This window comes from Trachypithecus francoisi, unplaced genomic scaffold (genome assembly GCF_009764315.1).
Source record: "Trachypithecus francoisi isolate TF-2019V2 unplaced genomic scaffold, Tfra_2.0 Lachesis_group2, whole genome shotgun sequence".
NCBI lineage: Eukaryota > Metazoa > Chordata > Mammalia > Primates > Cercopithecidae > Trachypithecus > Trachypithecus francoisi.
The window spans coordinates 82420338-82492426 of record NW_022681465.1 but is presented as its reverse complement, the minus strand read 5'-3'; the positions used below and the strand labels follow the sequence as shown (position 1 = coordinate 82492426).

General features: G+C 35.8%; 1 long non-coding RNA gene and 1 pseudogene across 1 annotated transcript in view; both read left to right on the top strand.

Annotated features, from left to right (window-relative positions):
- Positions 1–844, top strand: part of LOC117064484 — a 5210-nt gene extending 4366 nt beyond the window's left edge. The window contains exon 4 of the long non-coding RNA XR_004429488.1: positions 770–844. This is a non-coding gene — a long non-coding RNA (uncharacterized LOC117064484). The remainder of the gene's footprint in view (positions 1–769) is intronic.
- A 40268-nt stretch (positions 845–41112) lies between these two features.
- LOC117066054 lies at positions 41113–63892 on the top strand (annotated as a pseudogene).
- Positions 63893–72089: the final 8197 nt, after the last annotated feature.

Here is a 72089-nt window from a genome sequence, read left to right as displayed (position 1 = left end):
TGACAGGACACTGGTCCAATTCAACAGTTGTCTCTGTAGCTTCTCCACAGTTATCGAAACAAATCTGCAGGGACTTTTCCACTTGGGTATTCAATTTTGACCCCACACACAGTATATCTAAAATTAAAAAGCCCCTACGTTTCTCTATGTCTGTAATAGTACTGAGATGATGCTATCAACCATTCTTAAGCTTTGAGTCATTTATTCTTTTCCCCGCCTCCAAGTACTGACTGTACCACTCCCATTGTCAGGAAGTGTTCTCAGCCTTCTTCAAGTCCAGAGCAGTATTTCCAAATGCAATCTGCAGCCCTCTGTCTGAATGCCTATCAATACATCAAACTTAAAAATATAAAAGCAAACCAAGAGTTTATGTTTCCTTCTTCCCTCACTTGGTATTAATGACATTGCCTTTCTCCCAGTTACCAAGGCTCAAGCCTGCAAATCACCACACAGCGTATTCTGAATAAGTTGTAAATAATTCTTAATCTGTTTTCTCACTTTCATGAGTTCATTTATAAACATTTTCATGCCTTCAATTGGTTAGGCTAAGTTCAATCACAAATTGAAGAAGCAATGTGTCTGTCTTTAACTCATTACCTAATTGGGGCTCTAAATATGTAAATAACATGGTGGTAATTCAGATAATGTGAGATCACTAACTTGGGGACTAAATAGATGAGACTATCAACAAAGAAAGACAACTTTCTTTGTCTTTTTTTCTATAGATTTTAGAGAAGGACAAATGAACTTCCTTTTTTTTTTAACATAGTGAAGAGACAGCACCAATTTATGTTGAACTTGGCAGATGGAACTAGGCTACTGATACTCTTCCGGACATTAAAAGGTAAGGTAAAATATGGGTGTGTGGAAGATAATTTGAAAGATAAAATATAATAGTGTTAGAAAAGAAGAATGTAGAGTGCTGATATTTAAGGAGCAGGAAGAGGAGAGAAATTAGTGAATGAATATGAAACAAGGGACGTTGAAAACTTTTCTAAGCTGAGAAAATATCCTTTTATTCTCTTTCTACCATATCCTCTGCAGGTTGTTTGTTTTTTGTTGTTGGTGGTGGTGGTGGTGTTTTCTTTTCTTTCTTTCTTTCTTTTTTTTTTTTTTTTGATGGAGTCTGGTTCTATCACTTAGGCTGGAGTGCAGTGGCATGATCTCAGCTCACTGCAGCCTCCGCCTCCTGGGTTCAAGCAATTCTCCTGCCTCAGCTTCCCGAATACCTGGGATTATAGGCATGCACCACCATGCCTGGATAATTTTTGTATTTTCAGTAGAGACAGGGTTTCACATGTTGGCCAAGCTGGTTTAAAACTTCTGATCTCAAGTGATCCGTCCACCTCGGCTTCCCAAAGTGCTGGGATTATAGGCCCGAGCCACCATGCCCAGCCCTCTTCAGGTTGTTTAATGCTCTATTAAACCATTTACATACTTTATTTTAAATGTTGATTTTCTTGTCTCTCTCCCTTCATAGACCATCAGTTTTTTGAGGACAAAAATTGTGTTTGGTTAATCTCTCTCTCTTTAGTGCCTAGTGTATTGCCTGTAATATAAAACATGCTCAAAAATTTTACTGGCTTAATTAATAAATGACAGTGTTATCCAAGAATTCAGAAAACAAAAAATATTGGAGAAAGATGCCTTAACAACATGGAATAAAGGAGGGAAAATGAAATCAGAACATTTGATTTGAAAACTTAACTTGAAGGTTATTGATGATGATAGTAAGAATAGTTAGTAGAGTGTTGAGAATAAAGCCAGATTGCAAGAGGTTGAAACATCAAACACAGTTTTATAGTAGGTGATACAGGCAGACCACTCTGGAGACAGATTTCAGAGTTAACGTAAAAAAGGAGTCAGAGTGGCAGATAGTAAAATAAAAATTACTTGCATTCCAATCAGATGGCTAGAGAATCCTCCAGCAGAAAGTCTACACTAAATTGAGTTAAGTTAGTATTTAGCAAAAAGCAGCAGATTTAAGTAGAGACAATGCTGAGCTCATGAGATAAAGAGCAAGATAAGGCTATAAATGGCAAATAGAGCATGTGATGAGAACTGGGAAAGATGTGGAGAAGTTTAGGAAGCATTTTGTGAGGGGAAGTAAGACAGACAAATGGTTGAGGAATAGGCTGCCACTTTCCAGCATTGTGTTGGAGATGGCAACTTTAAGTAGCTATAGAAGTCTTCATGGAATCCACATCAAGGAAAGATCTGTTTTCTTCTTAGGAAGGAGTGGCTGAAGCTTTGGGTAGTTTTGTTTGTTTGTTTCCCATTTGATTTTATAATGTTTTTTATTTTACTTTAAGTTCTGGGATAGATGTGCTGAACATACATATTTGTTACATAGGTATACATGTGCCATGGTGGTTTGCTGCACCCCATCAACCCATCATGTAGGTTTTAAGCCCTTCATGTATTAGGTATTTGTCCTAATGCTGTCCCTCTCCCCCCGCATGCCCTTTCAGGCCCTGGTGTGTGATGTTGCTCTCCCTGTGTCCATGTGTTCTCATTGTTCAACTCCCACTTTGCAGGGGCATGAATGAAGCTGGAAACTATCATCCTCATTAAAGTAACACAGGAACACAAAACCGAACACCACTTTGAGTATATTTTTTAAGCAGCAACAAGAGATTCAATCACAACTGAGTGGGAGATGATGACTCCAAAGATAAAAGATAACCTAATGTTCAAACTTCTAGAAAGGGGTGAAATTCTGGGAGATTTAACTTTGTGAAGGAGGGGACAAAGGGGGGCAATATTTTCTTCTGAATAGGATGAGATACTATGAGGTTGGGAAAAGAAGTGAACAAGCATGGTTGTAAGACAGGGAATGCAAGATTTTGTGTTAAATTAGGAATGGAGAATGAAAAAGATAGAAAAAGAATTGGTGGTTTGAGAAAAGAAGAAACAGTTTAAAATAACTTCTGCAGGTATTTGGAAACTTGAATAAAAAATAAATAACTGCGATAAATTAGTTTTTTAAATTAAGATTACTGTACACTATCAAGGGTCCAGCTTAGATTACACATTTACATTGAACTTAATCCCCTTCTGTCATTTTCTCCAGCTCTATCCAAATTGCTTGTGAGTGGAATTAGAGAAAATTGATCATTTGGTTGAGCTAGGTTTGGAGAATTAACTGACAAACTGAAATAATGTGTCAGTTTGCTAGGGTTAGGAAAATGATAAGGAAGATAGAGATGAGATAACTGAGCATGGAATCCATTATAGTTTTCATATTAAGTGAAACAAGAAAGGGACTTGTAAAATCAAATTGGATTAAGAAACTGATGTTAAGTGTAAGGTCAAAAGCAATGTTTAGTAAACATGAGAGAGAGAGAATGGCGGCAAGCTGTAGTGTCAAGAAAATTTCAAAACATTATAGATATAGAATACTTTGGAACACAGATAAAGTCCATAAATTAAAAAGGAAAGTGGAATAATGAAAAGGAATTTGTAGAACAATCTCTTGAAAACACTGAAAGGCAGCCAGAAGAATCCTCATCCTGCCTGCTCTCTCAAACAACAGAATGAAGGGTGAATGTTACCATTCTGGAATCAGACACAGCTAGGTTCAAATCATGACTGTTTCTCCTTATGTAGGTAACCACAGGCAAGATAGTTTTCTGTGCCTCACTTTCCTTATCTGTAAAACAGGAATGTGCCTGCTTCCTAAGGTTGCTGGGAAGATTACATGAGATAAAAGAGTTAAGTACAGTGTAAGCTGAGAGCAGGTGGTTTGGGGCATGGACTCTGGAGAAGCACTGCTTGTGCTTGAATCCCAGCTGTGCCACTTACTGGTTTTACAACCTTAGGCAAATATTAACCTCTCTGTGCTTCAATTTTCTTGCATGAAAATGCGCATAATAATAGTAACTAACTCATATGGTAGTTGTGAAGATTAAGTGAACCACATGAAATTGCTGCTCTTCAATCATTTTTGACCTGTAAGAATAGCAATTTTATATAGTTCAACCTAATAATACATGCACATTGTTTAAGATAGAGCATGGCACATAATAAGTGATCAACAAAAATTACTATGAAAGGATAGCTACTACTACTATTACTACCAGTACTGGTACAACTAGTAAAATATAAATTCTTAATGTGGCAGAGTCTAAAGAGTTTCAGAAGTAACAATGAGAAAACAGGTCTCAATTAAGGCAAGACAGTAAAGACAATATAATAAAAACAACCAGGAAACACATTCCATTAAATTCTTTGTCAATACAATAAGGTTCTGAAATGCACACAGCCTGTCACTTCATCTTGTTCAAATCAACATCCCCACCTGCCTGGGTAATGATAACTTTCCCCCAATTTAATTATCTCCCTTCAGTTTGTTTTCTCTAATCCCTGTCGCATAATACTCTCAAATTCTTCTTTCTAAAGAGCCAATTTTCATGTCCCATTTTATCCTTAAAAAATGAATAAAATTCATGCTCCCCATGTTTGTCTTCAAGAACTGATGTGATTTGGCCCCAAATTAGCCCCAAAGCCTATATTCCCCATATACTCCAACCAAACCTACTGCTTCAGTTAAACCAGGCTACTCCTTTGCAAATATTATGTACATTCCCACCTTGTCCCCATCTGACTGAAATACATTTCCAGGCTCTTGGTCAGTGCCTATTCATAACCTCAAGTTCCATTTCAATTTCCCATTGACTAGTAGACTATTGAAATTTCAGTTCCCCATTTCACTCATATCTCTCTCACATCTGAGCTACCCAAGTGCTGTGCAAAGATCTGTAACACTACTTTTGTTTGTTTTGTGTGTGTAGGTGTGTATTCTATTCTCTCATGAGTCTGCAGGAACCCTTAAAACAGAAAGCATATTTGAAATCTCTTTGTATTCCTCATTGAACAATCACAGTTGCCTTGTATTACATTATTATAACATTTATAGATGTTTACAACAATTTTAGAGTGATAAATATTGGGAGAACTGAAAACTAAGAAGATAAATTTTTGATACTCCATAAGTGAAATACACAGTCTCAATTCAGATGTGAAAATTGCTCACATAGCAAAATTTAGAAGAAAACAAAGAAAAGTTTACTTCCTACCATTCTTAGATCTATACTAGTGTAAATCTTGTTAGATTGTCCTTACAGATAGATGAGAATATAAAGAACAGATCCAAAGGACCTTAATAAATTATATCAGAGAGACTATAAATAAATTTTATTATTTTGAATATAAATAGAACCTTATATTCTATTACTTAGAATATAAATTAATTATTTAAAAGATAGATTGAACCTTATATTCTATTATAAGAAAATAAGGCTAAGTGTCTATAATTGACTGTGGAGGAAGCATCTTAGAAAGTGTGTAGATTTTTTTCTAATGAGCCCTGTGGTTAAGTTTGGAAATATTTTAGTTGTATCCAAAATCAATGGGAAATTACTTCACTGGAATTTTTTAAAATTTATATGATTACAACATTAAGAATGATTCCTGGGGAAGTGCCCAAGATGGCCAAATAGGAAGAGCTCCAGCCTCCAGTTCCCAGCATGAGTGACACAGAAGACTGCATTTTCAGTTGAAAATGCAGAAACTGGGTTCATCTCACTGGGGCATGTCGGACACTCGGTGCAGGTCAGCAGATGCAGCCCAACCAGCAAGAGCTGAAGCAGGGCGAGGCATCTCCTCACCTGGGAAGCACAAAGGGGAAGGGAATTCCTTATCCTAGCCAAGGGAAACTGAGACACACAACACCTGGAAAATTGGGTAACTCCCACCCTAATACTGTGCTTTACCAAGGGTCTTAGCAAACGGCACACCAGGAGATCATATCCCACACCTGGCCTGGAGGGTCCCATGCCCACGGAGCCTCCCTCATTGCTAGCACAGCAGTCTGAGATCTAACTGCAAGGCGGCAGCGAGGTTGGGGGAGGGGGCCCATTGCTGAGGCTTAAGTAGGTAAACAAACCTGCTGGGAAGCTCAAATTGGGTGGAGCCCACCGCAACTCAATGAGGCCTGCCTGCCTCTGTAGACTCCACCTCTGAGGACAGGGCATAGGTAAACAAAAAGCAGCAGAAACCTCTGCAGATGTAAATGTCCTGTCTGACAGCTTTGAAGAGAGCAGTGGTTCTCCCAGCACAGAGGTTGAGATCTGAGAATGGACAGATTGCCTGCTCAAGTGGGTCCCTGACCCCTGAGTAGCCAAACTGGGAGACATCACCCACTAAGTGCAGACCAACACCTCACACCTCACATGGCTAGGTACACCTCTGACATGAAGCGTCAAGAGCACGAATCAGACAGCAACACCTGCTGTTCAGCAATATTCTGTCTTCTGCAGCCTCCGCTGCAGATACCCAGGCAAACAGGGTCTGGAGTGGACTTCAAGCAAACTCCAACAGACCTGCAGTTGAGGGTTCTGACAGTTAGAAGGAAAACTAACAAACAGAAAGGACACCCACACCAAAACCCCAGCAGTATGGCACCATCATCAAAGACCAAAGGCAGATAAAACCACAAAGATGGGGAAAAAGCAGAGCAGAAAAGTTGGAAACTCAAAAAATCAGAGCACATCTCCTCCTCCAAAGGAACACAGCTCATTGCAAGCAACAGAACAAAGCTGGACAGAGAATAACTTTGACAAGTAGAGAGAAGAAGGCTTCAGTTGATCAAACTTCTCAGAGCTAAAGGAGAAACTATGTACCCAGGGCAAAGAAACTAAAAACCTTGAAAAAAGAATGGAAGAATGGATGACTAGAATAATCAATGCAGAGAAAACCATAAATGAACTGATAGAGATGAAAACCATGATACAAGAACTATGTGACAAATGCACAAGCTTCAGTAACTGACTCGATCAACTGGAAGAGAGAGTATCAGTGATTGAAGATCAAATGAACGAAATGAAGTGAGAAGAGAAGTGTAGAGAAAAAAGAGTTAAAAGAAATGAACAAGCCTCCAATAAATATGGGATTATGTGAAAAGACCAAATTTATGCCTGATTGGTGTGCCTGAAAGTGACGGGGAAAATGGAACCAAGTTGGAAAACACTCTGCAGGATATCATCCAGGAGAACTTCCCCAACCTAGTAAGGCAGGCCAACATTCAAATTCAGGAAATACAGAGAACGCCACAGTGATACTCCTCGAGAAGAGCAACTCCAAGACACATAATTGTCAGATTCACCAAAGTTGAAATGAAGGAAAAAATGTTAAGGGCAGCCAGAGAGAAAGGTCGGGTTACCCACAAAGGGAAGCCCATCAGACTAACAGCAGACCTCTCGGCAGAAACTCTACAAGCCAGAAGAGAGTGGGGGCCAATATTCAACGTTCTTAAAGAAAAGAATTTTCAACCCAGAATTTCATATCCAGCCAAACTAAGTTTCATAGTGAAGGAGAAATAAAATCCTTTACAGACAAGCAAATGCTTAGAGATTTTATCACCACCAGGCCTCCCCTACAAGAGATCCTGAAGGAAGCACGGAAAGGAACAACCGGTACCAGCCATTGCAAAAACATGCCAAAATATAAAGGCCAATGATGCTAGGAAGAAACTACATCAACTAATGAGCAAAATAAACAGCTAATATCATAATGACAGAATCAAGTTCACATAAACCAATATTAACCTGAAATGTAAATGGACTCAATGGTCCAATTAAAAGACACAGACTGGCAAATTGGATAAAGAGTCAAGACCCATCAGTTTGCTGTATCAGGAGACCCATTTCACATGCAGAGACACATATAGGCTCAAAATAAAGGGATGGAGGAAGATCTACCAAGCAAATGGAAAACAAAAAAAGCAGGGGTTGCAATCCTAGTCTCTGATAAAACAGACTTTAAACCATCATAGATCAAAGGAGACAAAGAAGGCCATTACATAATGGAAAAAGGATCAATTCATCAGGAAGAGCTAACCTTAAATATCTATGCACTCAATACAGGAGCACCCAGATTCATAAAGCAAGTCCTTAGAGACTTACAAAGAGATTTAGACTCCCCTACAATAATTATGGGAGATTTTAACACCCCAGTGTCAACATTAGACAGATCAACAAGACAGAAGTTAACAAGGATAACCAGGAATTGAACTCAACTCTGCACCAAGTGGACCTAATAGACATCTACAGAACTCTCTACCCCAAATCAACAGAATATACATTCTTCTCAGCACCAAATCACACTTATTCCAAAATCGACTACATAGTTGGAAGTAAAGCACTCCTCAGCAAATTTAAAAGAACAGAAATGATAACAAACTGTCTCTCAGATCACAGTGCAATCAAACTAGAACTCAGGACTAAGAAATTCAATCAAAACAGCTCAACTACATCGAAACTGAACAACCTGCTCCTGAATGACTACTGGGTACATAACGAAATGAAGGCAGAAATAAAGATGTTCTTTGAAACTGATGAGAATAAAGATACAACATACCAGAATCTCTGGGACACATTTAAAGCAGTGTATAGAGAGAAACTTATAGCACTAAATGCCCACAAGAGAAAGCAGAAAAGATCTAAAATTGACACCTTAACATCATAATTAAAAAAACTAGAGAAGCAAAAGCAAACACATTCAAAAGCTAGCCGAAGGCAAGAAATAACTAAGATCAGAGCAGAACTGAATGAGATAGAGACACAAAAAACCCTCCAAAATATCGATGAATCCAGGATCTGATTTTTTGAAAAAATCAAAAAAATTGATTGACTACTAGCAAGACTAATAAAGAAGAAAAGAGAGAAGAATCAAATAGACACAATAAAAAATGATAAAGGGGATATCGCCACCGACCCCACAGAAATACAAACTACCATCAGAGAATACTATAAACACCTCTATGCAAATAAACTAGACAACCTAGAAGAAATGGATAATTTCCTGGACACTTACACTCTCCCAAGACTAAACCAGGAAGAAACTGAATCCCTGAATAGACCAATACCAGGCTCTGAAATTGAGGCAATAATTAATAGCCTACCAACCAAAAAATGTCCAGGACCAGATGGATTCACAGCTGAATTCTACCAGAGGTACAAGGAGGAGCTGGTACCATTCATTCTGAAACTATTCCAATCAATAGAAAAAGAGAAAATCCTCCATAACTCATTTTATGAGGCCAACATCATCCTGATACCAAAGCCTGACAGAGATACAACAAAAAAAGAGAATTTTTGACCAATATCCCTGATGAGCATCTATGCAAAAATCCTCAATAAAATACTGGCAAACCGAATCCAGCAGCACATCAAAATGCTTATCCACCATGAACAAGTGGGCTTCGTCCCTGGGATGCAAAGCTGGTTCAACATACGCAAATCAATAAATGCAATCCAGCATATAAGCAGAACCAAAGTTAAAAACCACATGATTATCCCAATAGATGCAGTAAAGGCCTTTGATAAAATTCAGCAGTGCTTCATGTTAAAACTCTCAATAAACTAGGTATTGATGGGACGTATCTCAAAATAATAAGAGCTCTTTATGACAAACCCACAGCTAATATCATACTGAATGGGCAAAAACTGGAAGCATTCCCTTTGAAAACTGGCACAAGACAGGGATGACCTCTCTCACAACTCCTATTCAACATAGTGTTGGAAGTTCTGGCTAGGACAATCAGGCAAGAGAAAGAAATAAAGCATATTCAGTTAGGAAAAGAAAAAGTCAAATTGTCCCTGTTTGCAGATGATATGATTGTATATTTAGAAAACCCCATCGTCTCGGCCCAAAATCTTCTTAAGCTGATAAGAAACTTCAGCAAAGTCTCAGAATACAAAATCAATGTGCAAATATCACAAGTATTCTTGTACACCAGTAACAGACAAACAGAGAGCCAAATCATGAATGAACTCCCATTCACAACAGCTTCAAAGAGAATAAAATACCTAGGAATCCAACTTAAAAGGGATGTAAAACACCTCTTCAAGGAGAACTACAAAACCACTGCTCATTGAAATAAAAGAGGACACAAACAAATGGAAGAACATACCATGCTCATGGATAGGAAGAATCAATATTGTGAAAATGGCCATAATGCCCAAGGTAATTTATAGATTCAATGCCATCCCCATTAAGACACCAATGACTTTCTTCACAGAAATTGGAAAAAACTGCTTTAAAATTCATATGGAACCAAAAAAGACCACACATTGCCAAGACAATCCTAAGCCAAAAGAACAAAGCTGGAGGCATCACACTACCTGACGTCAAACTATACTACAAGGCTACAATAACCAAAACAGCGTGGTACTGGTACCAAAACAGAGATATAGACCAATGGAACAGAACAGAGTCCTCAGAAATAACACCACACATCTACAGCCATCTGATCTTTGACAAACCTGACAAAAACAAGAAATGTGGAAAGGATTCCCTATTTAATAAATGGTGCTGGGAAAACTGGCCAGCCATAAGCAAAAATCTGAAACTGGATCCTTTCCTTACTCCTTATACGAAAATTAATTCAAAATGGATTAGAGACTTAAATGTTAGACCTAAAACCTTAAAAACCCTAGAAGAAAACCTAGGTAATGCCATTCAGGACATAGGTATGGGCAAGGACTTCAAGTCTAAAACACCAAAAGCAACGGCAACAAAAGCCAAAATTGACAAATGGGATCTAATTAAACTAAAGAGCTTCTGCACAGCAAAAGAAACTACCATCAGAGTGAACAGGCAACCTACAGAATGGGAGAAAATTTTTGCAATCTACTCATCAGACAAAGGGCTAATATCCAGAATCTACAAAGAACTCAATCAAATTTACAGGAAAAAAACAAACAACCCCATCAAAACGTGGGCAAAGGATATGAACAGACATCTCTCAAAAAAAGACATTCATACAGCCAACAGACACATGAAATAATGCTCATCATCACTCGCCATCAGAGAAATGCAAATCAAAACCACAATGAGATACCATCTCACACCAGTTAGAATGGCAATCAGTAAAAAGTCAGGAAACAACAGGTACTGGAGAGGGTGTGGAGAAATAGGAACACTTTTACACTGTTGGTGAGACTGTAAACTAGTTCAACCATTTTGGAAGACAGTGTGGCAATTCCTCAAGGATCTAGAACTAGAAACACCATTTGACCCAGCCATCCCATTACTGGGGATATACCCAAAGGATTATAAATCATGCTGCTATAAAGACACATGCACACATATGTTTATTGCAGCCCTATTCACAATAGCAAAGACTTGGAATCAACCCAAATGTCCATCAGTGACAGACTGGATTAAGAAAATGTGGCACATATACACCATGGAATACTATGTAGCCATAGAAAAGGATGAGTTTGTGTCCTTTGTAGGGACATGGATGCAGCTGGAAACCACCATTCTCAGCAAACTATTGCAAGGACAGTAAACCAAACACCACGTGTTTTCACTCATAGGTGGGAACTGAACAATAAGATCACTTGGACACAGGAAGGGGAACATCACACACCAGGGCCTGTTGTGGGGTGGGGGTAGGGGGAAATGATAGCATTAGGAGATATATCTATTGTAAATGACAAGTTAATGGGTGCAGCACACCAACATGGTACATGTATACATATTTAACAAACCTGCACATTGTGCACATGTACCCTAGAACTTAAAGTATAATAAAAAAAGAATGATTCCTAAAATTTCTAGATAAATAAAATTTTATTGCTTAAATTTTCAATTTTGAAAATGGGACCCATAAGACTAAGTCCCAAGTTCAAAATTAAGGCATTAACTTCTAACTTTTATTCTATAATAGTCATTTTGTATGTTGAAAAACTGGTGAATTACTGCATAAGCATTGTGTGTTCACATATAAAGTAAATAATGGCAAAATAGTTTTTAAAAAATTTTAATGAGATCACTCTCTTCCTCTCCCTTGTAACTCAACTCATACATTTGTGATTGCATAGTATACCATAAACTTGTCTGCATATATTGGCAGAAGTTATGTTAAGCTGCTATAACAAAGTTTCTCAAATAGAATAGTTTAAATTAAATAGATACTTACTTTTCCTTTTTGTTCCAGTTTGAGTAATTCAGGTTGGAGCGGTGATTGTGTTACACGTCATCACTAAGAGGTCCAAATACCCCCCATATTCATGCTCTGTTATCTCATAGGGTGTTGTCTCCCTCTGCATATTTGGACCTGACTCACAATCTAGTTAGCAGTCCACTTCATGATGAGGGAAAAGAGTGGAAACCCAGGGCTGGTAGATTGTCTTCAGTTGGAAATCACAAAATTTGCAGACATCTTTTCTGATGATATCAGAATGGTTCAAACTTAGTGATATGATCAAAATTAGCTGCAAGAAAAATTGAAAGCGGAAACTATCTGAGCAATCATATGCTCCACTTGTACTTGGATGATTCTAGTAATAAAAGAAAGGAAGGAAAAAAGAAAACCAGGGAGCAATTGATAGGTTTTACCACAGGTGTTTACATACATATATTCTATTTGTTTGTTAATTTATTCATTCAACAATTCCACAAATAATCAATGAGCATTATATACATGCTTGATACTGCCTGTGATGCAAACTTGTCCCAGTCATGAAACTGCTTATAGTGTAATAGAAAAAAATATGAAAATGTAATGAGTCTTTGATGATGGTAGTCATAATTGGTAAGATAATATTAGGTCCAAACTTTAGTCCACAGAGGATTCCTGATGTCTGCAACACTGTATGTATTCATGTATCGCCTGTCTGCAAATATTCACATAAAAATTAAGTAAAGTGATTTTACTTACCCAAATAAGAGCTTATTACAAAGTATTTGTATTTGTAACCAAATCCGGTTGGAAACATTCTAGGAAGAAGTCTTAATTTATAAATATTTTGAGAAACGCTTTAGTTTTTATCTTAAATATGTGTCTTAAATATTTGTACTATTGATGCAGGGTCTCATATATACCACTTCAAAATGATGTTTCTAGTCCCTTCCCCTATACTGTCTTTAGGTAAGCTTTAAATACAGTAGAATGGAGTGTCTCTTCTCTGTTCCCATATTCTTCAGGGTTGTGTTCTGAACTGTGGGATACTCAACTCAGGGCCAACCTAAACTATTGCTTTGAGCTGCAAAGTAAGACAAGTCCTCAGTTGTACATTTCACCCTAAAATAATTCATTTTCTCCAAACATTGTGATCACTATCTGTCATCATCCCTCAACCAAAAAGATTTGCCTATTTCTTTCACTCTCTCTTTCTTTGGGCGGGGGGCGGGGGGGTCTCTTTAGACTCCAAAATGACTTAAATGTTTTCTGAAAGCAATCAAACTGGCAAAGAGTTCTTCAGAAATCAAGGTATGATTTTCCTTCGGCATGCTCCCCAAATCATTGAAAATACCTGTGACTCTATGGCACAGAACAGAGCATTGGAACTATGTTTAAAGGGCAAAGCTTCTCACTCTCACTCATTTCCACCACCACCTTCTTGAAGAAACAGAGGCTGAAAGTTTCATACATTGTTATTTTTCTCAACCACCTCCCAAAATAAGCACATCGTTATGCATCAGGTTATAGAAAGCTTCATATCCTCAAAATGAAATAGACAGGACATCTCTTGATTCTCCCATGAGGACACATCAGAATCAAGCACAATATAAAGAGCTTGGGTTGCTACTTGTGATGTTGACCATCAGTTTAGTGCACTAAAATCCAACATGGGAAACTTATGATATAATGAGTAAACTAGGACAGTGTTAAAGGATATTTAGCAAAGCAGTTCTAATTAACTTTCAGCTATTTCCATTTGCTTTATATGTATTTTATATATTGCATATTATATATAGTATATATTTAAGTCAGTAATGCATTATGAAGACAGACACAGTAGCTCATGCCTGTAATCTCAGCGCTGTGGGAGGCCAAGGCAGGAGGATCACTTGAACCCAATAGTTTGAGACCAGCCTGAGTGACACAGTGAGGCCTCAATCTCTCTTAAAAAAAACAACAACAAAAAAAGGAATGCATAATAACATTTTACACGCTAGTGATTACAATTTTAGGCATCAACTATTCCATTAGTATTTATTGAGTACCTACTATTTGCCATAAATCAAACAAATCCCTGGGAATACAATGGCTAAAAAGGAAGGCACACTTTTTAAATTAATATAATCATTATAAAATAAGTCAGTTATGGAATGGTTTTATTGTTTATTATAAACAATTAATAGGGAGGAGAGATGGAGCATGATGACAGGTTGATCAACAGGTACAAAGTTATTATCAGATAGGAGGAATAAATTCTCATGTATTGCACAGTAGGCTGACTATGGTTAACAGTAAAATATTGTATATTACAAAATACCTAGAAAAGAGGTTTATGAATGTTCTCAACACAAAAAAAATGATAAACACATGAGGTGATGGAGACACTAAATACCATAATTGGATCATTGTATAACACAAATATGTATGGAGACATCAAATTGTACCCCATGGATAAGTACAATTACAATATGTCCATTAGAAAATAAATATATTTTCAAAAAAATCTTCAAATGATTAATATATTCTCTACTCAATAATAACTAAAATTAGTATGCTCCTGATGACAGCAGCTTTCTTGTTTTATCTAACAATTCTTCATGCTTCAAGATTCCTAAACTTGCTTCTTATCAGCTCTATTGAGTTATAATTTACAATAAAATTCACCTATTTCAAGTGTTAGTTGAGTTTTGACAAATGTACATACCCCTGTAACCACCAACATAATCACTTTCAGTTTATCTTAAAAGAACTCATATCTGGACTGCTTAATTGAAGGGTACACAGTCATGACTATGGAGCACTTAGACATCAGCACTCCCTCCTAAGGTGCTAAGTAGAGTCATTATGCAAAGTGAATACCTCTAAGGGTGAGGATATCCTCAACAACCTCACTCCTACTTGTGGGTTGAAAATTAGGCATAAGAAGGCCAATTGCCAGATAATGCTGTTGCTCTGAGGTTTGTGTACAAACTGAAAGGTTGAAGTGTAGCCTTTCAGCACCAGGATTTGTTTCCAGCAGATCCATTCTCCTCTCTGTGGCTTACCCCAGCCAAAGCAACATTGCTACAAGCTCTTAGCATTCTTCTTCATGCTCACCCCATAGACAAGCATATTGTCCTGTCTGGAGTGTCCTCTTCACCAACACATTCCAAGCTGCTTTGGCTTGGGAGAATCTAAACTTGGGCCTGATGACAGATAACTGAAATCTTTTACGAGAACTCCAAAAAGAAAAAAAAAAAAAAAAAAAAAAAAGAGGAAAGGAACTAGAGCTGCACGTCAAGTCACACTGTGTTGTCAGCTACTTTAGCTGACTGAGAATTACAATTCTTTGGAATGGAAGAAGTTTCAGTGATAACCTTGTTGGGAAATGATATCAAAGGACAAAGGTGTCACTTTTAAATGTGTAACTTAGCACTATCAGCACTGTTAATTTCTCTGGCCACTTTAACTCTTAAAACTGCTGCAGTGTGAGTATCACTTATGCACAAGACCATTTTATCAGTAAGGTACAGGATGACATATTCACAGAATAAGCACATTGCCTATATAGAAAATATGTAATATATTGTTTAGGCTTCAACAATGTTGAGGTAAAAGCATTTATTAAAAGGACATACTAGCTTACTTGCCTTAAATTAGATTTTAATCTTTGGTCCTATTGGGCCTACCATTTTCATTTGAGATGCCCAGTTTGTATTTGGAGGTTATAATCACTTACAAGATATTTAGTGATAGTTCTAAAACAAGCAGGTGATTTTAATTTAGTAACTGTTTAATTTACTACTTTAGTAACTGTGACACAACTAGCAGCCTTAGTGGAAGTTTGAAATAATGTACAAAGCTAATGCTCATGAACAGGTAAAAAATGAATGATTAATGCCTAATATATCTAGACAATTGATCAAAGTGGTGTGTGTATGCGTAGATTTTTGCCCATCCAGTTGTTAATATGTTTCTCTATTTTTCTTTATATACTGAAAATGTTTTTACTGCTTGGTGTTATTTCTTTAATATCTGAAAATTTAAGTGAAAAAATGAACTATATCATATATCAAAATATTTTAATGCTTGATTTACATTTCAAGGTTTTCATCCTCAAATCTTCCATCATGAATTATAGACTTTTACCCAATCTGTTCATCTCTTATGATTTTAAAACATAAATTGCTTGAATTTTTAATAAAAACTAACTTCATACTTTCAATATATGAGGACTAAGTTTATTTTATAAGAATATATTTTTTCAAAAACACTAAAGTGTGCTGTAGTCATTTTATTGAAAAAATATTATATGAATAAGTAGAGAGATAAAACACGTCAGTATTTCACCTTGTCTACTTTCATTAATGAATTAAAATATTGTAAAACTCAATTAGAATTACTAAGAAAGCACATAAGCATTATTCACTTTTTCTGTATCAGTCACTTTTCTAAAATAGGCATATTCATTATTAAAATGATATTCCTTTTTTAAAAAACAGTAGTTTGACTCTATTCTTAATGGCTTCCACTTGAACCATAGTTTAACACGGATACACTCTTTGCTATTTGAAGTTAGCTTTAGCAGGAAGTGTTAACATTTCCTGGTCAATTTATGAGTACATCAGCAATTCACTGTAGAAAGGATGGGTCAGGATTCTGAAAATTAACCCTTTATCAGAGGAGAAATAATGTAGAGTCCTGACATTCTTCTAAATTATCTACTCTTATTCAATATTCATGCAAGAGATATTTTGAAGTGTCCACACATGAAAAGTTCTGTTTTTCAGAGATTCTGCCCAAAATATTAACATGACCAAGCAAAACATTGGAGGAAAAGTTAAGCAGCCTTTTTAGATTGCCAGGCATCTTTTCATTACTTTTTCTAATAGTATATCCTTCTAAGTTGGAAGTAAACCTTCTCTTGGCTTGCCCAGAGGTGAAGAAAACAATTCACCAACACCATGCCCCTCTGCCACTGGCAGAGTAGATCTGGCACCATATTATTACCAACTGAAAAAAACTTTTTTCATTTTTAACCCTAACTCTGTTATTACAACTCTTAAATAAGTGTTGTAACTTTTCTGTCTCTAAAGAATACCCTAATGAGCTTACATTTGATATTACCACTATCTCTTGAATCATTTTGATATGTAGTCATATTGAACAGATGTATAAAATGATTTCTCAAGGTATTTATTTTCCATATTCTTTTTCAAAACTTCACCCACAATAAACAAAATTACTGTATGATTATACACTCAAATTTGCTTCCATAGCTGAATTACTGTTTCCAAAAGAAATTTTTAACTGTATTGAATGTTTGTTTTATATCTTGTTTAAAACTAGCATAGACCTTCTATTAGCTTCTTGAAAGATTAAATAAATTACAAATAGTCAAGAGCAATTATGATACCCCACGTGTCTTATTCTAATGTCCACAAAGATGCACGACTTTCATTCCATTTTTTAAAATTTAACTACAGTAACTAATATGACTCTTTGTTTATGATTGGAAGGATAGAAATAGAACCAGAAAAGGTCCAAAGTAATACAAATATTTCAGAATTCTGTCATCATTATGACAATGGTACCTACCATACCAAATTATTATTATTATAAGGAAACTTTTATATTTTTTCCTCAGAAACCTAATAATAAGGAAACATATCAAGCTCTTACAATTTTTACAATGTTTAAGTTACTAAGTGATGAGTAAAACCAACTACTTATAAAATAGTGACAGCTAATAATTTAAGATCAGCTTATAATTTTATTCATTTGTATAAAAGGTAAATACATAACGATTCTTACTCTTAAAAACTTAGAGACTAAAAATACATCCTGTGTCGAAATCAGCATGGAATAGAAGAACTTGTTTTGTTTATCTCTAGGTAAATATTGCCATTATTGCATATACTCTATGTCTAGATAAATATCTGATTTTAAAAAACTCTTTGCAACATAGCTAACATTTACATATGTCAATTCTAAAATCATTATTTCTTAAGGAATTACAAACTAAATACTGCTAACTTCAGGCATTTTGGAGAACATGGATTTGTTCAGACTACCATGCTGATCACATATTTTAAAACAATGAAAAAAAGTTTATCAGTAACTAGTTAATGTCTAATTAATGATTAATATGTGCTATTGTCATGGATTAATCAACTTTCTTAAAGTGCCTATTCTGTAAGTAGTCAGTACATTTTATGGCCAACACTGAAGCTTATATAATCTACATAAAAACGCAGTTATAGAGACATCACTATCTCTGTTTTGCAGATAGGGAAATCGGGGCTCAATTAAGATAAATAGCTTGCCAAGATCACTTCACTATTAAGTTGCAAAGATAGGATTTCAGCTATATTCTCCCTGATATAAAAAGCTATGTATTTTATACTATACCACATTATGTCTTAGGATCTCCACAGGGCCAAAGTATATTTTTACTTTTAAATAAATTTTAAGGTATCAGGGATAGTATCAATAACATTGTGTATTATACTTTGGTTAATACAAAGAGCTAAAATGAATATTGTATGCTACATCACTTGTATGTGAATGTTTCACCTTTTTCAGATTCCATTTACAAATAATATTGCATATGTTTTCCAAATCGTATAACTTAGGGAAGGGCTTTTATTTGCATTGTTGGACACATGAGGAAAACTAAGACAAAAAGAAACTAGGTGACCTGGGTAAAGTCACATATAGACTAAATTAATGAGAAGGTCAAACTGAGACTCCCTGTTGACTTCCACTTAACATGGTACCTAACAGTTTTTAAAGACAAAATAATAGGTCTAAATAATGTGAAATATCATGAGATCTTAACATTATTCACAAAAGCAATGTTCATTGAGAACATTAAAATTCAACAAAACTTGGGACCAAGAGCCATGACTCGTGCTTTTAATCCCAGCACTTTGGGAGGCCCAGGCAGGAGGATGGCTTGAGTACAGAAGTTGAAGATTACAGTGAGCACACCAGACCTGGGCAACAGATTAAGACCCTATTTCTAAAAAAATAGGTGAATACATAAAACAAAAAATTATAAAACAAAAAACATTCAGCCAATGACATCATCCAAAATATTTGATTTCTGTGCTTATAATTCAGGATGCTGGTGTGATTTAAGCAAATACTGTTTCAAATGTTAGATTACTACCCTGGGCCTTATCAGCTAGCATCTAGGCAAAACATCTGAAGAATGATTCAAGGAATAGAAATTTTAGAGAATATTAATTATAAAACTGTTGGCTACAAAAATAAATGAAAGAAAAAAAATCACACTCAACTGTCTACATTTAAACATGCTTCCTTGTTTAACACCTTCATAAGTATTTTGTTTTCAGTCAAAACTGAAAGATGGGAGTCTAATGGAAAAAATTGTTTCAGCAAAACCTGCTTCTATTATTTCTCCATGAACAGCAAGCTGAGATGCCTTGACCTGCATAACTCATTACTGTACAAGTAAATAGTAGCTGTCCTGGGGCTTAGGAGATGTAGGTAACTTTTTTTCCCCTTTTCAAATCTTTTTCTCTTTAAAAACTTCACTACCTGATTAGTATATATCTCAGAACCTCTTGGTGTAGATCAGTGTGACACCTGTGAGAATATATGCTGTAGATCTGCTGTAAAATAAAACCCCTACTTTAAAAAGTATCACCTTGCATTACATGGAGGTGAGGTATTGCATTCTCCTTTCCTTCAAGGCTTTTCTAGAAGGGAATATGCATCCCGGTACAATTTACTTCAAGCACCCAGAGAGAAGAGCGAAGAAGTGGTGGAAGGACCAATTTTTCTATCCTGGCCCAAAAAATTCAGACTAAAGAATGTTCTGCTTTAAAATCTGATGTGTTTAAATAATCTTTCATACTTATTTGTAAATATTTATATGGATTTTTTCATATGGAAAATATCATCTACTTGGTTAAAAAAATGTAATGGCATTCTAATTCCTGTCATTTTCATTTCACTAGTAATGAAATTTGAAGTTTTAAATGGGAATGCCTCTCCACTGCTCAGCGACATCCACTTTTCGTGGTTTCTCTGCTATTATTTTATGATAAACTTCTAGTGACTCAAAGGTAGTCACCCAACACCTCTCCTACACATGCAGAAAACAGTATCTCCAGTATTAATAGCATTAACCTCACTGAGCTATAGTATTACTCCATATGACTTCAGAATTTATGACTGTAACTTGCACTATATTATTTTACACTGCTTAATATGATGATCTATATCTTTTACATATGTGGTTTCATTTATGCCCATTCAAATATAAAACCTTTGTGGACAGAGGTCATGACATCCATAACATGAGCATCTCCCACAAACACCTAGAAATACTGTGTTTTGCCCAAAGTGGGAGAAAAATAAGTGGTTATTGTTTGTATGTTCGCTTTCTGCTTACTGGCCAAATTCTTATCATGTCTTAGTCAAATTTGGCAAATTGCTTAATAGCTATAGCTCAGTTTTGTCATCTCTAAAATGAAGATATAATACCAGGCTCACAGAATTGCTACAAAGATTAAATGTGTGATTGCTCTTTATGAAACATGAAATGATATACATGTCAGTTACTTTTGTGATTAAGCTATCTACAGGAGTAAATACAGCTTTGGAAAAGAGATGGCTTTTGTTCTTTTTCTAATTACTGTCCATTTTCTCTTACTTTACAAAAAATTCATCTATTTTATGATTTTAAAAATAACAAACTCGAATGAGAACTAGAAACACCTTGGATACATTTATTTTGTGCAAACGAATGCCCAGGCATCCTGAGACAACTTTGTGCTTATCTGGACACTGCTTCCTGCTGTGTCCAGCACATCCCTCTCGTCCTGTCTCCCATTCAGGCTGAGCACAGTGGATTAAGGCTCTGATCTGTCAACAGTAGGGGAAAGTAGCACTTTGTAGCTCATTAATTTTGAAAGACTGCATCTTTGGCCAAATCTACTAGTTCTTATACTATATTGACAGTAGAAACTTTCTTTTATTCACCTTTTGTTCTCCCCAGAATTAAGCATTGGATCTTGAATACATTAAGAAATTAATAATATTTATTAAATAATTTAATCCAAAGTAATTTATCAATGTTCATTTTATGTTTCACGGTCAGATCAAAGAAAAGAGATTTAGAATTACAATTTCAAATAAATTGCATTGTGTATATACAAAATGTGCACTTCCCCACTTGCCTGTGACAATTTAGTGTTCCAAAGCAAGTAACTGGCCTAGGGACTTGGAAAAATTAATATAGCTTCCAAAGGGTTAACTTACCTAACAACACCTATAAAGGAATATTTGTAACCTGTTAGCTTATTTATGTTTTAGCATAGCTTAATTCTCCACATTTTTAAGAGCATATTATAAAAGTTAAATGAAACATGTGTTGCTATATTTCAAAATAGCCTGCATGGAGAGTTAAGAGAATAATGAAATGTAAATCTATTTGCATGGATTATAGCTCAATGAACATTTAGCTCCATGAGGGCAAAACCTATGTCTGGTTTTTGCTAACCATTTTTGTCCCATTACCTAGAATAATGTGAGACATATTTTAGGCCTCAGCAATATCTGTGAGTGTAATAAATAAGTGGATCTGTTGGGTCTATATAACACATCATACTAAGTTGCCACAGGACATGCAAGGGTAATAAAAAGATGTCATTTCTGTGTGTATCTGCGTATCACACTGACAGCCATACCCTAAATCCTACCACTCTGCCTGGAGGAAGTGTGATTTTTGCTTTGGACCCCTCCAGGAGTCCTAAGTAGGCCAAATGGAGTCACGGAGGAGGGGGTTTCTCCAAGAGGATCCCTCTGCTCAGGCTTTTGCCCTTGCTCAGTTCTTCTGCACCTTGGACCTCAGCACTCTACCACCAGCATTTTTCTGCCCAAGCTGATCTCCATGCTGCTGGTGACCAGAGTAAATTGCACAGGGATCTCAACAGAATGTAGGCTGCATTCCAGATGTGCACTTCTGTCTTGAGCCTGAGTTACTCTTTCAGGGTGGCTTCCACAGCAAACTGTAGGTCCCTTGTGGTGCAAGTCTTTCTGTTTATACGATGGTAGTCTCCTTCCCAGAATGTAGCAGGGATGGCCAGGCATGGCCAAGTCAGGCAGTCTTTTGATACAACAGTAGCCACTGATTTCTCTATCATTTCACCCATATTAGTCAGGTTCTCAACTCACTAGTGATGTTCTTTTGGGGAGCTGTGATCTCCTGCAATTGAATCTCTTTGGAGGAACTCACAGTATTGCAACAGGTTTGTTTTATCCAGGACCTCATTTATTATCAGGATTCATATCTTCTCACACAGGGTTCCCCGAGCTGATACAAATTACACAACTTAGCCAGGCAGCTGCTCCAGGGTCCTCTGCTTTTCATGGCAAGTGAGAAGTTTCTAAAACATTCTATGCCATCTAGAGGCTGCTCTGCCCAGAGCATGCAAGATAGACCCCTAGGACACTTGCAGAATCTGATTATGCTCCAGTTGATGTCATTTCATACACAGAGTATGATAAATTCCATAAAGAAAGCACCCAAAGCCATGAGAGGAATGCAGAGGATGAAGCTGAATTTGAGGTTCTGTTGAGAAAGGGGCCTATCAGTTGGGTCTTGTAGAGTGAACACAATTTCCAGACAGGCAGATAAAGGGGGAAAGGGCATTCCATTTAGACAGGGTTGGACCAAAAAAGACCTGGAGGACAGAGAGTAAAGAGCCAAAAATAGAAGACATTAGTCTAATAGAAAATGGAGAAAGAGGAAGACAAGAAACAAAAGGGATGATCTTAATACATTCTGCATTCATAAAATGCAGTATTTAAAAAGTAGAAACTATTTACAAATGTTAAGTATCATCCTTCTAGTGCATTATAAACACTTGCAATATATATTAGTATGTTAAAATGGCTAAAAATGGCTATGTACACTATTATCTCCCTTGTATAAAAATATGAAAATATTTGGATAGAAAAAAGTTGAAAGAAGATGTTAAGAATTTCTCTTTCTGAATGCTAGGCATATAATAAAATTTTATTCTTTTTTCTAATTTTTATTCCTTTTGTTTTTGTAGATCTTGTAATATTAGCACGACAAATAATTAAAACAATTAAAATAATGCTAGCAGGAATATACTGAAAAGAGCTGATATAGTTTCCAGGCACAGATTTTCTGAATCTGATGGATATCATCTTTGATTTCCATAACATACATGGATATGTTAGCAACACAGAAAAGAATTATTTCAATATATAAGTTTCATTGTTTAATGATAAGTATTTATTGGCATATAAGTAGTTATTTGACCTAGTTTTCTTTCATACAAAGTATATATTGAAAATGATAAATGTAAAAATCAAATAGTAAATTTAGAAAATTGTAGTGAATTTCTCTGAGTTTGAATCCAGAGAGCTTTATATAAATTCTGGACCAGGAAGATAGGGCCAATAATCTTAAGTATAACACATTTTTATCATGATTGAGAGATTCTGAGAAAGTTTCTCTAATATAAAATATCTCTCCTCTTCATCTGTGTTCTTTACTGACAAAATCCCTTACTACTTATTCCACTTTTGAAGGCCAAGAGTTAAAATTTAAATCCAGAGATGAGCCATATTTAAAAGCTATCAGTTATTTTAGCTTGCATTCATTTCTCAGATTCCTGGTAGATAGAAGAAATGGAAAAATGGGAAGCTTCACCTGGATTGGGGGCACAAAGTGTTAAGAGAAAGGTCGGAAGTAGAGATTGCTTCTTTTCATGATTCCCTTGACACAAGGCTATGAGTTCCTTGAGAGGAGGAACTACATTGCAGTCATCTCTTCTGTAATCCCCAATCCATAAGACAGTGTCTGGTGCATTGTAGGAAGAAGGAAGAAAAGAAGGAAGGAAGGGAGGAAGGAAGGAAGGAAGGAAGGAAGGAAGGGAGGGAGGGAGGGAGGGAGGGAGGGAGGGAGGGAGGAGGGAGGGAGGGAGGAAGGAAGGAAGGGAGGGAGGGAGGGAGGAAGGAAGGAAAGAAGGGAGGGAGGCAGGGAGGGAGTCAGGGAGGGACGAAGGGGAGAGACAACTGCTCAGGAAAATCGCTAGGGATCTATAAGCTTCCAGAGGCTGCTGAGAACCTGGGAACAGGTGGTCAGGAGGACCTATCCACATCTTTCCAGGAACAGATAGAAGAAACAAGAGATAGAACAGATAGAAGAAAAAAGAGAGAAAGAAGAGCACTGAAGATATTTGGTAACACTAATGGCAGGTTGAAGGACAAACAAAAACAAGCAGAAAGGACGGAAGAAGGAAAGAAAAAAAACTTTCTTTTTTTTTTTTTTTTTTTTTTTTTTTGAGGTGGAGTCTCGCTCTGTCGCCCGGGCTGGAGTGCAGTGGCCGGATCTCAGCTCACTGCAAGCTCCGCCTTCCGGGTTCTCGCCATTCTCCTGCCTCAGCCTCCCGAGTAGCTGGGACTGTAGGCGCCCGCCACGTCGCCCGGCTAGTTTTTTGTATTTTTTTTTTAGTAGAGACGGGGTTTCACAGTGTTAGCCAGGATGGTCTCGATCTGCTGACCTCGTGATCCGCCCGTCTCGGCCTCCCAAAGTGCTGGGATTACAGGCTTGAGCCACCGCGCCCGGCCAAAAAAAAACTTTCTTTCCCACCAAAACAATTTAAAAATCAATATAGTTCACTACTTTCAAGGATAATACATTTTAGTAATGCTTAGTGGCATCCAGTTAACTGAAATCTTGTGAAATTTCTTATTGTGTAGGCCTCTCTCATTTCTCAGAGGAAAAAACAATATAAATGTAGGGTGAGTTGGAATAGGGATTAATATCCTAAAGGTATTTTCTCAGCTTTCTGAAGTTTTATGACAAGAAATAAGGGTAATAACACGTATGCAGTGTATTTGTCAGGTTAATGGGTAAGCTCTGAATGCTGCTAATTTCCATAACTAGGCAAGTGTAGAGATTTGTCCTCTTGTATTAACTCAAAAACACCTACTACTATGGGATCAGAAGTTCAGAGATTAGTAAGCCTCTCAAATGTGGTCGGTTAAGACTCTTTATCCAGTTTCAACATCTGACTTTTCTTCAGCATGCTGTCATGCCCCCTATAAAGAACATTTGATACCAAAAAAGCATCTTAGGACTGATAGATTAAGGAGATCTTATCCACCTAATAAAAGAGTTACCTTAGATTAAAAACAGTTTATACAGCACAGTTTAGATGATTTGTTTCACACAAATTCAAACAATATAATGCTATGAAAGCCTTTGTGTGTGCAAAGTGAGTTATATCTGTATAGTTAAACAAATATATTTTCCTTATTAATATAATTTCTTCTCTTAAAATCTAAATATCAGTGTTTTGTTTTTACGATAGATAGGTAGATAGAGAAAGAGAGAGAGAGTGGAATATGACCAAGATTAAATTGTTATTTCAGTATTGAGGTATGAAGGAGTCAATAAAGTTTTGTGATGAGAACAAATAAATACATAAATGTGAAGACATCTTCTTATCCAAAAAATAGAAGAAAACGGAAAGCACACAGACATTTCATTGATACTCTCACAAAATTACAAAATAAATTTTCACCAGTTAAAAAAAAAAAAAGAACGTTGGGCACCTAACTTCTTAGATTAATAAAGAATCCACAAACATTTATGCCTACTCCAAAAGATGAAAACAATCCATAGCAAAATTTAACTTAGATATAGTGACAACATTTCTTCTCAAAAACAAAACTAAATTGATTTTATAGGTTTTCAACATAATTTCTTTTTTTCTTTGATTATTTCAAATTTAAAGTCTTTCTTGAAACTATAAAACTGGGAATGTATAAAGTTGGCTTGTGTCTGGTTTCAAAGATGGCCTTTTTTTTTTTTTTCTTTTCTTTTCTTCTCTTTTTTATGCACAAAGTGTCTGCCAGGCCTGAAAATGATGCAGATCATGTTTCTATGTCTGTTAGGTGGCGCTTACCAAGCAGTCTGGCTCTGGCCCGGGATTTTTCAACTGCTCTCTGTGGTGGAATTACAGTAGGGGGTTAAGAGTGGGGCGAATGGGAGGGAGTCTTTGTCCCCACTGCATTTAAAATTACATCTAATCTTATCAAGGCGCTCGTCATTGTTTCTGGCGGCCAGGAGCAGGTACAGTACTGCTTTTGTTCAAGTCAGTAGCTTTGCTGAATAAAGTTGAGGGAAAAGCCAAGACTAAGTATTCTTTCAGAACCTCATATGTTGATTGAAAAAATGCTTTGAAAGAGAAAGGTGGGGGTGGAAGAGACAGGTAAAGTCGCAATAGAAAAGCATCAATGTAGTTTAAAAAAAAAAAAAAGTACCGACTTAAAGATTAGAGGAAAAAATCAATTCCAGGAAAAAAAATGTGCTCAAGAATATTTTAATGCTTATCCACTAAGATGCATTGGCTCATTTTCTTTGGCATAATATAAATATAAAGTCCAGGGAACATATTCTGTCTATTTCTTCCATTTGAGAAAATTGAAACCTAAAGCAAGACTACTTTTTTTTTTAAGTGGCACAAAGCCACAAAGCATGTTTTCTCTTGCACAAATAAATATTCCTAAATCTTCTTTGTACCGAGAGTTCCTGTTGATGTTCCTGTCTTTGCAATTTGCTAAGGTATAAGTTGAAGAGTCTCTGTCACAAGTTTTGAGGCTGTGGTAGACCTAAGACAAGTACGTGGTAATAAACCCAAGTTCAAAAACTTGCCCTGCCAGCTTTGAACAAAGCAGTTACACTATAATTCTAACAACCAGAACAATATAATTCTCAGCAAGGAAAGAAACACCCCTCCCTTTCCATGTGTCAATAAAGATCTCAATTTAGTTCAGACAGAAATAACTGGCATTAAGATTTATTAGACATTCCATGATTATAATTTGAAAATTAAGATGAAAAGTAGCTTGTTTAAACATATTCAGTTTAAAAGTATGGTGAATTAACAAAAGTTACTTATATACACTGGAAAATAAAGTTTCTACCAAAAATAACCGGTACAGATTTTTATCATTTATAATTAGATTATTATATGTTAAGCTAGATTTAACAAATTTTTTGAAGCTGAAAATATGTTTTTCAGTGTATACTTTCAGCAGATTAAAAGCCAGAATGATTTAATATTTTGATCAATAACAATCTTATGAGAGCTTTATTGTTTATGATTCTCATATTTTTTAGCTTTTGTATATACTGAGCATAATACTTAATTTTAATACTATGATCAAGAAAATACCTCAAGGTATGGTATGTGTTATGGAGGGGTGCATATATAAATTCTGATTAAATATCTTTTGGCAATATGCTTTTTCTCCACATTATACTTACTACTAAACAGACAACTAATTTGGCAATTTTCGAAATAGTGTAAGGAGAGAATGCAGGCACAAAAACTACAATTCAAGTGATTTTTAAAATTTGCAGAGGCACATTTTGTGATCTGATAGACCACTCTAAGTAATACATAACTGAAATTAACATTCCAATAATATTTGATAGATTAAAATCAACTGTATATACTAGTTAATGTATTTTAAAATTGTATTTCAAGGTCTTTAGCTATCACAGTGTATTTTTATATCTAATTGTGTAGTTCATCATAGAATCATTTGACATATAGCTGCTGTGTAATCATTGTACTTAGTTGCTAAAGTGAATTCTAACCATAGTTTTTATGATAGTTTTCTTTAAATCAAATATATTTGGATAGTATATTATATACGTATATAATATCAAATGACAATCAAATGTATATATACATATATATATATACATTTGTCATTTGCTTGCAATTGAAGTTATCTATTACAAATAATAAGATGTCTTTTGGTCAGATGGATTGTTCTTTAGTCTAAAATCGTGCATAAATTTCCTTTGTATATTTGAATCCACTTCAATTTTTCAGTTAGAAAACTTCATTTGATGATCATGTCCAAAATTATCTGCTGCTATTTATATTATATTATCGTTTATCATTTGATTATAGAATTCAAGAAACAAGAATACACATCATATTTATAAAAGCCAAAACCATTAAATGATCAGTTTATAAATTTCAAATGAGGTTTCAAAAATTACTTAGTGGTGCCTTAAAATGTTATTTTCCTGTCTGACCTTGCTTCTAGATGTCTTTTTTTTTTTTTTTTCTGCTTTTAAAAACTCTTACATATTCCTGTAGGGCTGGAAAATTACTTCAATATTCAACAATATTGTTGTAATTGTTGCAATTCACAGGAGATATGAAATCATGATTCTTACTCCTAGTCGCTGGAAAAGGAGTTGGATATTAGTTTTTATTTGCTGGCCAAAATCCAAATTATGAAATTACTTTTACCTTCCTTAAATCATCTCTATAATTTTTGCTGAATAAATTATATTTCACTTCCCCTGGTCTCTAAACTGATCTTACATTTAGTGTTGATGATAAGCTAGGGCTTAGGAAGGCAGAAGTCAGGGAGGTGGAGTAGAAAGTGTTCCTAAAAATAAGAGTCAGGGTAGAAAATTCCTTCCGGATGTTGTTATTTCTGCTCACTCACCAATTTGATGTACCCCTTTCTTTTTTGTACTTTTGTTCCTAAGATGTCTGTCTACTCTTCAATTATATATCATAAACCTAGATTCAGTGGAGGGTTCAAATGTTCTGGGAATTTGTTACAACCCAGAAAAAGCCAGGGAAATAATTTCATTTTATTTTTTTTCTACCTCTAGCTCTACCTATAGTTGTTCATGTATCATCAAATGTGTTACTATTATGCTATGAATCATTTAGAGCTGGGCATGGTAGCTCACATCTGTAATCCCAGCACTTTGGGAGGCCAAGGCAGGTGGATCACTTGAAGTCAGGAGTTCGAGACCAGCCTGGCCAACATGGTGAAACCCCGTCTCTACAAAAAAATACAAAAATTAGCTAGGAGTGGTGACAGGCGCCTGCAATCCCAGCTACTGGGGAGGCTGAGGCAAGAGAATCGTTTGAACCTGGAAGGCAGAGGTTGCAGTGAGCCAAGATCACACCATTGCATTCTAGCCTGGGTGACAGAGGGAGCAGAGGGAGCAGAGGGAGACTCTGTCTCAGAAAAAAAAAAAAAAAAAATCACTTAAAGATAGCTTTATCATTATAATTAATTTTTAAAATGAGAAAACTGACACACGAGAAGATGAACTGCATTTATTAATAGCTAGAGACTATCAGTGACATCACTGAGTGCTAAATTAAAATTTAGGGTTTAAGAGATATGCTAACTATTTAACTGTCTTGTAGTTTGGAAAATAAACTTTCCATTAAAAAAAATCTTATTTTCTCTTCAAAGTCATTTAAATTATTTCTTTGAAAGAGTAACTTTGTTGTCTTCCTAGTTAAGATTCTCACTAAACTTTCATCTCCTTGAATAGGCCATAATTTCACTGACTAATGGGGTCTCTGTACCATATACAGTGCCTCAAATATTGATACAGAAGTAAATCTGTCCTGTGCCTAGACACAACTGCACACATTAACCACGCAGAAAATGTGCTGAAAGGATGTTCAAAATTATAAGTAACCTCTTAAGACATTTGCACTTGGTTAGGGAAGACCTAGGGATTTTATTAAGATTTAATTCATAAATAGCCAATGACAAATTTTTCCTGTCACGTGCTACAAGTGTACTACAGAGCTGCTGATTTCCTTATGCAAATTCTCCTCCACCGGGGCCCTCTCCCAGCTCCTGAGCTGGTAGAGACTTTTCTCTGTGGTGGCATTGAAGTTTCCCATGCCCAGCTACAAGCAACTTTTACCCTTTCTTCACCATCCTCTCTCACACTTGGCCTTCCTCAAATTCAAGGAGCTCAACAAGAAGAAAGCAAAATTTTGAGGATAGGACCTGCAGGCCCAGAATAAGCCAGCAGCTCTACTGGTTTGACCTTTGTGTCTTGATTAATATTAGTGCAGATACAATTGATGAAGTGTTTGAATAGTCTTTGGGAGATAGACTGGTATAGGAATTCAGCCTCTTTGTCCCCTCCTGTCATGAAAAAAAAAAAAAAAAAGAAAAAGAAAAGTCTGAGTTTCTACCAATTTATATTTCTTTTTTGTGACCAACACCATCTGTAAACCAAAAATATGCATTCCAAGGAAAATAACAAAATTGCAAGTTAAAACAATGCAGTACTAATGTGAAGGCACACTATTAACAGCGTAAATTAAAATTCAAACAGCCCACAACAAATCCAAAAAAGCAAGTAATAACTATGCCACTATAAAGGCTATTGTCAAAAACAATCATTCTGATATCAGAGCATGAAAGAGAAAAGGCAAGAACTCAATACCTGACAGTCTGTGGTGTTAGATGGAAAGGGAAACAATTTTACATTCTTCATTAGCATGATCTTTAATTAATTGGGAAATTTCTTAATTCAAAAAATTTTCTCTTGGCCAACAAAAAGGCCAGATAAATAGAGTATCACCAAACTCATCCAATATTTAGTAACACAGCCACTGCGTATAGTAAGGAGTTTCTTTTACAAGATGCCTACTTGTAGATATAATATTTAACTTAGTGTAAGATTTTTCTTGCTGTAGTAGACTTTCTTGTTACATATTTCTAATTTGGGCTTATTTTATACTCTTCACCTATTTTCAAAAACAAGCCTTTATTTTCCAAGAAAATCAGCTTCCAAAATAATGCATCATATTTAATAATAAATGTAAATTCTGGTGAGCTTAAAATATAAACTGTGCATTTCTTGTCTTTTCTACACACAGCATATGTCTTCTTACACAAATTTTGTTCATTTTTATCATACTAGCATGATCAAAGCCAATATATGCTATCTGCTTTTAAATGCACTAAACGTTAAATTGTTTCTGAATTATTACAACATTGTATTTCCACATGGGAATGCTTGGGAGAGTGATATGACACAGAGAGTTAGTCGGACCCTGTAAAACACAACAAACACACTGTGGAAGGCAGGCAGTTCTGACAGTACAGAAAGAGAAGACAGTGTGAAGGGATTCCATGCACAAATGGAATACCCAACACTGCAAACATGCTACTGCTTCATAGCCTAGAAATCTGGGCATTATCAACCCTAAATTCTATTTTCAGCCATAGAACAACTAAGAGATAAAGAAGTACTGGTTAGTTGGGTAAATGTGAAATGAGGACATTGGGAAGGCTGGATGTATTTTGGTATATGTTCATCAATCCCTAGACAGCCTGATTCAAGGGAGGGTAGATTATGGTAGATATATGATATATTTTTCAAGGGGATTTATTTGCCTTTTCACTTCTTACATAAAAACCAATTTTGAGATGGCTCACTTTTATTCTTATTTTCCTCTGTTTTGCTTCCCATACTATTTTGCAAAATCTTTCACCTTACTGATCTTATGTTGCTGATATATGGAAAGAAATTTTCTTTCTGATCATCTTGCCACGTGGGTTTTGCTCTGAAGCCAGATTTTAGGTTCCTACCCACACTCCAGATGAATTCAGGACAGCCTGAGATGAGTTAAAGTAGCCTGTTTAATGCTTTGGTTTCACACTTCAGTAAGCAGCCCAGCCTCTTTGCTTCCTCTCACAAAACCATCTTTGCAGAAACTGAAGTAGAGAACTATCTGGTGAAGCTTCCCATGATTCAAAAGTTGTTCCATTGACTACTTTTTGAATCTCCTAATTTTCTGTAATTAGGCTCTTTTTGAAGGAAATAAATTCCCCTTTTATTAAATCTTAACTCCCAATATTATATCAAAATGTTTACTTCTAAGCTCCCCATGAAATATGTGTAAATGTTCAAGGTCATATAAACATTATCAAAATTATTTTCTGCAAAACAACTAGTTGATTGGACAAAAATTTAAAATGCTGTTCTTTCTCTGTCTCCCACACTAACATTCTTCACAGTGTTTAATACTCTATCAGTTGGAAGTTGAAGCATTCTGGAATTCAGTGTAAGTGCTTGAAGAGTCTTCAGAAAAAATAATAGAAATACATTTCAATTGTTATGATTTCCTAGAATACATCTTTCCTCCCCTGAGGGCTTAATGACTGCTGAAACTTTTTCCCTGACTTTAAAACATCCATTGACAGCATTCCTAATGTTCCCTAATCAGCTTTAATTTCTTAGAGATTTTAGTTGATAAGAGTTACTGTATTTGGCAAAGATAAAAAAGAGTCAATTAAGAGGTATTTTTTCTTCCTTTCTTTCACTGGATCTTAGAAATATAAGGCATCGAGAGTGATAATGTACTAAATTCCAATAGCTTTTGATATTCACCCATCAAATTGTTCATCAGAGAGAAATACTAAAAAGAAAAGAATAAAAAGTCTAGGCTAGCGGAGGTCCTGAACACCCTTTGCCGTAGCATTTGCTCTAGGAATCCTAGGACGTTCCTGTCTTTCTGTGTAAGTGGCTGAAACAGATGAAACTGTGTCTATTTCACCTGAGAAAATAACCTTCAAATGAGACTGTTTGCCCCAGAAAGAGTGAACAACTGGGGATCTGAAACACAATGTCTTACCCATAGGCAGCCATTCCTTGCACTACTCAGCTGCTCTGGCCATTTCTGAACAATGTGTCATGGAAATACATGTAACTGATCTTAATGGCCAATGAGAAATGTGCCATTCTCCTGCTTGAAGAAGTTAAGGGGACCCAATAAATTCATTTATGATGTGTTTCTGTCCAGATGAAAACCAAGATGTCATAACACAGTGGATCAATATTATTTGGAAAAATTTTCTCAAATAACTAAAGTTGGCTAAGCTATATCTGATTTCAGATGATCTTAGGCAGATTTCCAAGAGAAAAAAAAAATCAAGTAGTATCTGCTTCAGAGCCAAAGAGCTACTGCTGCTGGACTGTATCAAAGATGCCATGTTTGAATTCTGTATCTGCCATTAATTTACTCAACAAATACTTACTGAAAGCCTACTACCTTCCAGGCATTGTAGTTAACACAGGCTAAATGACAGTGAATAAAACAGTGATTGTCCTGTCCTGTGGGCTTCAGAGTCTACTAAAAGGGCCAGATAAACCGATAGGCAATTAAAATACAGGATGATTAAAAACTGTAGACTATGGAAACTCCTGAAAAAAATACAGTACAGTTTCTGCTGCTGTAACAAATTGCCACATAGAACAACACAAATTTTTGCATCTCAATCTGAGACAAGAAAAAAAAAAAAGAAAAAACACAAATTTGTTAGATTAGAGTTCTTAAGGTCAAAATTCATAAGTCCCACTGGGCTAAAATCAAGTTTCAGTAGGACTGTGTTCCTGCTGGAGTCTCTAGGGGAGAATCTGTCCATTTCCTTGTCTTTTCCAGCTTCTTTCTAGAGGCCACTTGCATTCCTTAACTTGCGGTCCCTTCCTGTCTTCAAAGCCATCAACGGCCAGTGGAATTTTCTCTGACACTGACCCTCCTGTCTCCCTATTTCACCCATAAGAACCCTTGTGATTACACTGGGCCCACCTAGATAGTCCAGAATTGTCCTCCATCTCAGGGTCACCTGATTCACAACGTCAATTCCATATACAACCTTAATTCTTCCTGGCCATGTAACCTAACATATTCACAGGTTCCAGGAATTAGGATGCAGACATCTTTGAGGGCTATTATTCTACCTAGACTGGGGGTTGGAAAGACAAAAAGTGAGGACAAACTTCTCAGAGGAATTGAAATGTAAAATAAAGCTTGAAGGATAAGCAGAGTTTAGGTAGATAAAGGGAGAATGTAGCAGTGTAAGAGTGGGTTGCTCCTTTCTGACTGTAGAAACAGCATGTGTGAGGCCCTAGGAGTAAAAGAGACCATGGCCCATAGGAAGACATAAGAAAAATAATCAAGAATGGCTGGAGCAGAGATTTTGAGGATAAGAAGATGGTGACAAAAGAAAAACCCAAATGATTAAGCACTCATGCAAGACCTTAGAAAAAAATAGTAACAGTTTAGGAGTATGTTATCAGAATCTCAACAGGTAGAGAATAGCATGAAGGTGTAGAGAGGAGATGAAGAGTGCTTGACAGTTTTGAGCAACATGGATAGGTCAACAGAAGGGAGGCACTGCTACCCTAAATTTGGAGGGGCAGTGGAGGGAGGGGGGCAGTAAATAAAACAGAAAAGGGAAACTTCGTCATAGAAGCCTTAAGTAGAGGTACACAGACAATGCTTGGCAACCCTGCCTGGAGTTTCCACAGCAACCTGATACCCTGCTTTCAAAATGAATGAATTACAATTCTGATGAATGTTCAAAGGAGAGTGCAGAATGCCAATAGAGACACAGAGAAGCCCCAAACTTAAGAAACTTTTAAGCTGAGATCTGGAACATAACTAAGACATCACTACATGAGCAGGGAGAATCTTTGAGGCAGAGAAATAACAGTCACAGAGAACCAGTGGTAGCAAGGAGCATGCTCTGTTCCAGAAGTCAAAAGTCTCTGCACCTTGAGAGAAAGGAGAGAAAAGAGAGTCCTGCAAGTTAAGCCTAGTGCAAGGCAGGTGGTGGGGCGGGGACCAGGTGTTCATAGAGCTCTGTCAGATCTGTTAGGGATTTGAAACTTTGTCCTGAGACCAGTGAGATGTTACTCATAGGTTAACCAAAAGAACATCAAGATCAAATTATCCCTTTAGAAAGATCATGTGGCAGCAGTGTGGAGAACGTACTGAAGAGGGTAAAAAATAATGTGCCTACAAGACAGCACAGAGGCTTCCTTGGAGAGAAATGCCCCTATACATCACAAAAAGAGCAATGGCAACTGGAAGGAAAAACTACAGTTGGTTTGTCTTCCAGAGAAGGGAAATAATTCACCCCTAAAAAGATGACTCTTTTTTTTTTTTAGACAAAAATACCTTAATGGTGTATGCTGTTTCCTTTGGTTGAGAAAAGTCAGGTCCCTGGGCAGGGCTGCATGGGTAGTATGAGATTAAAAAAAAAAAAAAAAAAAAAAAAAACAGTGCTGAACTGTTACTCTATTTTATTATTAAAAGGAGAAGAATTTGACTTTGCTACAGGCAACCTAAGAGAGGGACCCAGTATTGAGAAGAAAGGGGAGTTGCAAGGAAGAGCTAGGAAAAAATGCAGGAGGACTTCTGGCATGCATGTAGTTGGAGGCTGGAGCCAACAAGTACACCCAGAGAGGAAAAACTCCTTGTTGGGGGGTGGGGGGGGGGGCGTTGACAAATTACTTGGAACATATCTGTACCTGACGTTAACGCTGAAGTGTTTTCTGATCCCTAACTACTTTCTGCAACTCACAAATCCATAATAAAATGTTGCCACTCATATGAACCCCAGTTTGTGGTTCTTTGCTTGAGTGAAATGAGAGGGGTAGCACTGTGCACTGGGCCAGTCCAGGCAGGGAGCACCCACAGAACAAATGGTGGTAGCTTGGAGTGAGTGTCAGTACATAGGTGCACTTGCACAGAAGCTTGTGCATGCCAGAAAATCCACAGATAATGGGGAGGATTCAGGGCTTCCCACAGTAGAGTTCAAGGCATTTAATTTAGTTATTAAAGTTATGGATGACCATAGGAAATTTGCAGATATGAAAGGAGGAAGCATCTTTATTGTATTGTTTATATTTGAGGTTAAAGTCTATGTTGTACTGCTTGATGGTTATTACTATTTAATCTTCACTCTGATCCACGCAAAGTCTTGACAATCATTTTCATAAGTTTCTATCAGGGCTTTTTTTGCAGACACAACAAATAGCTTACTGAATAAAGAAATATTCTAAAGTTCCAGTTCCAGATGTTGTATAAGATACAAAAATGAAATCTAAATATTCTTTATTTTTTTTTATTTTTTATTTTTTTTGTTGAGACAGAGTCTTGCTCTGTCGCCCAGGCTGGAGTGCAGTGGCCGGATCTCAGCTCACTGCAAGCTCCGCCTCCCGGGTTCACGCCATTCTCCTGCCTCAGCCTCCGAAGTAGCTGGGACTACAGGCGCCCGCCACCTCGCCCGGCTAGTTTTTTTGCATTTTTTTTTAGTAGAGACGGGGTTTCACTGTGTTAGCCAGGATGACCTCCCAAAGTGCTGGTATTACAGGCTTGAGCCACCGCGCCCGGCCGAAATCTAAATATTCTTTTCATCAGAAATATTCAGCTGTCAAAAATGCGTTAATGTGCTACAAAAGGCATGCTGTGATATCATTCCTGTTGTATTTCTTGTGATTCCTGGCTAAATGATGAAAAAAAATCTGAAAAAAATGTCTGAACTTTGTTTACTAAGTTTGTCACAAAAATGGCAATTGGAATGAATACAACTGAGAAATAAACCTCATAACATGTGGTTTTTATTAAAATACCAAAACACAGAAAACTTTTAACAAAACTCTTCTACTACTGAGGACTTGTACGAGCTTTTTTTTTTTTTTTTTTTTTTTTTTTTTTAACTTCTAGCTCACTTGAATTTACAGAAAAATGCTTTTGCAGACTCACCGATCATGATGAGGATATTACAAGGTCAGCTGTTATCCAAGACATTTTGTGATCATCTGCAAGAAATAAACAAATATAAAAGCAAAATGAAATTCAGAATGCTTTGTATGAAGCATTTTAATAAGCCTATGTTGTCAAAATTATCCAGATAAATCACAGCAAAAGCTTTCAATTTGTGTTTATCTAGATAATTGCAAGAAAAGTAGAATTTCTCTTTCTTCCCTCCACTGGGGTAGGTATGACTTGCTATGAAGTTCATACTCATAAAAAATGTCAGCTCTTACATTCATTATGTTTTCTGTTCACTTGTGACTATTTGAGAATGTTTACACTCAGTATTAAGCTCAAAGTCAAAGAAATGTAAATCAATATGCCTAAATCGGTAATGATGAATGTTTCCATAAGAAAGCAGGCTTCCACGACATCAGTTCTACAAAAGCACAAATAAATTATTTTACAAGGTAATACCGTGTCAGCCATTGTCATTCACATCAGTCCTATCTGAAGCAGGCTCAGGATGGGTCATCAGCTGCTGACTGTTAAGCTGACTGAGCATGTCCCAGTATATTCCATGTGCCCACACATTCATGGAGAAAGGAAAGACAGGAAACACTGAGTAGCAGGTGCCTTTGTTCTATACATTTAAATTCCTATTTTGCTCTTTTAGCAAGAACATATTCTGTTATAATATTTATGACATCAAAACCTCTATTTCTATTATTTTCTAATTATTAACAGGCCAAAGGAAATGTTAGCATTAAAGAGATTGTTTTCCAGGAAACTCATTTCCTGTCACATTGTTGAGACTTGATTTTTCTTAATTCTCATATTTTATCAATCTAGTTAAAAGAAGATTAAAATGATCTACTTTTCATTCTTTTGCAAACTTCTTTTGGAATTCTTGCAAAAAAACTATTTTACACAGTTACCGCTTTAAGAAGAAGGGAAAATTTGATCAAAATTTAACCAATTTACTGTAGCTATTATAAACAGCTAAAAGGTGTTTAGCACAGCTGAGGTGGTTAAACATCAGGCTAGGCACCAGCAACTCATTATCTCATTAATTCTTAAAAGAACTCAAAGCAGCTATGTAGCATTATCTACAGAGCTATGGTTCTTAAACTTTAACATACATCAGAATCAACTAGAGAGAGCTTGTTAAAACCCTTGTTGCACCCCACTCTACAGTTTCTGATTTTTCAGTAAGTCTAGGGTAAGGCCTAATAATTTGCATCTTGAAGACTTTCACAGGCAATGCTGGTGTTATTGGCATCTCTATGAAAGCCACTATCTTAAATCAGGTTTCAGAAAACCATGGCCCAAAGGCCAAATCCATTCCACTGAGTTTTTCTTGTTGGCAAGCTGAGATTGGGTTTTACTTTTAAACAATGGAAAGCATTTCACACAATAAGTTGTAACACATAAATATTATGTGAAAGTCAAAATTTGGTATCCATAAATAAGATTTTATTGAAATACAGCATGCTTATTCATTTATTGCCTATTGCTGCTTTCACACACAAAGGCAGAGTTGAGAGTTACTAAAGAGACAGCACAGCCCAAAAAGACTAACATATTTACTATATTTACTATACAGCATTTCACAGAAAAAAAAAAAAAAAGTCAACTCCTGTCATAGATGGAAGCAAGATCTAAGATACTATAATTATAAGTGGTAGTGTTGAGGTTCATATTCACATCAAATTTTAAAACCCATATTCTTTACCCTTTCCCTAAGATGACACAATTCACTATTTCTTTTTTAAAGCAGCTTTGTTGAAGTATATTTTACCAACGATAAACTGCATAGATTTAAAATATACAACCTGGTTAGTTTTTCTTTTGCCATCTTAACCATTTTTTAGAATTTTATTTTATAACATTTACTATTTCTCAAATAGTTTGCTTGAGTTGGTGATGTTAACAATCTCTTTCATTCTTTCATTAGTTTAAAAATTGTTTTCTTTCAAAAAAAACTTTTTTCATTCTTACCAAACTCCATCTTCCTTCTCCACTGTGCTACCACTCTTGTTCTGTTAACATTATGTCTCTTTTTTATCCAAATGAATATCTGCATTGAAAGAAGCTATTTGATTCACCTGAGATTAATTTGGATTTGGTGAATCTGTTGCCCAGAAAATTAGTTCATAGATTCAACTGCATACTTAGGATAAACAGAAGAGGATACATTTCATAAAAGATCTCTCAGGTTATTTCTGTATTTCAGAGTAATAACTTCTGATGGGAAAAGCAGAAAGTCTTCTAAAGTTCAGCTTGGATTATGTAGGAATAAAAAAATGAAGTAATAACGATGACCTCATAGGTTCAGGCAAGAGAGGCTGACTGATGCGGTTAAGTTCTCTGCAGGCAGACCGGGGCAATGTATTTCACAGGGATATCATCATCCATTAGAACAAGGGTAGTGTAAGCAATCAAAGCTCCTCAACTCTCACCCAGCCTGTCAGCACCAAGCTATTCAAACTGGCATCATTCAGCTCGAGAGAGAAAGTTCTTCTGTCTTTTTCTACTGTACTATTACAGGTTTCTTTGTTTTGAGCATGGGTGGGGAGGGAAGAAATTCAAAGCATTGTTTAATGTACATAAAAAATGATTTGGGAAAAACTTAATGTATACCTGTAGAAAATATTTCAAAATTTTAGTTAAAAAATCTGTATGCCTAAAGTATACTACTGTTTGGCATGATCAAATTTCTTCACTTTCTGTCAAAATGTGACCAGCTCTGCTATAAATTCCGTTATTGTACATAAAACATTTTATCTACAGATAATTAAAATGAGATGAAATTAGGCAAGACAATCTATAAGTAAACAGACATTTGAACTTGTTTATATTTCTATTAACTAGTGAAGACTTAATAATAGAAATGGAGAATTTCTCTTTGCCAACTAAGTCATTCAAGGTCTTAATGAATTTCAAATAAAAACCTCACAGTTTAAGTCTAATTATATCACTTTCAGTTTCAAGCATAGTAATTATTAGCTCTTTTCTTAATTAATATTTTCAAGATTGCTACACTAATTATCTACAGATTTTTAAGGTGTTATTTAAGAATATAAGTCCAGAAGAAACGATGTATCCCCACTGGTATTTAGGCCAGTTGCCAACTTGTCTCCCTTCTGATAATGTTGGCTTTGAACCAGGATTGGAGAAAAGAACAACTGACATTTGGAAAACAAAACTTCCAATTCCACCAATATTTTCAGTGATATTTACAAAAATACAGAAATAGTAACTAATTTTTAAAATATAGCATATCTAGTTAGCATACTGTAATTCATAAATTCTACTTGTTAAAATAAAATTTACCAAAAATCATGGTTTTTTACCAACTAAGGATTATTACTAGCACTTTTAAAAATAGCACATGATCGTTCCTCTTAATATCCAGTAATCATTATTGTTAAAACATAAACATAAATGGCGAAATGTTGATGGTTGTTTAAGCCAGGGAATGCATACGTGGAGGTTTATTGTACTTCCTACTTTGGGTTATGTTTGGAAAGTTTCATAATAAAAAGTTTTTTCTAAAGAAAAATACATAAACATAAGAGCTCATGTTTCTATACTGATGGAGCTATTAAAGAGATTCCAATAATTTTAAGTTCAATAAATCTTTAGAAGACCTAACTAGTGACATAGCTCAAGCATTTACTTCTGAAGTTCTCATTCTGAAAATGTTAATAAAAGAATTATTGAGGTTCAAGCCCAGAGTACAGTTAGGCAAGTTAAAATAGAGTTTAGACAAACATGTCATAATTTTTGAAAAACTGAAAGCTCTGATTCAATGCTAGTCTGTTTTGGATAAGTCATAATACTAAAGAAGATTGAAACCTAATGAGAGAGAGAAAAAGAAATTACCTGGCCAAATTTTACTGCTGCACTAACAGCTTCCTTTTAAAAGTCTTCTAACCCTTGCCGCTGTTTTCCATTGTGAATGTTCTCTCTTAAAGAGGTGCGCTGTAAAAGTAAATATGAAGGCTCCATCTGAGCTATACAGTGAGACTATGTCTACCCCGTTAAAATAAGCCCTGGGAATTTTCAGAAGGGTTAGAGCTTTAATGTATTTTACCTGTGCTAAATTTGCTGCAAGTTCCCAGTTATCAAAATTATAAATAGGCCACCAAACCTATGTCAGCAAATGTTTTATACTTCCTTACCACACCAAACTTAACCAGCCAACTATCAAAATTGATTAATTTGAGGAATAGATAATAGAGCTGTCAGTGAGCAATAAAATGACCAGGATGTAACAATGCTAACTGGGGAGAGGAAAACCAAAGAGTCTAAATATTGCTCAACTTGGTACATTAGCAATTGGTGGTGATAAATGCGTCGAGCCAAGAGAATGTTTCTTAAATGACAATAACACTAAGGCTATAATGCTTTAAAAGACTGAAAATCGCATCACTTACAGGTAAATCAACTGTTCATCAGAGCCATATTTTGGTTTCCAACATACAAAATGTTTCTCTAATATGGTACTAAATTTTTCAAAGGACTCTACAGATTAGGAGATAAAATTAGTCAAAGCAAACAAAGGGGATATATGAAAGAGACAGAGGAGAGACAGGGTCGATGAACATTAATGAGAAGAATCCTGGAGAAAGGGCAAAATCCTAATCCATGATGTATTTTGTAAAGAAGCTGACTTGTAACTGACTTTTTGCCTTCCCTCTGATCCCTCACCAAAGCATCTTCATCATGTACCCCAAAAGTCTTCTCTGGATTCATGGACCTACCAGCAGTGAAGGGACGAAGAATCGGCGATTACACAAGCCTACAAGTAGGCACATAAAAAGGTAGCTGTATATTATTTTCCATTTAATCAAACGTGTGAAGGTTCACATTTTTATTGTCGGTTCCTTATTTGGGAAAAAACGGTGAGCATAAAGAAAAATTTAAAAAATATACTTCTAAATGTATATGAACATACATTTGAGGGTTTAAGATACGTGGATCATGATGTACATCAAAACATACAGCCTTAAATACAATAAAAAATTAATAAAAATGGAGAAACATGTTTAAAAGTACCTCAGAATGGTGTTTCCCTGAGAGAACTCCTACCCTTGAAGGGAAGAGAAGCGGGGGTAGATGGGTTGATGTGATGTAACCTGATCATCACCCTTCTCTGGAAGACCCTTCCCTCTGCAAACTTCTAATCACTTTTTCCTATGAGAAAGAAGGAAATTTCCATAGTAATAGAAACTCTTGCCTGTTTCTCTTCAGTAATGTATTCTTAAAACCTAACATAGCAGGTGCTTGAAGAGAATTTGTTGAATGAAAGAATGAATTACTAACATCACTGAGATGATAAAGTGAGAATCATATGAGAGATTCCACACCATTTTATGAGTCCATAGTTTGAGATTTCAATCTCTATTCCATCCTTGAAAGGCTGGGCTTCTCATTTCAATTTCTGCTTCTAGAAATCTATGACTTAAAGAATAATTTAAGAAAATAAAATACTTATGAAGAATAAGGAAACCACTTACCCTTTGTGACTATAAAATGTAGCTGGAAAATAACTAAGGCAATGATCCTAGATTACAGTTTATTTGGGATAGTCCATTAGCACCTAATGATAGATGTTATTTTCTTTCTACATATCCCAACTGGTTTTCTCAAACCAGCCTCCTCCGTGCTAGCTAGCATTCTTTTTTGTCAAGGTGAGGATGGAAAGAAGTGAAGGGGTTAAATTTTTGGAAATACTTTTTTCCAAGAACAACTACTTAGTAGCACAACTACTTCAAATAGTTACATTCTTCCAGGATAACTTCCCCAGTGGCTGATTTTCTTCTTTATGGATTATAAACTTGTCCTCAACATAACTCTGGAATTCCTTTGATGATCCATGTTTAGCTGAATCTACTACCTAACAGATGCCTGAATATTTAGAATCCCAAAGGACTACAATATCCTGTGGTTTCAAATTCCTGAGCAGTTGATCCAGCAATTCTTATTTTATTCTCCCTTTCCTACCATCTTAGGAGCTAGTAGCAGATGTTCATTACAGTTTATTCTTCATTCTCATACAGTTAATCCAAGTGGGAATCAATAACAACTTTATTTTTTTCTCTCACTGGTTTGACATCCCTTGTACTTTTTTTCTATAGCTGATTTTTTCCTCTGCCATTGTGAATATTCCAATTTCTAAAAAGAGAATTCTTTTAAAAGACAAATTCAATAGATGTTTAAAATGGAAATACATACATATATATTATGAATTTTTAGTTTCATTAGCTGCATTTATATTAGTATATGGGTCCACTTACTAATTTAGTTTGATACAAATGTAAAAATAAGATAGATTAAGAGCAGTATGGCACGAATAGCCAGATTCTCAATTGACTGTAGTATTTGCAGGGGCCCCAGAGATGCAGAGTATCTAGTGCAGACAATTAAATACCTGGAAAGAACTATTGCATATCAAATTACAAAAGAAAAACCCAGGTTCATAATCTACCTGAATTCAATTTGGCAAACAAGGTGGCTTAAACTTTATGAAAGTAAATTCTGAACTGTAATTCTGTTAACTTTTAATCAAGATATTTAACGCGTTAAAAGTTCATTTTAATGCATTTTGATATTATAGAGAAATATCAGATCCACAGTTGGACTACAATACTCCTAGTAAAAGTAAATTCTGAGCCTTTATAAAATATTATATAATCAATGGAATATATCTACACAATTTTTCAATAACACTGTCAAGAACCAAAACCTCAAATGACTAAAATTAATGAAATATTTTATAAAAATGAACAGATGAACCTTGGAAGAAGGGGGCAAGGAAGAGGTATTAACTAAAAATGAAACCTGATTTATGCCTACAGCAGGGAAAAACAATTAGTCATATAATTAATTCTATTTTCAATTATTTAATAAAGCTATTTATTTAGGGTTAAGGTTCTACTTAGATTATATCCTTTAATGTAAAGTGGTTGAACTAGCTGATCTCCAAGATCTTTGCATTTCTGTGGCTCTACAATAATATATACTGATGGTAACTGAAGGTGTGTAAATAACACACAATCCTATAGTTAGAAGTCTTTTCCTTTCCTAATGAAGTCAAGGTTAAGCAATATTTCCAGGTAGTACCAACTTTAATCTAGATGTAACACTCATTTTTGAAAATAAACAGAAGTATAAAGGTAAAAAATATTAATAGACAACATCGACTAATTAATGCATTAGTGAGAGTTTGAGCTTAAACTGAAATAGCAATACAACTTCAGTAGCCATTTATTCAGCCCTTACAATGTGCCCTTACAATGTGCCAAGGTAGTGCTGGCAATATTGCTTACAGCAATATTCAGGAAAACTAAATATTAAATGTAAAACGTTCACAACATAGTGGTAGGGGTAGGAGACACAGGCAATAAAGAAAGACATTACCAAACAGTTTCAGGTATTGATAAGTGCTCTATACAAATAAAATAAAATAACATGGTAGAGAGTGAGTTGGAGAATTGCTTTGATTTGAGTACTTAAGACTTTCTTTGAAAGTCAACCTTACAATTAACACCTGAAGGAATGAGAAAGTAGCCATATCAGATCTGGGAACCAACTTTGAAGCATGTGGTAAAAGCTCCTGAAAAGGAACAAACTCAGCATGTTTGGAAGACAGAACAAATACCAGAATGCTAAAGCAGAAGGACAGAAAGCAGGGAGAGGAGGTCTGTCAGGTAGGTAGGGGCTGGATCATGAGAAGCCTTGTGATGAGTTTGCGTATAAGTCTACTTGTAATGGTAAATCACTCCAAGGCTTTATGCAAGGTATAATGTGATATCTGCTGCTTTAAGGTCACCTTAGGCGTTAGGTAGAAAATGAACTGCAACTGAGCAAATGTGAAGATGAAAGAACAAGTTAGAAGACTGTTGCAGTTTTACAGGAATGTGACAAGGATGCCTTGTACTAGGATTGTAGCAGGAAAATTGGTGAGAAAGGGACAGATCAAAGATATATTTTGGAGGTCGAGCTAACTGAACTTACAGAAGTATGGGGTGAGAGGAAAAGAAAAGAAAACAATGACTCCTAAGTTATTGGTCTGAGCAACTGGATGAACAATTTACTGGAATGAAAAAGGCTTAGAGGGTTTATCAATAGTTCTGACTTGGTCATGTTAAGGCTGTGATGTCTATTAGATATCCAGACGTGAGGCAGGGAGTTTGATATATGATTCTGGAATTTAAGAGAAATATCTGGGCTGGTGATAGAAATCAAAGTCTTATCCACATACAGCCAACCTTGAGTTAGCGTGTGAAGTTCTACAAGAGCTGATGAGGCTGCTGATATTCTCCCAAAACAGGAGTTGGCTAGAGTAAGCAGCCAGTGAGACAGCAGGAAAACCAAAATAAGGCACAAGCTATCCCAGGACCTAAAGGGGAAGAAGCAAGGAATGCTGAATTCCACCAAACACTGGCGAGGTATTGAGAAAAGTGAGGACCATAGACGTATAAGTTTTAAGTCGTTAATGACTTTGATAAAAAGTCTTATTCCTCATTTTAAAAACTGTTGAAATATGAATTATTTCTAATTTTACAAATGGCAAAACTTAACTTATGGGGACATTAAAATGCCTAACTTCCTATCATCTTGCTGACTTTAAAGACCATGTTTTTATCTGCTATATTACCTGCCACAACTCATTTTTTGAAAGAGATAAAATTAAGTCATTTTTAGAAGTAAATAGAATTAATATTTTAAATAGTATTTAAATACTGTTTTAAATCTAGCCTATATATACTATGGACTTGAGTTTTTATTGTTAATTGGAATATATATTAACTGGAAACATATTCACTGGGAAAGTATTTTTTAATAAGTATTGAATTATTTAGTCAGTAACTGCAGACATTAGAAAAGAATAATGTAACTATCATGCGTCCCTATCCTCTGAAGGAAGATAAAGTTCTAAGTACCTGGAAAACGTCAGTTGAGGGTCTCAAATGTCTAAAGAAAATCTTCAGACATTTAAAATTTAAAAAAAAAAACTTTAGGAGGTCTCCAAAAATACAAAATCCATTGCGTTTTTTTTTTTTTTTTAAGTAAAGGATACTTTCTTTACCCCTTGATTGCTTTGTACATAGAGTAATACTGCTGAACTGTAAAGAATTCATCTGGAAGACCATCTTTAAAGTAATCATTTCTATCCTACTGTTCACAGATATGTACTGAGCAGTGGGAGGCTTGTCCATGCCTAGTGCTCTCTTAGAGTAAAAATGGGAATTTGTTCCACTTTTACATTTTCATGCTCACCTCTTTCCTAAAATCTCAGAAGCTAGTACACCACTAATAGAATGAAGTTATGGAAGCTGGATTTTTGCTTGAAAAGCCTTTACTTAATGCAAATGGATGACATATGATTACTGATCTGAATCTATGAGCACTATTTTGAGTATTTGGATATATTTAAGAATTAGAAAACTGAGAACATTTCATTATATATTCAAGTTATTTTCATCACACCATGAAAAATAAAAAATCTAAAAATAAGATTCATTACTTTGTAGAATTGTGAAAGGCTTATCTGATTCAAGCCCTCACCCATGTTAATTCAAAACTGAAGAAAAAATGTATACATGTATCAAAATGATGACATACATTTTCAATCATTTATCATTTATCCACTCTCGTAAGAGGTGATTAAATCATCAATATCCTTATTTACTAGGTTCAGAAACTGACATCACTGTTTAAGAATTTTTCATGGAGTTTTGTTGGTTTTTGACAGTGGCTAACCAGAAACAAGGAATGCCCAGCTCCTTCCCCTTCCTCTCTTCAGGAGTTCCCTGAATAATATAGTATATGGAACACGCAGTCATTTCATTCCTAATAAAATCATGCCTGTTATGCTCAGTGAAGAGCCCTCTGGCTCCCTAAGCCTAACCTCCTCTCTCCTTTTATTGAACCAAAAACTTCCCCATCAGCTTGCTGCTGGGAGCTAAAGAGATAAGTGTGCCTTAGCTCACTGGGGGAAGCAGAGAGAGGGTGGATGCCGGAGTGGACAGGGCAGCTCAGGGAGCAGACAGGGCAGTAGATTTCTGCATCAGCTTCACGAAAGGAGTGTGGCATGTGAGTGGCCATTTCCCAGTAGTGATCTGGTTCCCTGCTAAATAGGACTCAATTCGACGCCCCACATCAGAAAGAGATAGATGGGTAGTTCTTCCTTTTTGTATCCACGGAAGAAGAGGATAGGAGAAGGATTTTCCCTGGGCACCTCACCCATGATTACCCAGCAGTCACGCTCTTGCCTCTTCACTCACTCTGTATCCTTCGCCTAGAATTCTCAACCCCAGCTCAATCTTTGGAAATTCCATCTGTGTTTCAACAACCAGGTCAATGCCTAGAACCTCGATCTAACGTCAGCACTGGAAGAATTCTGTTCCTGTGAATGGTACCCTCTTGGGATTGTCTCACTGCCCTCACCACTATCACCAGACACCTGACACTAGGGTTGTATCAATCTCCCCTTAGAGTTCTTTTCCAAGTGTTGACAAAACTCCTCTTTTGACTACTACTAACAGACTGGCTGACATTTTCACAAGCATCTTACTGAATATTAGGAGAAAATAAAATAGAAATAAAAATTGTAAAAGTAATAAACCTGTCTTGCTGACAAGAATTTAATATATCTTCACTTGAGCACTGAAAAGCTGGAACAAATTTGCAGTTACCCTAGACTGGACTTCATATTTCCACCCCTTTGTCTGCCGCTGTATGGCTTGTGCCATCTTAACCCTAATAATCAGGAAACAGCCCTCTAAGATATGTTACCTTATATTAGGACTGAAACATTCAAATTCCTTTGTGTTTAGCAGTCACCTAGGGATTCTCATTCGTGATATCTAGACTTATGTATGCTGCTAGTCACTGATGCCTGCAATGACTGTCGATCCTTGAGACCTTAATTACATGCAGTACTTGTTCCCAGCACAGGTCTAGTAGTATAATATGATAGCATATTAGTCAGGGAAGGCTAAGCTAAGCTGTGATAACAAACACCATAATCTCTGTGGCTTAGCACATAAGAATTCAGTTTAATTTAATTCTCAGTTACTTCAAAGTCCTCTGTGGATCTGGAAGTTCTCCACAGGAGCTTTCGTCCAGGAGCTAATCCTCAAGGATTCAGCATACTTCCATCCTATGTCCCCGCATTCTCAACAGATGGCTTCCAGGCAGGAAGACTATGAAGATTGTGCTGGGACTCAGGGTGAGGGGGATGGTCCTTGTGTCATCACGGAAGTGTCACGTGTACGAATGTCCACTATCTGATCGCCAAAACTAGTTAGACAGCCCAGCTGTAAGGATTGCAAATAGGTGGTGGTGAGCATCAAACAACTCTGCTACAGCTAGACAAAGGGTTCCAAACACAATATTTTTCAGAGGCCAGGAAAGTAACATAAATATGTGAGATATCCTCACATAGCGAAAAGCATATAGTTTTACTCTCTAATAGGAATTCAGTCATTTCAATGAACATTTTATTGTCTTCATAAAATTCTAAGTTTGATGAACTTCCCCAAAAGACAGACAGGGAATTCTGGGCCGAGATAAACTTGTTAACATAGCCACTCTCTTCTCTAACTCCACCCTCATCAGCCAAACTAAGCAGTTGCTAGAATGAAGAGAAAGGCAAGGCAAGGGAGGAGGAGTTGGAGACCACCGAGGCAAAGTGGTGCTTCCTGACCTCTGAGCCCCTTGTGAAGATCAGCAAAATAAAGTCCACAGGAGAGATTCAAAAAGAGCAATTCCTGGGAAAAGTTTGTCAGTCTATTAGATACAATGTTATACCTTATTGTTATTTAATTTTCTTTCCTAGTGTTTTTGGAAAAGGAAAATATTTGCAATATACTTCAAAATATTAATTTCCTGTGCCCAGTTTTCTGCTGTCTTGCTTTACTTTGTTTTGACATATTGCCAAAACCAAATATGAACAATAGGGGAATTTTTCAGAAAAGTATTTTCTTATATGTTTTTGGTGAAATGCACATTTTCACAGACTTTGTAGAAAGTAACCAAAGACTCCTAAAATTAAAAATACAGACCCCCTTCCACTCAGCATCCCTACTTTTAAGAATGTATCACAAAGGAGCTAAAGTACCAGTATGTAAATATATGCAGAAAGGGTCATTTAAAATAAATTGTTCAGTTTCAAAGTACTACCATTGGAAGAGTATGCAGTCCTAAAAAGGCACATTGACACTGCCTCAGTTGACCTGGAAATATTTCCACAAGATATTGATTAATCTAGACAATAAGAAAAGTATTTATTTTATTATCTCATTTTTGGAAAGCCATGACCAGAAACCCTTACATACATATATTGGTAGTGCAATTTGAACACTGAATCTTTATGTTTAAAAGTTTATTCCCATCTATGTGTACTTTATATAACCAATGATGCATCTTCCCAGTAGTTTTGAACTAAAGCACAGCATAGGTGGGTAAAGACTACCATATGCATATGTCAGGCATTGTGATGGATCCTTCACAACTTAAACTTTCACAATAATCTTTCAAGGTAGAAATTATGATCTATATTTAATATGAAAATCCAGGGGTCAGAGAGGTTAAGTAACTTGCCCAAAACCATGAGATGGAACTTAGAGTCAAAGAAATTTTACATTCTCTGCTCCACAAGAAGCCCCCCCATATAAATAGATATGTACCTTGGTATTAAGCAATTAACTAGTCCTATGATATAACTCTAAGACATATATAGGTCAACATGAAACATAGATTATAAAACAGTGATTGCAAACTTAGGAGTCTAGAGTCAGATAGATATAAATTCAAATTCTGGCACCATTCCTCGATAACTGTTACTTTGGCAAAGTTATTCGGTTTCTGAAGTTTCAGTTTTTTCATTTGTAAAATGGTAATATTGGAATGAGCTTGTCTACTTCATAGGGCTATGGAGAGAAATAAATGAGAAATATGTATATAGGGAGAGAGAGAGAGAACTCAGTACAGGACTCTGAATCTGCACACTCAATAAACATTAGGTATTATGTTTATCATTATTTTACCAAAACACAGATATATTAGTAGTCACAACTGATCCAAATGTTTTTATTATCAATATAACTTATGTTAAATTTTTCATTTCTTTTTCTTTTTTTTTCCTTTTTTTATTTTTTTGAGATGGAGTCTCACTCTGTCACCCAGGCTGCAGTGCAGTGGTGTGATCTCGGATCACTGCAACTTCCGCCTCCTGGGTTCAAGCAATTCTCCTGCCTCAGCCTCCCAAGTAGCTGGGACTACAGGGGAGCGCCACCACGCCCAGCTAATTTTTGTACTTTTAGTAGATAGGGGGTTTCACCATGTTGGCCAGAACGGTCTCGATATCTTGACCTTGTGATCCGCCTGCCTTGGTCTCCCAAAGTGCTGGGATTACAGGTGTGAGCCACCGCACCCGGCCAAATTTTTCATTTCTAACAAACATAGTTATGAGATAGTCAGATAAAGGTTAACATTATCCTTAGTTTCTTCCCCACCTGGATGTTATTACATTCTCTTCTGTCCCTTTCTCTTTCTTTTAGTATCAGACTTTGAGAAACATTAATCTCTAATCCTTCCCTTTTCTAGAGCTCCTAGAAAATATTTTGACTGCCTTCTCAAGGTGGCCTTTTCTCAGATTAACAATTTACCTATTGCTCAAGAGGTAAGGTTGTCTCAATAATTCATGTTTACCAAAAAAAAAAAAAAAAAAAAAAAGCTGCAGTGAATTTTTACTCTTTCATTATTTTCCTTGGGAATATACCTTAAAACAGGTCATGCACTACAAACTATTTTAAAACTCAAGTGTGTTGCCAAAATGCTTTCCAGAGGTAAGAACGACACTCCTAAAGCAGTGTACAAGAGTGGCCCACTTATTTCATCACAGCCAACATTACCTTAGAAGTAAAAATTGTTTTTAACCTGATAGGTGAAAAATGGCATCTTGTTGTTTCAACTTATATTTTCTCAATATTAGTAAAGTTGATTGTTTTATTTGAATTTTTGGTCATTTGAATTTATTTGTGAATTATCTAATCAAGCTCTTTTGCCCTTTTCTACTTGGACTTTAGTGATTTCGTATTGAGAATTCTAAGAGTGCTTGATTTTTCTTTAACAGATTGGTATTTTAAAAGCAGGCAAATATGTAGCATTGTGGTAGCTGTACAAAAAGCTTGAATAAATAAAAATTAGAAGTGTCTATACTAATGCACATAAATCTGGCAAACGGTTATTGAGTGTTTAGTACAAGAAAGGCACTATTCGTGGATATGGGGTATAAAACATTCTCTACTCCCAAGAAGCATGTGACCTTAGTTGAAGATCAAAATACAGAAGATCACAGTATGAAAAATGCTAAATGAATGGTCACGTAATTAAGGACTGCATCAGGGGAGGGAGTGGTCATTGTGAGTTTGCATGGTCAGGTAAGTCCTACTGTACAGGTAAGGTAAAACTTGGGTGGTTTTGAGTGAAAGGAAGAAATGTGGGTAAAGCAAATAAAAGGGTGTGTCATTTTGAAGAAGTCATGAGAAGGAAGCAGAGGTCAGAATCCATCTCACTTTTTCCTTTTTTTGGAAACTATGAATCAACCACCCCTGTATTGGAGGAGAGTCTGTCTCAAGAGTTGGAATTTTAATAAGCTTTCATCACAGCTGCAAATATGAAGCTTGGTTTTAGTGCTAACCCAGTATCAGCTATCATACAATTTGTCTGAAGGAAGTTACAAATAAAACCTATGTTTATTCAGATACTCTTTAGATCTTATACTTAGATGAAAGATCTCCTGTCAATTCAGTGGGACACTTGGGGTGCAAATGCAAAGCTGACTTCTATCACTGTATGCAATGGTAATTGTATCAGTTTATTTTCAGCTTGTGAGAAAAGAGAACCTGTCACAGAATGGTTTGAATAACTAGGGGTCTATTTTTCTCATAGGACAAAAGTCTGAAGTTAGAAGGCTGTTGGCAGTGGTTCAGAGGACCAGCTCTGTTAAGGCCATTAAGTTTCTGATTCTCAAGCCTGTCATCTCATTGCCACAAGTTTGCTGTTGCAGCTCACAACATCATATCCACTTTCAAGATGGGAAGACGGGAGACAGAGTGATTCCAGCCATGTATCTCCTTTGTATAAAGAAAGCAAAAACGTTTTAGAAACCTCTATTACAGAATTTCACTGATTTCTAATTAGCCAAAACTATATCACACAACCTTCTTTTGATATGAGAAGCCAGGAAAGCAAGTAGTTTAGTGGAACACATATAAAAGTTTCCAGGAGAGTTGGAAATTGATGCTGAAACAGTCAGTCTCAGGGTCTGCCACAGTAACACTATACAAAGATAAGGGGAAGAAATTATTTGGAAACATAGAAGTTTTAGAGTTAACACTGCAAGATCATAGGAAAGAATAATATGGATAAAAATGCTCACTAACTCATACTAACAGCTTTCCAATTTGGGTTAAATAAAAAGCAAATTTAGGATTCAGATCATTCCTGTAATATAGTTAACTAGAATGAAAGTTCTAAAGTACCAAAGCATCAAATATTAAAAGTCTAAGGTACCAAAGACCAAAGAGATAGCTTGAAAGGATTTTATTCTTTGCATTTTTGAGTGAGTTCAGAGTTGGCAGAACCCCATCACTGCCTACATTATTGATGGGGATATCTGAAAAGAAGCAGATGTTTTGCCAAGAAAGGGAATATGAATCACTGTGCCTAATAAGTTGAGAATCTTAGGAAACAATCTACACAACTCATGAGTGAAACTAGCAATTAATCTTGACATGTTTTATAAAAGGTTGGGTTGCTTAACATTTCTCCCAAGTAATTTTTTTTAAGTTTGCTGTAGGCAGGAAGGTAAAAAGACTGACAGTGCAGAAAACTGAACTTTTCTTTCCTCCAAATGCCAACTGTGCCAGTTGCATATTGAAATATGAGGTGCATCATGATAGGAGATTAGTCAAATGCATTCACCAGTGTGCCCTCAGTCCCAACTTGCTAGAGGAAGCAATGAAGTGGTGCCATTAGAGACAAGGAGTCAAGACCAATTTATTGCTCCATTCTGGATGTTGCATATGTATGCAAAGTTTTATTTATAAAGATAATTTATGTGGCAGTTGGGTTATGTGCTAATCAGCAAAACACAGTGTCTAAAACTACACCATGTCATGCTAGCATGTAGACGGAAATTTTTGTATTGATTTACATATGAAAGCTTCCCAAGAGGTATGCTGCAACGAAAATACATCCATTGATTCTCCCTCCATTTGCTTCTTTGAGGAGGAGAAAATGAAAACCTGATATTTTAAAAATTCATTGATGTTGCCATCCCCATTTGAGCCTACATTTGACTACAAATAAATTGTTGAAATCTTACATCAATAACTCAATATGGCTCTCTTATTTTCCTTTAATTTTAAGCTTTTAGATTACCTTAAAATGTTGATATTATTATTTAATATGTATTTAATTCATAATTAACAGAAATTCAAACAGAATAAGCTCAGTGTGATCAGTAATCTGGATCAAATGAAGTCAGAGTCACTCTATCTAAATCTGATCTCAGAGCCACTATATCTATTAGCAACTTTTCTATGAAAATTTATATTTTAAAGAGAAGTAGGGAAAAAATTGACCCAGAAGTCCCTCCCTTCCTTCCTTCCTTCCTTCCTTCCTTCCTTCCTTTCTTTCTTTCTTTCTTTCTCTTTCTCTTCTTTCTTTCTTTCTTTCTCTTTATTTCTTTCTTTCTCTTTCTCTTCTTTCTTTCTTATAATTATATTCTTATAATAAATAACATGCACTGTTTAGCTGCTTGCATTATATTGAAATATACATATTATACATTATATATATACATATAGAGAGAGAGAGACACACACACACACACCATTCACCACTTTCTTATCTTTATACATTTATTCATAAATACTCAAACACTAACATCTAAAACAATTACTGGATTTCCTAATACAAGAACAGGAAAACAAAAGACACAAATTCCACCAATGGCTTTTTTTTCTCTTTATTTTTTTTCACCATTGGGTCACCTCTTGCTCTCTCCTGGACTTCCCTCTCAGTCAGCCTCCCATTATCTCCATCTGTTGCCCCTCAGGAAAGCATTTCACAAACATAGGTACTACATATGACATCAAATTCAAAGAGATGAAAAGAACATTTGGCATCTTCAGTCATCAAGCACATGTAAATTCAGAACCATAAGAAGATACCATCACACACCTGCTAAAGTAAAGAAAATGCACTGACAGTACCCAGTGCTGGTGAAGCTGTGGAACAATTTGAACTCTCATACATGTCTGGTAAGAATGTAAGATGATAAAACAACTTTAGAAATGAGTTTGGCATTTTATAATGGATTTAAACATACACTTTCAATATGACCCATGTGTTACTAGTTTGAGTTGTCTAAGAAGAAGATGCTATGACTGGTATTAAAGATACAAAAGATTTGGGGGCCTGGAGGTGGAAATACCTTTGAAATACAGGAGTGGGACCCAGAAAAAGTGAGGAGAAACTTCAAACCATGATGCAGCTCTGACACTTGTGAAAGAGAGAGGAAAGGAAGAAAGAATTAGTAGGAAGCGTCATACAGTGCCAAGAAAGATTCAGTCAGAGTCCTTAATCAAAACTCATCCAACTGGATAAACAAAATGTGGTATGTACACACAAATGGAATCCTATTCCACTGTAAAAAAATTAAAATATTGTCATTTGCAGCAACATGGATGGAGCTGGAGATCATTAGCTTGACTAATATAAACCAGGCACAAAAAGATAAATATCACATATTTTCAAATCTAGGTGGTAGCTAAATTGTTTGATCACATGGAGGCAGAGAGTGGAAAAATTAGATAACAAAGACTGAAAATGGCAAATGGTGGGTGGAGGGGAGAATGAAGAGAAGTGGATTAAAGGGTACAAACACACAGTAAGACAGAATGAATAAATCCAGTGTTTGATCCAGGGTAGGGTGACTAAACTTAACAAAAACATATTTCACTCGGATGATGGACACCCTAAATAGCCTGACTTATTCAGTACACATTATACACATGTAAGAAAATTTCTCATGTACCCCACAAATTTGTACACATAAAAATCACCCATTAGAGGAATTCAGTTCTACATCTCGCAGGCATGGGCCCACTCTAGTTCCTCGGCTGTGCTAAATCATTGGCTGGGAAGCATGGAAAGATGGTGGCTAGTGTGGCCTCTGTGCAGATTTGGTGGTGGATACATAGGGGCAACAGCTACAGCTGTCTGTCACTATGCTCACCACAGCAAGAAGTATGAGCAGCACTTTTTCAAGCAGCCACAACACAGTAATTTCAATCATAGGTATACACCCAAAAGAGATGAAAACACATGTCTACACAAAGTCTTTGCTTGAATATCTTCCTACTCTGTTCTCAAACACTTTACTGATACCTGTTATAGAATTTATCAGTTTGTCTTATTGTCAGTTTTTATTAATCTAGTTCCATTTCTTGAGTGTGAGGCTCTTACAAACATAATTTTAATTTTGATCCTTTACTCTCTAGATGCAAACGTATGCATACCATTCATAGAAAATTTAATTCATATTAGTTAAGAACTAATATGTGAGTCCAACAATAGGTGAGTGAATACATAAAATGTGTTATATTTATAAAATGCAATACTACTCAAAAATAAAATAAAATTAACCATAGGTACACACAACACCATGAATGAACACAAAAACATAGATTGAGTAACAGAAACCAGAACTCAAAAGGCTGTTTAAAATATGATTCTATTTATTTGGAATTTTAGAAAATGCAAACCAACCTATAGTGACAGAAAACCAATCAGCAGTTGCTGCAAAGGGGCTGGAGAAACATTTTGGGATGATGATATTCTACACCTGGATGTGGTAGTTGTTGTGAGGGTTAATGCATTTTTCAAAACTCACTGAACTGTATTTTAAAAACTGGTAACATTTTATTGTGTGTAGATTATATCTCAAGAGAATGATTTTTTTAAGTGAACCAGAATTTTATGAAATAATATTTTCCAAAGTTTTATTTTTCATAAATATGGAAAATTCAAGAGATTTGTTGTTCAAAAATGTGGAAGATAAATAATATAAAAATAGATTACTCATTTATATTTATTCATACATTAAACTGGGCAGTACATGATCATGCAGAATATTTTATCATATGTGATATGATTCACAATCAATGTTATATTCAAAGCAACAGTTGAAACCATCAATACTTACCTCTTAAAATTTAGAGAAAGTGAGGAAGGGAATTTCACAGAAATTCCATATGTAAAAAAGGTGAAAAAAGTTCACAATTATATCTATTTAAAATCTTAACATATGAAAGGCACACTTAAGTCATTCTGTCTTTTCCATGAATGCAGGAACTCATACTTCCATTCCAGGTGTTTAAAAAGGAACACTAGCAAAGGCCTTGTGCCAGGATGAGACACAGGATAAGGGGGATCTTGTGTGGTTGCCTGGCTTTAGAGAAGTTCATGAGAGGATATTAGCAACAAAGTCAGTGCTATGGTTGAAAACACATTTATTTTCACAGAGAGAAAATTGCAGCAGCAACAGCCTTTGGTGGGAAGTTATCCCCAATGAACACCTTCCCTATACATGTCGAGGGGCAGATGGAAATCATAAAATAATATTAATTCCTAACCCCTGCCTGAATAAAACTTGAAATTCATATCCCACTGATTTTGGGTTAGTAGGACATTTTTAATTGAAGTAGAACATGAAAATGCCTGACTGAAAAGTACTCTAGGTTAACTGAGTAAAATTTCCTTTACCCTCTGCTTAGCAGAGTGTGAAAAAGTCAACACAAAAGAGAAACTAAAGTCAATAAAGAAAGTTATCTATGAATGTTGTCACTGGACTATTGAAGTAATTCCTTAATTCAAGCAAAAATTATTATTCTTATATAATTGATTTATAGAATTGAAGAAAACTAGATTATAAAATATTTATGGTTATAAATTGCAGTTGAAGTGTTTATATTCTCAAAGTGCCTAAAATCATTGTATTGTTCATTACCTTCATAGCAAAAGATAAATAGAATAAAAATGGAATTTTTTTCTGAATCAGCCAAGTATTTATTCTACTTTGCATTTCGCTTAATTCTGTCAGAATCAGTGTACTTTTTTATTCCTAAAAGACAAAAAAAGTTGGAATAATTGTATATAAAATAAAATACAGTATTTGTTTATTCAATATTTATTGAGCACCTACTATGTGCTGGGTATTGCTACTCATTGAAGACAAACCAATACACTATATATACATCTTCTCTGTCTTCATAAAGCTTACATGATTGGAGGAAACATGAAAAAAATAAATTGTAATAAGTGATAGGAAGGAAAATAAGCAAGGGTCTGAGGAAAAGGATGATGAAGGGTAATCACAGAAGGCCTTCTAGAGATGACACCATTTAATCAGAGAACCCCCAAAAGAAAAACTCAATTAACTATACATTGGGGTGAATTTTCCAGGCAGAGGTGAGGTCTGCAAGGGCTCTAGAGAGAAAGAGGTCAGGCCTCTTGAAAAAGCAAAAGAGCTGGCAGGGCTGGAGCCCAGCAAGGGAGGAAGATAGTGGTGTTAGGCAAGGGTCAGGTCACATAGGGATTTTTAGACCTTGGAAAGAGGTTTTTAAGTTCATTCAAAGTGCAGTGGGAAATCATTAAAGGGCCTTTACAAGGGAAATGATGTGGTTCTGTTAACATTTTGATAAGGCCTTTTTTTCCTGCAGTGTGTAAATTGGGTTAGATGAGAGCAAAAGTTTGTTAGGAAGTCTAGTATCAGAAGATTGTTGCAGTCATTCAGGAGAGAAATAATGACGACCTGGGTTGAGGTGATAGTGGTGGAACTAGAAGAGAGGATGGGATTATATCTATTTTGTAGAGCGTATAAGCAGGATTGCTAATAGATAGAGTAGAGCATAGAAGAAGAAAGAAATCAGTGTTGGCGCCTAGGATCTGGTTTCCACAACAAAGTGGATGATGGTACTATTTACTGAATCAGAGGCAAATAGGAGAAGTAAATGTGCTTGGTGGGGATAAAGAATCAAAGTTTCCATTCTTTGGAAATTTTGGACAAAAGAAGTTTATGTGTAGTGTGGAAAAGTGGGCCCAGTAGTAAGCCTGGAAGAATGCCAACATTTGTAAGCATTGCCAAGAAGAAACCAGCCAAGGACACCAGTAGTAAGGGTTAGTTATGAAGAAGAAAAACTAGGGAAGAGGCAAGTCCCCTACTCCTACAGAATATTTGAAGAATAAAGAGTATTAAATTGAGGACAAAGAGTTGGCTAAATATGACATGTGCAAGTTATTGGTGACCTTGACAAGAGCCGTGTACATGGTGCGGTGAAGCTACAACTGCGAGAAGTGAATGAGAAGAAAGAAGATGAGGACACGTGTAGACAGTTCTTGTGAGTTTTCTCAGATCAGGAAGATTTTGATTTTTTTAAGATGGAAAGCAGCACAGCATGATGGATGATGCTAGTGGTAATAATCCAGAAGGAAGTGATGGAAAACAATGCAAGAAAAATACTGAATACTGCAAGACAAAAAATCTGAATTTTTCCTAAAGAAATTTATGGGTCTAATAGAACACAACATTTTCCTTCCTTATGCAACAGACACTTAGAGCAGGTTAGGGCACAAACACGTATTATAGTTACCCCTGTCTCATATATTAATTGAAGAAAACATCAAATGAATAAGGAAATTGAGAAGGAAGTCACAGATGGGATCAGATCTTCGGTGGGAAGAGAAAAGTTTTCTCCATTATGACAGAATAAGGAAGGAAAACTCAGATATTAGCATAGGTAAGTTTTAGCTCTGGAGAAAGAAAGATTAGAAATTGGTGTCTAATTATTTTTTCTGTATTATCAGTTCAATTCTTCCAAAAAGTTTCAGAGCGTTAATATTTAACCCATCCTACCTTGGAAAGTTGCCTGAAGGAACAGATAAAATACACCTTAAATACAGCATTCATCCTCCACTATGGTCATTCCCTGGAAGGCTAACTCTGAGTACAAAGGAACTATTATTTTTACAGGAAATAAATGTATGAGTCACAATCAATATGCTGAAAACATCTGAATTTTTTCTAAAGAAATTTATGGGCCTAATAGAACACAACATACTTTTCCTTCCTTATGCAACAGACACTTAGAGCAGGTTAGGGCACAAACAGTTATTATAGTTACTCCTGTCTCATGTATTAATTGAAGAAAACACACATATTTATTATTATCTAGTTGAATCCACCCAGATGACACAATACTGCAAATATCTGTGATGTTAGTAGTGTAGATAAGAGGTCATGTCAAAATAAAAAGCACATGTCTTATGTATAATTATGTTACCAATCAAGGGCTGAACGTTTCAAAATGGACTTCTCTCAGCAATCTCCTGAAACCATCTCCAAAACCCAGGAACATTGAGCCAAGGAATAGGGTCTTAAATTCAGGAAAAGGTTGAACTTAACATGATCAAACTAATGTAGACTTTCCAGCTCATCTAATTCCATGATTTTCAATTTTCCTTGAAGACTTTATTTTCCAGTGATATCTTATATCAAACAGGTTAGGATGGTGCTCAGCCCGTGATACTAGGATTCCCTCACATACTTTTGGTGGTTCTCATATACAATACAAGCACTGTGCTTTGGTTCCAGGTAGAGTGACATTGGTGGGATATATTTTTTTTTTGCACCCCTCATAGAAAATGGAAAGTACAATGAAACAGAAAGAACATAACAGTTTTGATTTTATATAGCACGGACATTAAAATATATAAAACATTAAATATTTAAATAATATTCTACATATGGAAAATGGTCTTTAAATCTGTTCACAATTGGAAAATAAAATTCACTTTAAATCTTTAGCATTAGGCAATAGTATTGAATTTATAAAATTGCACCTCCTATCAAAAAATGATAGTTGAGGGAACTGATCCTACTGTTTACATCTGCCAGAAACAAATCTAACACAAGAATTGTGGTGGGTTTTTTCAGGGTTAATGTAGATTTTGCTATGAATTGCATCTGCATAGAGTATCTCTCTCTCCCGCTCTCTCACTCTCTGTCTCTCTCTCTCTCTCTCTCTCTCTCTCTCTCTCTCTCACACACACACACACACACACACACACACACACAATATTTTTCTTCGGTTTTAGTGTGGTTTGTTTGCTGTGCTGCTTCCTAGCAACCAAGGACTTTATAGGCAAGGTGTGTTTCAAATATCTCATCCCTGTACCTTACTGCTGCCTCTCTTCAGCTCTTTACCATTGGGAAAGAGGGTATCTTTTACAGCACCTGTCATCCAGCACGATAAAATTATAACAACATGAAATAATAACAAGAGGATGTTGACATAACCATATAAGGTGCTGTAAAAAGAAAGAGTATTAAAACACGTCTTACTGAATCGTCTGTACAATGCAGTCACACACCAAAGTAGAGACAGCATCTGTATTGCCTGCATAACTGTCCAGACTTTCACTTTGTCTCTCTTACATGCAATTTGGCCCAAGTTGTTTACTTCCTATTTGTCAGAAGTGAGACTTCCAATTATATTCATGGTAATTGTGCATCCAGCAGAAGAGAAGGAAGCCCCTGAGAATGTATTTTTTTCTATTATACATCTAATAAGGAATTTGGGCTTTAACATAGCAGAGGGTCATCCTTGAAGGCTATGATTTACATATGCATATTACTTGGAGGCATAGCATTTACTTCAGCAAAATGATAGGCTGCTAAAATTGGCAGAAGTTAATACAAAAAGATTATAATGTTTTCAAGGAATGTACTTCTTAAAATAATTATACAAAATTAATAAAATTAATTAAAAACCTGAACATCTGTTTTAACTTAAAATTCTTAAATAAAAACCATATCATGTCATTGATTTTAATGCTGTTCCTATTTCAATGATATATGCCACACATTTACCAGCTACTAAACTCAATTATACAATTATTCCATGGTGCAAATGTTGAGACAATAATCTCAGAGAATCTAAAACTAAATTTTCAAAAAGGAGAATTTACACAAGTCTTTTTTATTTTTATTTTCCCCAAGACAGACTCTTGCTCTCTCACCCAGGCTGGAGTGCAGTGGCGCCATCTCAGCTCACTGCAGCCTCCATCTCCCGTGTTCAAGCAATTATCCTGCCTCAGCCTCCAGAGTAGCTGGGATTACAGGCGCCACCACCACGCCCGGCTAATTTTTGTGTTTTTAGTAGAGACAGGGTTTTACCATGTTGGCCAGGCTAGTCTCAAACTCCTGACCTCATGATCCACCTGCCTCAGCCTCCCAAAGTGCTGGGATTACAGGTGTGAGCCACCATGCCTGACTAGCCTTCCTTTTTTATACTTATTATCTTTCTCCATTCTGAAAAAATCAGAGCACATCACTATTTAAAAAAAAAAAATAGACTTTTTAATTCATTTTATTATAAGACTACTGTAAATATATGGGCTTTCTTTTTCTTATTATAGGCTAAAGACATTTGAATAAATAATTCAAATTAGTTAAGATCTTGTTATATAGTCTTCACTGAATTGTTGCTTAGTCTTTCGCAGACATTAAAAGCAAAGTGAAGCAAAAGTTTCTTTCAGTGAGCTAAAGTTCCAACAATATGAAAGCTTTTCTAATATATAAGTCAATCAACCATTGTATAATAGAGAATTTACTCTTAATTTTTCTTTAGTCATTTTCACTATTTGATGAAGAAAAGGTATCATTATTGTTAAAATCAAAATTTTGAATAAGAAGCATGCATTGGAAAAAGATATGGCAATAGAATTTCAAAGGTTATTTCATCATTGAACTCAGAAACAATTCGTTATCTTAATAAATGCATTATAGTTTCTTCTACAAAGTGTTAAGAGTGAATGTTAAAAATAACACCTATTTTGGGAGAAGAGGCAGGACATTGACTAATTATACGTGACTAGTACAACTCGAAATTAGTACATTTCTAGAAGGCAATTTGACAATATAGATCAAAGACTTTACAACTATACATATACTTTAACTCAGCAACTACACATCTGGAAAAGATTCCAAGAAAGTAGTAACAGCAGTTTGCAGAAATTTATGTACAAAGATGTTCCAACAATAAGAAACAGGCAAGTAAATCAATGGCTAATCAGTGTGTGGAATACTATGTAACTATTAAAAATGATGAAAATCTATACACATAAGTAACAAGGAAACAATGTAAATAGTACTTAAAGTTGTTGCAACTGGGTCCCACTCTCACTCTGAAGAGGCAGAACAGAGTTCTGGGTGCACCTTGGGCCCAGTAAATGCTGCCTCAACTAGCAGTAATTCTAAACAGAAAGCCTTTGCTCAGTAATCCTACATCAAGGTTTGTCTCTGCAGGGATACCAAGGCAAATTCTTAGGAGGAGTTGTGCAAAGATCTGATTGACCTGAAGGATTTAGAGCATGAACAGAGCAAGAGCTTTATACTTTCAGAAGACTACTTTATTTTTCCCCCATTATCATCATTGGAGATGAACACATGGAGATGCACAGAACTTGGTATCAGACCCCATTGAAAAGAACCACCAAGTCTTCATTCACAAGAAGAATGTACTTCAGCAGCATGTTGTGTTATTAGAAAATTCATTATCAGAAGTAGTAGTAATATTGCAAGTAAACAAACTAGCCTAAGACAGCAGAGCAGGGTGAAGTATATATAAGTACTATAATACTTAAAAATTGTCAATCAAGATAAATTGCGATCCCTTTGATGATAATGTTTCCCTTTCAGGCAGTTATTATTCAATTCTTGGTCCTTTTGAAGTCATACTGATATCCATATATGCATGTAAATGTGTATATATATAATTTAATTTTTCATATACTTAATACATTTGAAGAGTTCACATTTGGAAAATCAAACTCACTTTAAATCCTTAGCATTAGGCAATAGTATTGAATTTATAAAATTGCACCTCGTATCAAAAAATGATAGTTGAGGGAACTGATCCTACTGTTTGCATCTGCCAGAAACAAAGATTCAAGCAGTGATTTGTGTGAGCTAAAAAGGACATTAAGAACGACGGTTCTGCAGTTTTATATGAAGAGTGATTTGATGGTGAGATGGCAAACAAAATAGATGCCTCAGAAGAGGTTGCAAGCCCCAAAAAGCTTTATTTACAGAGAACTCAACTTTTTTATATATAAAAAAAAGAAAAACTCACTTGGAAAGAGCATATGGTTATTTAGTGATTTACAGTCACCAGATTCCCCTTAACTCCTTTCCCCTGATCTCTCCTCTGTTAGACAGTTCAGATAAAGCCAACTTCATTTAATAAATATGTGTTCTGAGATATGCTAATTAATGCAATTTTTGTCAATGTGGGTCCATTTTTTCTCATTGTGATTTCAGACTGATCTTCCTTTTGGCAGGGGTTCCTAAACTGGAATTTTATATTTCTTAGTAACCACTCTGTCAATGAGGTATAATTTAACACACTTTATGAAAATGGAGAATTCTATTGTGATAGGGAGAAAATCCTTTATTGATCTGTGTTTTCAATATATCATGACGAATCTTCTAAAAATCTATCTGAGGCCGAGTGCGGTGGCTCACGCCTATAATCCCAGCACTTTGAGAGGCGGAGGTGGGCGGATCACCTGAAGTCAGGAGTTTGAGACCAGTCTGGCCACCATGGCGAAATCCCGTCTCTACTAAAAACGAAACAAAAAAAATTAGCCAGCCGTGGTGGCGCATGCCTGTAATCCCAGCTACCCGGGAGGCTGAGACAGGAGATTTGAAGATTTGCTTGAACCCAGGAGGCAGAGGTTGCAGTGAGCCGAGATCGCGCCACTGCACTGCAGCCTGGGCAACAGAGCAAAACTGTCAAAAAAAAAAAACAAAAACAGAAACAACAACAACAACAACAAACACCTATTTGAGTAGGGCACAGACCACAGAGGTACCGTTTGCTTTTTGATCTTGGGTGCCTTTTGCAAGCCATAAGAGTAACTTTTATCTGCGTTACTACGTGAGTCATAAGGACAAATTCGACCACGAGTTCCTGGAGATTGAATTCCAACCAGACAAAAAACTAAGATGTGCCAACGACAGTAATTACAAGGATAATGTCATGATCAGAAAAGAGGTTTACATATATAAAAGTATGATGGAGGAGCTGAAGAGAATAATTAATGACAGTGAAACTACCAAAGAGTATGATGCTCTGTGGCCTCCTCCTGACTAGGAGGAGTTTGAAATCGTCATTGGACATGAAGACATTTCTTTCGCAACATCTAAAATTGGTTCCATTATTGATGTTAAGCAATCCAAGGATCCAGAAGGCTTAAGAATATTTTATTATCTTGCTCAGGAAGTATATGTTTTATCTTGAACAGGAAGTATATGGTCTTCAGTGTTACTGAATTATACTTCAAGATTAAGCCAATCTAGATTAAACATTGATGTGGACACAAAGAGGGTGGATATAGCTGTTTTTAATAAACATTATCAGAAAATTTTTGTGTACATCGGAGTAATATTTTTATAAACTATAAATGATTGTGTCTAATAAATATTGATAAGAATAACAAGTAAACTTAAAAACCTATTTGTAATCCTAAGGGCCTCAAAGGTCATTTCTGAAGATACTGTAAAATGCATGTTATTTTAAATAAATACTCTATTTAACTTTGATATATCACTTGCAAGTATTGGAATATATTCTAAATTCCATGGCAATAAGAATTCACAAAAAATTCAGGCTCCAACAATCATTAATATTCTCAATAGACTACTTATTCATATATAGCACAGATGACTGAGGTCTTCTACTGGAAGAATCCTATACCAGTATGGGCTAGTATATAATTCTTGTCACTTTCTTTTTGCTTTTTACTGATTTTATTTAAGGAATTTGTATATTTTCTTCTTTCCAAAGAGCAACCTTTATTCTAAGCAAAAAAAAAAAAAATTGTTTTATATCTGGAGAACAAATGGATGTTCCTCCTTCATCCTCAGATGGAGTGATTGATAGCTTTGTTATCAAATTCTGAATGAAATAAATTTTGTCTCACTTTGAGAGTAAATTGTGATAATACAGGTCCTCTCTGCCAGCCAACTTGGACATAACTCATTGTATTTCTATTGGCCAGTGAATCTATCAGGAAAGGGGCTTGAAAAAATGACATTTAAGTACTACTTAAATAGTACTATAGACGATTTAGTTCATCTGGATGGTTTTTATTTCATTATTTACATGTGCTGTTCTTCTATTATTTTTACTATTCATTCTTTTATTAGAAGATTGGAAAGCTGAAATCTATTTGGTAGTGTTTATTCACAAATAGATATGTAGTAGGAGAATGTATAGCATAGGGGTTAAATATGGGCCCTAGAGTCTGGAAAGTCTGAATTAGTATCTGCGGTGGACTATTTTATTGTTAAGGGTATTCCCTGCTACTCTCTGGGGAAAGATCCAACTACTCCACCCTATGATAGTATGACTAACCTTGTTCTTGCTAATGAAGTGTGAGCAAGTGACATTTTTCACTTCGGAGTAGAATGTTTAAGAGCCAGTGCACCATGGTTTACAGGATATCTTCTTATGTCTGTCATATACCTGAAAATATTTTAGATAAAACATCAATTCTATGAGCTTGGGTGCCCTAGTGAAGAGATCATGGCGCAAAATGATAGCCAGTCTGCCATAAACATGGAATAGGGCTAAGTAATGAACCCTAGTGATTGTAAACCACTGAGAAGTGGGAAAGTATTTGTTAACTGCTAAATAACCAAGTCTCAGTCCTCACTACTTATGTAACCTTTATGAGCAGGCTTAGCCCCTCTTTGGCTTAATTTCCTCATTTTCAAAATGGAGATAATCTAAACTAGATAATTTGGGTAAAACAGCACAGTGCCTACTATGTAATAAATATCTAGTAAATGATGGCTTGTATTATTGCTGTTGTTAATACTGCCAGGAATTTCACTAAATACTATAGATTATATGATTATTCTCATGAAGTTTGAAGTTTGATAGGGGACATGTAAACCAATACCTATAGCAATGAAATAAATGGCTCAAGACGATGAAGAGGTGCTTCCAAATCAGAAGCATTTAGCTTTAACAGGTTATCTGCAAAGACTCCCTGAATGTATACCATTTGAGTTAAGAACGAATGGGTAAGATTTTTTCAGGCAAACAAGAGGCATAAAGACATTCTGGGTGGAAGGGCCAACCTGTACCAAAAAAAAAAAAAAAATGCATGGCCCCTTTTAAGAATTCTAAGCACTTTGTAACTCCCAGAGGGTTGGATATATGAGCTAAAGGGTTGAATCTTTATCCTGTAAGTGACAGAGCCCCCATTGAAGGGTTTTAAGTATGTGTGGTACCATTCCATACCTCAGGTTAAGACGGAAAGAGTTATGCCATGTAAAGTAGACCCCCACAGCACCTTTCATACATGAGTACACTGCTGAAGTTTAAAATATGTTTCTCTTACGCCTGTAGTCCCAGCACTTTGGGAGGCCGAGGAGGGCGGATCACGAGGTCAGGAGATCGTGACCATCCTGGCTAACACGGTGAAACCCCATCTCTACTAAAAATACAAAAAATCAGCCGGGCATGGTGGCGGGCGCCTGTGGTCCCAGCTACTCAGGCGGCTGAGGCAGGAGAATGGCGTGAACCGGAGCTTGCAGTGAGCAGAGATCGCGCCACTGAACTCCAGCATGGGCGACAGAAGGAGACTCCGTCTCAAAAAAAAAAAAAAAAAAAAAAAAAAGTTTCTCTTTATTTGAGCAGAATGGAGGTGGGCCATCTAACTCTAACATAGAATGAGTGGTCTGGCTTGGTGAAAAGAGAATGCTAGGCCTCTTTGCACCACATAAGTGCCCATTTAGGCCTCTTATAACCATATTAGTTGCTCATTTTTCCTGCCTTGGCCATGGTTTCATGGAATTACTGTTTGAAAATATGCATGGATTCTACAATACTATGATGTAAGAAATATATATGTAATATTCACTAGTTTTTTACAATAAGTGGTTGTGGCTATCTAATGATTTAAGGTAGAAATCCCATAATGTTCAGAACATTTTTGAATACTTCGAATTAATAGTATACTTTGATAAAGGAAATTAATAACTGACAAATTAGAATAAAATTAAAAATGAATAAATAGTACTTTTTAGATTTTGTATTAAGAATTTTGATTTGAAATTTTAAAAATTAAGACATTTATAGTTTTTTGAATGATTAATTCTTTTTTTTTTTTTTTTTTTTTTTTTTTTGAGACGGAGTCTCGCTCTGCCGCCCAGGCTGGAGTACAGTGGCCGGATCTCAGCTCACTGCAAGCTCCGCCTCCTGGGTTCACGCCATTCTCCTGCCTCAGCCTCCTGAGTAGCTGGGACTATAGGCACCCGCCACCGCGCCCGGCTAATTTTTTGTATTTTTAGTAGAGACGGGGTTTCACTGTGGTCTCGATCTCCTGACCTTGTGATCCGCCCGCCTCGGCCTCCCAAAGTGCTGGGATTACAGGCGTGAGCCACCGCGCCCGGCCTTAATTCTTATTAGAAATATGATTCCATCTATTTTGAGTGAGCCTAAGATTCTCTGATACTGACCAGGATTCATTTGAATTTTTCCCAAATAATGACAGTTAATGTATATATGGAATTTTATGTGTCATGAAAAGACATAAGAATTTCATATGGAGGAATTCTTTTAATATTTGTGGCAATCCTAAATGTTAGGCTGTACTGTTATTCCATTTTATACATAATAAAATTAAGATTTGAAGGGGGTAGGTGACTTGCCCAAGGTCAAAAAGTATGAGGTGGACCTAAGATTTGAACCTGGCAGACTGGCTCCAGATTCCATGCTTTTTACTACAATGGTATATTGCCTCCCTTTTTTACTGATGAGAACACATGTAAAAATTAGAGCAGTACAAATATGTGAGTGATATGTGTGCCTTTTTGCTTTGAAGGGAGAGGAGGAATGAGGATTATCAATAATATTCTCTCTTCAGTGAAGTACCAGATTAAAGCCCAAGCCAAACATATTTGACTAAATCTGGAAAATTGTTGGAGAAATAAGGGGGGCCAGCCACGAGGAAGCGAAGCTAGGAATCAGCTTGGCAGACCCCAGACACCACCACAGGTCTAGACTGGTATGTGGTCAAAGCCAATGTGACAGAGAGGTGCGTGCACATGGTCTAGGATGGTCAGGGCAGTCAGAACAGAAAAATCAGCAAGAGCAGTCAAGATGATGTATAGAATAAATCAGTGATTCTTACACTTTAGATCTTTCATTTTAAGCCCTTTGATTTGACTTTCTGATCACAAGTACTGATTATGATACAAATAACTAAAATCATTTATGAATTGAGCTCCTGACTGAGGAAGATACAAATAAGTTCTTTAACCACCTCACAATGATTTTAACACATTCAGATAATTTTTCTCTGTCAGAATGAAACAGACATAGTAAACAGATGGAGCTGAATTATTGCACTGGTGATGGTAATTCCTACTTCCTAGACCCTCAATTTTCCCCTCGTTCCTTTATTCCAAAGAACAGCTTTTAAAACTCTGCTTTCTGTTCTTACCTCTATGCAGTGTCTCTGTTTAATTCTGGTTACCAAGAGTTGCCACAAAACACTTCCAACCAATACAATATTAGTCTCCCCTAAACTGAAAAAGTTATCTCTCATTCCGTCACCTTCTTTATCAAAACCCTGTTAAAAATGAGTAAATAGTACTTCTTAGATTTTGTATTTAAGAATTTTGATTTGAAATTTCCTTTATTAGGAATAAATTTGAAGTGACAGCCATTTGTACTACAGGTATGTATACTAACTTTATTCTGTAATGTATAGTTATCCAATATTTTGGTGCTTTTTGTCCACTTATATTTACATCTTCCCCAACTCTATCATATGATATGGTTCTGGATGTAGTAATAAGCATTCAACAAATTCATATTGAATTGAAGCATCACTATCACTATTCTACTATTGTAAGTTCTGTGTACTTCATTGTATATAAACATTCTCATCATATTAGGAAACTTATTTTTTAGTACACTCGTAGTATCTTTAGCAAAGGAGTGGATACTTGTCTTTCAGCAAGGAATACACACTTTCAGCCTGGCTATCATACTATTGCATTAAATTCAACCTTATTTTAAAATACATCGATTTTCTTTATAGCTAGACACACATAAACAAAAAGTTTGACCATATTCCCATCTTTGACATTCTCCAGGCAGACCCTACCACTGAATGCTTTGATACAGTAACTCATAGGTTATTTTAAAGTTACTTATCTGACAACCCAGCTGAAAGTCAGCAGACAAAGAGTTCCAAACAGAAACCATAAACTCTATGAAACAGAATCTCGGGTAAGTTATTTATTTTCTTCAAACTGCAGTGTCCTTAGTTGTAAAATGAAAATGAATAATAATTCTAATCTGCAGTATTGTACTAAGGACTAAATGAGATAAAGTCACTAAAGTGTTTACTGCAGATAGTGACACAAATACCAATGTATTTGAGAGAAGCAGATTAAAACAAAGCATGAGCTTTACTATAGAAAAGTCTCTCAGACTTCTGTTCAAAAAATGTTTTATTCATTTTTTTTGTACATAGCTCTTAGAAACCTGGTTATCTGTTTTCCAGGCTACAACAGACTAAGATTAGCAAAGTGAAACATTGGTAGGGGAAAGCTCAGAGCACCCATCACTTTGGCTGGCACACAGTGGCTCTTCTATAAATGTTTATTTGTTATCATTGCCATTGTCAGCTAAGAGCAGGACATTTACAGTCACCTTGCCTCAGCCAGGTGCTTGAGGAGGCACGTATAAAAAACACATTGTAAAGAAGTAATCATGAACCTCAAAGCCAGTATCATGCAAATATAGCCCTACACACATTTATGTAGACATTGAGGGACTCAGAATATTTACACACAATAGGAGTGTGTTCAGTGTATAAAAAGCAATGGATCTAGGCTTAGTCTCCAATCAAGGTCTTCCTCTCATAAGCTGTGTGAGCCTCAGAAAAATGTTTACTCACTCTGTAACCTCAGTGGCCCCAGCAGATAAAGGGAGATAACAATAACTACTTCGCAAGGTTGTTTTGAAGACCAAATATATGTGTGAAGTGCCTGGCACATAAGTGTATTTAGTACACATTGCGTAAGGTGGCAAAGAGATGGATAATACAATTTAGAATAATTTAATTTTTTACTTAAAAGTTTTCTTTTTTTGGCAGGGCGCGGTGGCTCACGCCTGTAATCCCAGCACTTTCGGAGGCCGAGGCGGGCGAATCACGATGTCAGGAGACAGAGACCATCCTGGCTAACACGGTGAAACCCTGTCTCTACTAAAAATACAAAACATAAGCCCGGCGTGGTGGTGGGCGGCTATAGTCCCAGCTATTCGGGAGGCTGAGGCAGGAGAACAGCGTGAATCCGGGAGGCGGAGCTTTGAGATCGCGCTCCAGCCTGGGTGACAGAAGAAGACTCCGTCTCGAAAAAAAAAAAAAAGGTTTTTCTCTTTTTAAGGTTTTGCATTAAAAACTATAAGCCTCAATGATCCAGAGACTTTATTCAGGTAGAATTCTTCATTCTTAGACAATGTTAGACAAATAAAGCATTACTATCTATGAATTAGAAACACACACACCATTTTTAAAAGCATTGTAAACACAAGTTAAAGGCAAATATTGGATTTTAGTGATTATTTCACTATATATTATATATATATAAAATCATCAAGAGGTACTCCTTAAATATATACAATTTTAATAGTTAATTCTACCTCAGTAAAGCTGGGAAACTTAAAACATAGAAAAACATATACAAAAAAAGATTCATCACCTTAATATGTAAAGCTATCCTAAGAGTTAATACAAAAACATTGTGGAACAGAAGTAGAATGAATGATAACTGGTGTATATATGTATATATATTACACATATACATTGACTAGGATGTGGGGAAATAGGCATTTTTATACACTGCTAGTCTGCCTGTAAGGCAGGTTCCCAATTTATATCAAAAGCTTCAAAATGTTTATTCTTTCATCCAGTTATACTAAAGAACATATTCAAGAGTTAATACAAAAGAATATTCACCTCTTATAGACTGAAAATATCATTGTTTGTGTTCAATTAATATGAAAATGGTTAAATGAATTGTAAATTACGGCTTACATTAAGTAGTATATATTAATTTATGCAATTAAAGCATGTATACACATGGTCCAAAAAACATGATCATAATATAACGTTAAGGGAAAAGCAACAAAACATGTATTGAATATTGAACATCACAATAACAGTAGATAAAGAAGAAAGCATACTTTAAAAAACTACATGCACATATAAAAATTTAGATGCAAATTATATGGACATGTGATAACAATTATTTGGAATTATTTTGGGTGATTCTCGATTTCTTCTTTTTGCCTATTTTAATTTTCTGCATTCTTTACCTTCACCACATAGCCCTTTTACAATAGAAAACATAATGGAAATGAATGTATATTGATTTGTATATAACCTACTTATAAACAATACCATTTATTAGAAAATGTGTAAAGTATATCTTCAATAATCTTATATTTACATATTATTTGTAATTTTCCATACAATATTGTCTTAAAACCGAGTGACTTGAACAAAGTCATTTCACAAATAAAGGAGACAGCTCTATCATAAATGGAATTCTTCTTAAAGTCCATGGCCCTTTCTGCTATACTGAAAGTTGGCTTCCACTTAATCTCTGCATGGCAGTAAAACAAGTCAACTTAATATTAAATAACTATACTATCACAAGAATCCTATTCTGGATATTTTTAGAGCTATCCAGCATATCATCATTTTTCATTTCATTGAGTTTTCTTCATGACAAGTTTGGACTGCAAATTCTTTTCAGAGTGGAAAGTTCAAATTAAAATGTCAGTTTTGATTCGATGAAGATGCTTTACTTTCAAAATATTTAAGACAAATATTTTCATTAAAACCAAGATGATTGGATGATAGAGTATGTAAATGTTGTGGTAAGTTCTATCATTTATTAAAAATATTTTAAGCCTTATTACACAAATTCCGGAATTTTATATTGCATAAAAATTTTAGTCTCCAAAATATACATGTGCACATGTATATTTATATAAATATTTAAAACATATGTAACAAATTCAAGGCTCTTATGCTATAGTTTGTCAATATCCATGATAAACAATCCAATCTGTTGACAAGCAATCTCCAACAATTATTGACGATGATAACATCCATTATACTCTGTATTCTAATGCAGCTCTCAATGATGAATTGCTGTGGATTTTGTTACATTTAATTTCTTTCCATATATACATAGTAACTCCTTTAGGGTCCTTTTCCTTTATGGGAGATCAATGTAGACTTTTGGGGTTCACTTTAGTCTAGGTTGAAAGCCTCCAGACACACAAAATGAACTTTCTATATATCTTTCCTTATTCAGAAAAATTGCACAATTTACAATACACCCACCACCCTACCCTCCAAATGGTTGAGCATTTAACAATTAACCTATGAAAGCCAGATCTCATAGGCAAGTTTCACTTGAATTTACTTCACCCCTGATTGTGTACGGATCTCTTCAA